This window comes from Jatropha curcas, chromosome 2, assembly GCF_041381405.1.
Source record: "Jatropha curcas cultivar XTBG-Jc1 chromosome 2, XTBG_Jcur_1.0, whole genome shotgun sequence".
Classification (NCBI taxonomy): domain Eukaryota; kingdom Viridiplantae; phylum Streptophyta; class Magnoliopsida; order Malpighiales; family Euphorbiaceae; genus Jatropha; species Jatropha curcas.
In genome coordinates, this window is record NC_143152.1 from 6,366,712 (window position 1) to 6,438,343 (window position 71,632).

General features: G+C 32.9%; 7 protein-coding genes across 10 annotated transcripts; 1 reads left to right on the forward strand and 6 right to left on the reverse strand.

The window, feature by feature from the left end:
- Positions 1–3,437: 3,437 nt before the first annotated feature.
- Positions 3,438–5,656, reverse strand: LOC149498140 (RNA binding (RRM/RBD/RNP motifs) family protein). Its single transcript, XM_089717906.1, has 4 exons — positions 5,309–5,656; positions 4,093–4,161; positions 3,869–3,975; positions 3,438–3,786 (listed from the first exon to the last, which is right to left on the reverse strand). Exons 1-4 carry the CDS (start codon positions 5,421–5,423, stop codon positions 3,685–3,687), a joined length of 393 nt encoding a protein of 130 aa, XP_089574032.1. The 5' UTR covers positions 5,424–5,656; the 3' UTR covers positions 3,438–3,684.
- A 1,142-nt stretch (positions 5,657–6,798) lies between these two features.
- On the reverse strand, positions 6,799–12,922 carry LOC105635881 (mRNA-decapping enzyme-like protein). The gene is made up of 8 exons (XM_012219011.4): positions 12,533–12,922; positions 12,325–12,365; positions 12,135–12,184; positions 11,679–11,823; positions 10,009–10,065; positions 9,311–9,434; positions 7,840–8,307; positions 6,799–7,277 (listed from the first exon to the last, which is right to left on the reverse strand). Exons 1-8 carry the CDS (start codon positions 12,689–12,691, stop codon positions 7,221–7,223), a joined length of 1,101 nt encoding a protein of 366 aa, XP_012074401.1. The 5' UTR covers positions 12,692–12,922; the 3' UTR covers positions 6,799–7,220.
- An 837-nt stretch (positions 12,923–13,759) lies between these two features.
- LOC105635909 (casparian strip membrane protein 1) lies at positions 13,760–14,891 on the reverse strand. The gene is made up of 3 exons (XM_012219043.4): positions 14,573–14,891; positions 14,220–14,343; positions 13,760–14,086 (listed from the first exon to the last, which is right to left on the reverse strand). The coding sequence occupies exons 1-3, from the start codon at positions 14,839–14,841 to the stop codon at positions 13,868–13,870; spliced, it is 612 nt and encodes a 203-aa protein (XP_012074433.1). The 5' UTR covers positions 14,842–14,891; the 3' UTR covers positions 13,760–13,867.
- Positions 14,892–18,621: 3,730 nt separating this feature from the next.
- Positions 18,622–20,746, reverse strand: LOC105635882 (casparian strip membrane protein 2). The gene is made up of 3 exons (XM_012219012.4): positions 19,355–20,746; positions 19,146–19,269; positions 18,622–19,034 (listed from the first exon to the last, which is right to left on the reverse strand). Exons 1-3 carry the CDS (start codon positions 19,600–19,602, stop codon positions 18,816–18,818), a joined length of 591 nt encoding a protein of 196 aa, XP_012074402.1. The 5' UTR covers positions 19,603–20,746; the 3' UTR covers positions 18,622–18,815.
- Positions 20,747–20,958: 212 nt separating this feature from the next.
- LOC105635883 (mitochondrial fission protein ELM1) lies at positions 20,959–25,035 on the reverse strand. 4 transcript variants are annotated; one of them, XR_005179252.2, is made up of 11 exons: positions 24,711–25,035; positions 24,459–24,624; positions 24,306–24,372; positions 24,043–24,139; positions 23,508–23,657; positions 23,259–23,385; positions 22,068–22,180; positions 21,923–21,986; positions 21,748–21,841; positions 21,429–21,651; positions 20,959–21,248 (listed from the first exon to the last, which is right to left on the reverse strand). XR_005179252.2 is itself a non-coding variant. In XM_012219014.4 (11 exons), exons 1-11 carry the CDS (start codon positions 24,894–24,896, stop codon positions 21,147–21,149), a joined length of 1,236 nt encoding a protein of 411 aa, XP_012074404.1. In that variant the 5' UTR covers positions 24,897–25,035; the 3' UTR covers positions 20,959–21,146. The 4 variants fall into 4 exon arrangements, 3 of the variants coding, with proteins under 3 accessions (XP_012074404.1, XP_012074403.1, XP_020535674.1); XM_012219014.4 differs by having other exon boundaries at positions 21,543–21,651; positions 24,750–25,035; XM_012219013.4 differs by having other exon boundaries at positions 21,543–21,651.
- Positions 25,036–25,081: 46 nt separating this feature from the next.
- LOC105635884 (Cyclophilin-like peptidyl-prolyl cis-trans isomerase family protein) lies at positions 25,082–27,439 on the forward strand. Its single transcript, XM_012219015.4, has 6 exons — positions 25,082–25,240; positions 25,399–25,494; positions 25,603–25,664; positions 25,863–25,996; positions 26,619–26,703; positions 27,101–27,439. Exons 1-6 carry the CDS (start codon positions 25,115–25,117, stop codon positions 27,144–27,146), a joined length of 549 nt encoding a protein of 182 aa, XP_012074405.4. The 5' UTR covers positions 25,082–25,114; the 3' UTR covers positions 27,147–27,439.
- Positions 27,440–27,709: 270 nt separating this feature from the next.
- SPY (Tetratricopeptide repeat (TPR)-like superfamily protein) lies at positions 27,710–39,467 on the reverse strand. The gene is made up of 18 exons (XM_012219016.4): positions 39,149–39,467; positions 38,187–38,626; positions 35,492–35,653; positions 35,198–35,373; positions 35,012–35,087; positions 34,607–34,735; positions 34,280–34,399; positions 34,116–34,184; positions 33,952–34,033; positions 33,599–33,693; positions 32,933–32,997; positions 32,145–32,343; positions 31,586–31,780; positions 30,713–30,807; positions 30,491–30,626; positions 30,147–30,364; positions 29,090–29,217; positions 27,710–28,645 (listed from the first exon to the last, which is right to left on the reverse strand). Exons 2-18 carry the CDS (start codon positions 38,595–38,597, stop codon positions 28,203–28,205), a joined length of 2,799 nt encoding a protein of 932 aa, XP_012074406.1. The 5' UTR covers positions 38,598–38,626; positions 39,149–39,467; the 3' UTR covers positions 27,710–28,202.
- Between the last annotated feature and the right edge of the window lie 32,165 nt (positions 39,468–71,632).

Consider the following 71,632-nt stretch of genomic DNA (forward strand, 5'->3'; position numbering starts at 1 on the left):
GAAAAAGCAATGTTATAGGTCATAAATGATCATTACACCCTGTGCCAATGATCCATTCACCTATGTTCTTATCATCAATACATTTAAAAACCTTGTTAGTGCAAAAAAAAAAAAAAAAAAAAAAACAGCTGTTCACATATGCATTTTCATCAGTTACAGTCATCATCTGCTTGCCCTTCATAGCTTTCATGACTTCTTGTTGAATGATCTTAGTAAGATTCTCACTCCAGTCATCTGTAGGTCCCTTTGAGTTTTTATTCTGGACATCAAAAGGAGTTTCTACCCTTCTTCTGTTCCACTCATAGTACCAATCACGATAGCCTATGATCTTGAAACATATCTCCCTTGTATGGCCTTTGGTTCTACAATTGTCACAAAATTGGTTCTCCTTTCCAGTACTCTCTTTTCTCTTATATTTGTTCATGCTATCCTTAAAATTACTTTTCTTGTAACCTGAATTACCCTGGGCAAGCATAATTGTAACAGATTCACTAGATTCAATAGTAAAATGACTCCCTTCTCTTTACTTCTCCACACTCAGGACCATTGAATAAGCCTTGTTAACTGATGGCAAGGGATCCATCAGCAAAATTTGATTCCTCACGTGATCATAACTATCATTTAGGCCCATAAGAAATTGAATAAACCTTGCATCGTTCTCAAAATCCACAAAGAATTTTGCTGCACCGCAACCACAAGCAGGAAACTTCTTTAAACTAGCCAATTCATCCCACTTCTGTTTAAGTTTCATGAAATACACTGCTACTGAGTAATTTCCTTGGCTAAAACTACAAATCACCCTTGTAATCTAGTAGAGAAGAGGTACATTACGATCACCATATCTTTGAAATAACTCATCCCAAAGTTCTTGGCTGAGTTTGAATATAGAAAAGCTTCAACGATATCTTTCGATATCGAGTTCAAAAGCCATGAAACTATCATACTGTCTATTCTCATCCATCTCACATACACAGGAGAATTAGAGTTAGATTTCTCATACCTCCCATTAATGAAATCCAACTTATTCTTCGCTCTGAGAGCTATTGTTATGGATCTGCTCCAAGAGTGATAATTGCTCCATTCAAAGGTACACTAACTAGATGTAGGCCAGGATGATCTGAATTAGTTAAATTTAGATGATCATTAGTCAATTCAGCTTCGGATCTCGCAATTTGAGATCTGTTTGGCTCCAAATCATCATCATTTGTTATTCTTGCTTTGATTTATGCAGAGAAGAACTTAAGATCATACTTCAGTAACCTAATGCTCTGATACCATAATGAGCTAATTCATGGTAATCGCAGTCAAGAGGAAGAAATCAACTAAGGAAAAATCAAATCATTTACTTGAGAGAGAATCGAAAATACAAATACAAAGAGAGTTTTCCTAATTGAAGTCTTTGTTACATTGAAGAAGATACTCAGCTTTTTATATTTATATTAGTCTATCTGATAAGCTAAAACCAAGAGTATTAAAAGTACCCGTCACTGCCAGCTGGCTGAGATAGCCGTAACTTAGTGAAAATAAATTAGAGCCACGAGATCAAAACTGAATTCATATCAATATACTTTCATACAGCTTCCTCCACATAGTCGATGTCAGATGCTGCAGAACATCTCTTCGTAAATACAAGCAACGATACATAGTTGATGATTTTCAATTATTTGATGCAAAATCGGAATATTAGTTGTACAAATTATTGATTTTCAGGCAAATTGTATATCGCTAAATTTAAGAGCGTTTGAGCCTTATTTCTTTTATATTAGGCAGCTCCAGGTATTTAGAATCTTAGACAATGTCCTTTAAATTTTAGGTAAGTAAGGATCAGATTTTCAATTGTGTCCTAGAGTTGGTTTTAACCTGGATATGGCTTGTGTTCTGCCTTATGTATTCAACTGACTAGCCAGCATCCTATATAAGCATTCAAGGAGACAAAAGTCCCAAGCCACTCTTATCATTTTTATCAGCTTTTTTGCCCACAAACCATGAGAGATCTTGTCATATAGAAAGTAAAAGATTAATATGTCTTAAATATGCTACTTCAAGTAAATTAAAACTGGTTTTCAAAATAGATTTGATATGTTCCAAACTACCTTGTTCATGGCATGTCAAAGCAGTTTTAACCTCAATCAGACAATTAGGATGCTGATTTAATTGGAATATCAAAGACTTCAGAATCAATGTTTGAGCAGCCAAAAAATTCTGGGTAGCATTCTTTGCTTATTCTTGACTAGGGGGTGAGCAATTCGCGGATATAACCGAAAATCCAAACCGAACCGAGTAATTTGGTTTGGTTCGGCTTTCAATAAATTAGTTTTAGTTTGGATCGATTAGTTATAAATATTAATTTGATTTTTCAGTTATGATGCGGTTAGTCTGAAACAATCTTCGGTTAATCCAAATTAACTAGATTAGTACTCAAAAAATTTTTTTTTTTTTCTCAGATTTTTTTTTTTTGAAAACGTTGCGTTTTTATCCCATATTAAAATAAAACCAAGAGTGCAAACTATATTCATATAGTTTTTGTGACATGTGACAACAATATAGTATAACTTTTGAGATTATTGACAAAGAACGTCATGCTTGATTGGTTACTAACTGTAATTTTGTAACTGAAAGTTGAACGAATGCTTCTTTTAATGTTAATTATATTAATTGTTATTTGGATAGTTGGTTTTAGATATAACTACGTTCGTAATTTTTGTTTGGACACTTGTGACTTATTGGATTAATTAATTAATTTTATTTTTTTATTCTATACAATTGTCTATAAATTTATAAACATATGTATATAATTGCTTTAAAAGTGCAAACTACAAATCTGGAGACAGGAACACATATATTGAAAAGTTTTAGATTTGGATATTTTCTCGTAATCGGTTTGGATTAACAAATTGAAAATATCAATCCGGTTATTCAAACGGTTGCAATTTTTTAATAATAAAACCGCATATTATTGGTTTCAGTTTTATATTAAATATAATTTGGATTGGATAATAGATTTATGAAGTTCGATCATATTCAAATTGAATTATTCTGTTTGGATTGGTTCGGACTGACTAAATACTCACTCCTATTCTTGACAGCTGACAGAAATTTAGAATAAGCGTTATAGGGTCTATTCTGCAGAATTAGATGTTTTAGTAGATGTTAGCTGTTTTAATAGCATTTAGCTATTTGAATGGCTTTTCATAAAATGTTAAAAGCTAAACGTTATAAGGTTAACTTTTACAAAACGTTACCTTAACCTCTAAAAGCTCTAAAGTTATTTCAAACTTATGCAACCGAATACCGTAAAAAAATAACCATATTATTACACTTCTCAAAATAAGCAATCACACTGGTCAAAATAATCATATGGACGTGACGTGAATTGGATGACTAGGTTCGAAACTGAATATTAAATAAAACAGGAAAAACTTGTATGCAAAATAATACCAGGGTGAACACTATACTTCCTCTAGCAAAAGTCCATATCAGAATATCATTAGAACCGCCATCTTTACTTTAACTAAATCTAACACTGTTTTATCATCAATCTGTGAATCTAAATGTAACATATTCATGATATATAACCATTTTCGTAGCAGTGAAGATAAGAGACCACGTTATAACAGAGTTGGTGTGTTGTGTAAATATATGATTCTTTCTTCAAGTGTCTATGCAATCTTACACTCTCATAATTCAACTCCCAGATGGTTCAGGAGGCCCTCTAGCGATTGGGATTCCGCCACCATAAGTTTTAGGCTTTGCATAATCCACATAGATAACTCTTCCATTCAGTGTCTGCCAGGCACAACTTGTCATTTCCGTATTTTTTAGTTAAGTACAATTAAATCAAAGAAAGAAGAGAGGGATTAGGATTTACCTTTCCATTCATCTCAGTTAGAGCTTTGTCGGCTTCATCTACTGATGCAAAAGTTACAAAACCAAAACCTTTTGATTTGTCAGATACTCTGTCTGTTACAATTTTAGCTGGCAAAAAAAAAAAAAGAAAGGGAAAAGAAAAAGAAATCATGCTTCAGTTGATAAAGTATTGCTAAATTATGTAAGTAGCTCAATGGTATTGCTGTAAAGCAACCCTCCAGGTACCTTCAACAACTTGACCATATTGAGAAAAAGCTTCTGATAATCCATTCTCTGTAGTATAAAATGACAGTCCTGCAACAAATTGAGTTTATGAATAAACCTTCAAGGTGATACTGATATCAATCATCAATGGCCAAAAAGCTTAGCATAGGAATAAAGCACATAATGAGTAATGCATCAAAGTTTTTGATATATCAAACTTCTAAAATAATTGAAAGAACTAACAAAGCAACAGTAATAGTCCATCGTCCATTCAGTGGAAAAGGAAAAAGTCACAAGCTACAAAGCAACCCAACTTCAATTTTAGGCATATGTCCATGTTAAAAACTTCTCTGGCACTACAATACACACCCGACATGCATGTCATGTGCCAAATTTTATAAGAACAGTCATGTTAGCAATGGTCATGTCCTGTGCTTCATAAGTATGAGAAATCATTAGAGAAATAGAAATTATAGGAAGCTCATGAAGACAAAAAACCAAGATTTATCACTTTCCTCAGCAACCACCCACCTTGCCTAAGGCACAAAAATGGTTCCCGTTCCTTAAGAAGCTTATATGAAGCAATGCATCAACTTTTTTTTTTTTCTTATTTTCTAAATGTGAGAGTAAATCAATATACCTGACCCATCGAATACTTCCACCTATAAAATTACACCTATTGAACACTTGTAAAATTATTTTACAAACATTTTAACTTACCAAATTAGATCAATTAAATGGTTGAAAAATATAAAAATTATTGTTTCAAGAAATTGAAAGATTTCGATTGAAATTGTTCCATGCATCAAATCAATGTTTCAATGTATAAAAGCTAAAAAGCCTAAAAACTATTGTTCCTGTGAAAAAATGTGTAATGTTATCAAAATTCATAATTTCAGGGCATCTCTAAAGTAACAAAGTTCAAGAGTGATTTTATGTATTTGCATTTCTTAATAGCTATGTCAACAGGTCGTAAAACATGAATCTGATTAATCTTATTTGCACATGAAATTGTTTTGCGAAACGACATAGAAGAAAACTTTGAAAATTTTGATTGAGAAGTGAATTCTGAAATGAGAAGTAATTAAATCCATCAATGAAAGTAAATTGTAGTGGAAAAGAGACAGAAGGTTTGGATCGGACATTTCAACAAACAGTTTTAATGCGTTGTTGAAATTGACAGAAACTTGACGCTAGCAGAAGTTAGAAGGATGCACGTATATATTATGAATGATACCTCCAACGAAGAGCTTAGTAACTATGCCGCGGCAGCAAATGAAAAGAGGTGGAGGACGAAGAGAAGAGCTTGATATGATTTTGCTTTTGGCCGCGATTCTCCTAAGTGCCGCCATATCACTCCTTGCGCGTGGGAGAGAGAGAGGACCGTATCATTGTATGGTGGTTTTCTGGCTATTATGTTATGGGGTTGGCTCAGCTCTAGCCGGGGGTGTACAACCGGTCTGTTCGGTTTGAACTGAACTGAACCGATAAAATCAAAGACCAAGTCATATCTTTTTTCTACATCGAAAATTTAATTGTTAGAAGCTAAACTGCCAAACATATTCATGATCACTTAGGTAATTTGTTGTGTGGATTCACTGTTGGCATAGGGAAAACTTCCATTTTGAGAGCTAAATTGTGGGCTGGTTTGGAATTAAGCTTGCATATGCTAAAGGTTTTACTGAAGTTTTTATTGAGAGTAATAATCTTTTGATTGTTTCGACTCGTTAAAGGTGAAATTCTAATCCCTGATTCAGTTCGCTCCTTGTTCTTCTGTAGAGATTGATTGCCGCATTAAAAAGTGAATTTATGAAGCGAATTTCTATGCAGATTTAATAATTATGTTATGAGTTTTTTTTTTTTTTTTTTTTTTTTTTCCGCTTCCCTCCCCATCAAAAAATGAGCTTTAAAATTTTATTCAATTGATGGTTAATGTACCATCTAGCAGGCGCCAAATAAATCAAGTAGAATCGCAACAAGGCACCTGAGAAATTAAATCCAACCTTTTCTATTCTGACAACATTTATTCTTGTGATTTTATAAGGAGACAATCCTGAAATGTCAAATTGAATCAGACAAATTGAAAAATACTATATTTGATTGCCTCATTTTCTCAATATCACTTATAAAAAACCACCCGTACTTGAAATACGATAAATATTATATTACAAATTTTACAAATTAAATATTTTCTCTTTTCAAAATATTTATTCCGTTGACTTTTGCATAAAGTTTATGAAACACATTAATTATAGTATCACATCATTCTAAATATCCATGCTTTTCTAAAACTGTCCTTTAAAATTAAAAAAAAAATTATTCCTAAAATTTAAAACCATTTATAATAAGAAGTATAAAGAAAAAATAAATATTTCTTAAGTCAAGCGAACAAATATTTTAAGACATCTAAAAATGAAAACATGGGCAAATATTACGAAACAGACGGAATAATTTTTATTAAGATGTGAAAACCACATATTTGAAATGTGACAAGAATTCCAAACTGAGTATAGAGTATCAAAGTTGATCTCATTGAAATATAATGAAATAGATGCATTTTAAATTTAAATTAATTAAAATACTTAACAAAATGCTTTTGAGTTCGTTTCATTCAATTCCATGCCATTAGTTATTTCTGCTTATCAAATGTAGCATGACATACATTCAAAGATAACATCTGCTTCTATCATATTCGTCCAATGCACCTTATATTCTAAAAATTCAAAATAAAATAAAAAATAATAATGAACTAACAACAATAAAAAATTACAAAAAGTCAAAAAAAGAAAATGATAATAATAATAAGAGTACAGGCAAATTCAGTTCTTACACATCGTCCTCGATCCCTTTGCAGATTTGGTAACTAGTACACTCACTCCTAAGGAACCTGAAAAATTAGATCTCTGACACTGGAAAATTCTATTCCTTTCTATTACAACGTTCCAATTCCATTTGAATGGAGACACCACAATATTGAACCAATCCAGACAGTAAATCCCTTTCAACCTAGTAACTTCTGCATGATGGATATTAACAAGCTCACTATAGGGAGTTATGCCAACATTATTTCTATGGAACTAGAGCTGTACATCGAACTCATGTTACAAGCATTTTGTACTTGGGTCAGGCTGCTATGTATCTCCAGCACCTCAAGAATGATGCACCTTCAGCAGCGCTTGATAAAACATGTCGATGAATTGATCATCCTAAAAAAGAAAGCAAGTCGATTGATAAATGGATTATCGATATTCTCCTACTATTTGAAAAAAATAAAAAATAAAAAAACAAACAAAAACAACATCAACACCAAAGAGATCAGGACATTATAGACTGAGCAACCAATCAAAAAGTTAGGACTAGAAATGAATGACAAATTTTATCTGCATAAGCATCAAATTCTGAAATAAGTGCACAGAAAATATTTTCACAAATTGATCAGCTGTAAAGCATGAAGCTAATAGAACTCTAATTCTACCACCACCCACCAACTCATTCTTGACAGCATATCTACAAAAACATCTAAGATCCTTACCTGCATCTCTAATTAAAAACATTTTCTGTCGCAAGCATCAATAAGCTTGGTTTGAGCAAGAAAGCATAACAAAAACCCCACATGCACTGAAATTTTAAGTTTTAATCACTTCAAGAAAGGATAAATGGAAAGAACACAGTGACTATTATAGGTGTAAAATAAATACAAGAACAATAAACAGGAGAAGAAGTCACAAAATTTGGAAATGCAAAGAAAGATGTGAAAAGATAAAATACCTGAACAAGTGTTAAAAGAGCATCACGGACTTTGTCTCTATTAATAACAGGTGCAGTAGTAGGAGAACTAGGAGTCAGAGATGGTGGTGGAGTGGGAGGTGGAAAGGGCTGAAGCAATGGGGTGCCATAGGGGCGTTGCAGATTTAAGGGAGGATGAAGAGCAGGAGCAGTAGGCAGAGGTGAAGAGATAGGTGGAGCCATCAAAGCAGATGAAGAAGAAGGTGGGGTAAAAAAAGAGGGCTTCACAAGATTAGTAACTCGATTGCTACTGCTGATTGGATCAGGAGCATCATGGATGGCTACTGAAGGAGGTAAAGATGAAAGAGGAAGGGATGGTATTTGTGGATTGTGTGAAGGAGGGGAAACAACATTAGGTGTATGTGTGGATAATGGGATGGTGGCTGTAGAATGATAGGGTTGTCTTGAATTTGCTAAATTAGCAGCACTGCTTCCAATAACCATAGTCGCCTGCAACATTAATGTCAACTGTTAAGAAACTTCTCAGGGCAGGGACATAATGGACATAATATGATAACACAAACGCAGAATCATAAGCATGCATGCAACTATAAAAAGCTTGCATGAGTTACTTTTCAGAACAGGATGTGAAGCATCAAGCTTTATCACATTACTGTCCACCGTGTCAAATCTCTTGCAGTCAATATTTCCTAGATATTGAAGATAGTACTAATGCAATCTCAAACACAAAGAATATATGGGAGCTTCTTCGTCTTCTTCCTTTTCTTCTCTGGAAACTGTTACAGAGTTCTGTTCCATCCCAAATGTGTAAATATCCTAAACAACCTAAAGCAATCCCCCATACTGCAAAGCATAAACTAGTTTTCTGCAACTTAGCTATTTCAGTTTTGAATTGTTAATGACATTTATTGAAATTTCATGCTGCCAGTTTTTTTACTATCTTACTGACTAGATAAAGGAAGCTGTGCAGCAAAAGATTCACATTTACTTCCAACAATTATACACTTCTACAAGAGGTCACCCGAAATCACACAAACCAATAGGGAACTCTCATAATGGATAAAAGGATCATACATGTCTCCAATATAATGCATGGAAGAACTTCCCAATTCAGTAAAAGTCCCCAGAACCACCATAACTGCTTCATATAACTTCGACAAGTATATGGTACAAGGTAAGAACATGATCCTTGGCTCAAAATGATAATCTAAATTGCTAACACAATGACAGTAACATTAATGAATAAAAACAAGAACAACATACTTAGGCATTCAAGATCTTCCAACAGGATAGTGATCAGCTTCAATTATAAAACATACAATTCTTGCAACGAGTTTATACCACCAAAAATATTGAACTGAACATTCCAGAACGATAGAGCAAGCAGCATTTTGCATATATGTTCACCAGGATAATAACTCGAATCTTTTAGCGAAAAAAAAGGTTGTTAAATCAAGAATCTTCAAAAACATGGTGGGCTAGAGGCACATACATTAAAGAAACTCTCAAATGAAGACTCTTCAGGACTATCAGTGGTAGCGGAGGCAGTTGACGAGGGCTCCAAGGGGCCTTCAATCACTGACATGCTTGGAACTGCTTCAAGCTCCTCAAATTCACTATAACAAAATACGGTTTTCAGTTATAAATAACAATTAAATTGTTCGATCGCGAAAATTGAAGACCATAAGACAAATTTTCAGTAATCATAATCATTCCATGTTAAGCTCCGAAGACAAGTGAACTCCAGAGGAATAATGTGAATCCATAATCATCTGAAAAACCCAAATGATTCTTGAGAGGGAAAAGAAAAGAAAAGCACATCAGAGAAACAGTCTTAAAGATACATCACTACTTGCTTTTTAAAGAAAAATAAACCAGAATAGTATTATTTATATTTTAGAATCTTCTCAATAATGCTTAACATAAGGAAACGGGCCAAAGATCAAAATTCTATAATGCTTCTCAACTAATTTTAAGAGTTATTTTCACATTCCACATAAATTATCCTTGGACTCATATGATAATGTGTAATAAAGGTGGCAAAATCCATGTCTGTGAGAGCAAATGGGTGTATGTACCTGCATCTATGGTTCAAATATCATGAGACTAAGCCTTCGAGAGGTATCTAATTTTCTTTTCTCTTCCTTTTTCTTTTTAATTTTCAATATATTCTAGAGAAGAAAATGTTACCTTTTGCTTGAAGGTACTTTTGGCTTTGGGGGCACCTTTGAGTATGCATTAAGTATCCTGTAGCAAAAGAAGTGTTAAATTGTATCTATTAAATTCAACCACCTAATATTAATGCAATAATTGATGGTTTCAAGACAAGTAGACAACTCTCTAAAGCTTCCACTCCAAAAATAAAAAAATAAAAAATAAAAACCTCTCTGAGCTTAGAGTGATTAGAAGCCCCAAATATACTCCATTCAAGATTGTTAAAATCGCTTTTTAAGGTAGATTCGTGGGCAGTCCACAAAATTGAAACGCAAAATTGAATTGTAAAAGCTTACAATTTTACAAACCACCTAAAATAAAATGATACATGTCATTACTTAAAAGTATACAAGCCACCTAAATCTTCCAATTTACTTAAATATCTATTCAATTACTCAATACCTATCCATATCTTTTGTTTTACTCTAAAATGATAATTTTATAATTAAATAAATAATTTTATTAAATTTAAGAGTAAGTTTTAATTAAAAGAAAGGATACAAAATAAAGAATATTAGCAGAATAAAAAAAATATGGAAAACCTATAATATTTAAAAATATTTTGACTAAAATTAAACAAAAAAAGAAAAAGGAATGTGATATTAACACATGGATGATGAATTAGAAACTTATACATTTTGATGCTTAACAGTTTGCAACATTATCTTATTGTTATTAATTAATATGAATTAGAAACTCAGTTACTCAAATCCCTCAAAACATGTGATTCAAAACTCCAAAAAAGAACCAAATAAAGATTCAAGAAACAGCACTCAACTTTAGATCAAAATCAAACTATAAAAGATAGTGTTAAGTTCTCAATACTCAAAAGGCATGGAATTGTAGAAATGAAAGAGATCAAATATATAATAGAAAAAACCTTAATCAATTTGCATTGCTTTTCACTTCTTGCAAGAAGTTTTAGATTGTTTTTTGCATGCAAGCATTAAAGTATGAGAGAGAACTGTTGCAGTAGGCTGCTTTGGAGTGGGAGTATAGCGATGCAGTCACAGAGAAACGATAGAGAGAAGAGGAGATTTGAAGATTGAACTGAATCCCTAATTTTTTATTCCTCAAAACTCTCGTTTTACACTTTTCTTCTGGGCCTGATCAAAATCAACCCTAAATGCCCATTATTTGCCAAATAGATTAGCCTAATCGCGCAATTTCACAGAAACTATGATATCATTCCGATTCTACCCATTCCACCAATTTCACCAATTTTACTGATTTTAACACGATTTTAGAATGATTTCATCTGATTCTGATTCTGTAACAAGATAGCAAGTTTTTTGAAGTTAGGATTGTAAACTTCCAACTCGCGATTTTGATAAAACTGACTCCATTGCCTTAACAACACTTACATGCAATTATATGAATTGCATCCAATTTGTTTCATGATTTTGATAACTATGACTCCATTGCCTTAATAACACTTACATGCAATTAATATGAATTGCATCCAATACGTTTAAACATACTTCTATCTTCCCCGAAAAATTCTCTTAGCTTCTAACCAGGCCAATCTATAACCGTAGTCAGTAAAGTCTCTCCCATTATCCACAAGAACATTTGGCATTTAGTATATAAATACTAAGTTAACATCTAAAATCAATTTAAATCAGTTAAATATAAAAGAGTTATACCTACTAAATAGGTTGGCAACTTCCTCACATTCACGTGAATTGTAAAACCAAATACCATTAACTTCTTGGGCTGCATTTCTATACAACAAATAAGGCACTTGGACTTCATACTCGAAATCTCCCAATAGATTCTCCACTAGGTTTTCTGTTTATAAAAAAATATAAATAAAATATTTCAATAACCCGATACCGCAAATAAAAACATATGTAACATCATCTCCATCGATAAACATTTTGGCAATACAAATGATCCAGAGATGATTGCATCCTGTCAATCAAAAAAATTTAATGATGTAAAAAATAGATAGGCATTTATTTCCCACCAAACTATATGCATATATGCCATCAGCTATTTAGAAATATGCTTCACACTTAGAATAATGCATTATGAAAGCACAACCAGGCATCTTTAGAAAATAGTTGTTCTTGAAAATTTTATTTACATATTAGCCAAACCTGTATTTCTTCGATTCATTACGATGAACTGAAATCTGGGCTGGGTATTCCTTCAACAATGAAGTACCAAAATTGGATCAATAGATTAAGCAAAAATAAAAATAAAATCCATCAATAACAAATAACCCTCTGTCACACACACACAGACACAAGCAAAAAAAAAAGTCAGTCAGAATCAAATAGAGAGTACCTCTTCACAACAAACAAAGATCCTTCAACGTCCTTTCGACTCTACAACATAAAAAAGGATTATTAAAAAAAAAAAAAGACAGAAACAAATTAAAAACAAAATATTAAAAACGGAAGCAGAAATCTTAAAAAAACAAGGAGTCTTCCAACTTTCCTACATTTTCTCAACAGCCAAACAGAAAAAGTAGGCAAAGAATAAGCAAACGCACCCACTGATTACTCTCGATGTTGAACTCATAGAAAGTGACATGAGCTGCCGTGATCAGAATCTCTTCGATGAAGGGATCGATTCTCTGGAGAACTGTGAGATTGAGCATCTTAGTGCTCTGCTGATCCAGATTCGGCATCAATTTCCCTGTCTGAGACATTCTCCGATCCGTTATACAAACCCTAAGCCCACTTACCTGAGAATTTTCGCTCTATTTTCCCGGGAAAATCGTTAGAAAGCAATAGCGACCAAGCTAGGGAAATGGTAACGCGTGTAACCGTGAAGAAACATTATTCAGTTAAAAGCCAACGAGGGACTAGCAGTGGAATACACTTCGCTGTCTACTGTTGGAAGGACGAAGATAACCTTGTAGAGCTTTCGTTATTTACTCCTTTGTCATACAATCAAGCAAGAGTATCAAGGAAGCTACTTGCCCTTTTTTGTTTTTGTTTTGTTTGGTGTCAAGCTGCTTCTAAGCTAAGGCTAAAATAGATTTCCTTTCTTTTCTTTATAACAAATGTAAATACTTTTGATGATTATTGATTGGTTTGATTTGTTTTTCAAAAACCAAATAACCAATTTTTTCCAACGGAAAAATGAAAATGAACTGAATTTTATTAAAAATAAAATAAAATTGAACCTCAATTTTATAGATAATCAAGAATAAATCAAAATAATTGAATTATTTGAAATATATATAAATAAAACCGAACCCAAATAATCTAAATTTATCCAACTTCAAATTTAAATTGAATTGAATTATTTAAAATCCAAACAAATTAATGAAATTAATTTATTTTAATCCAGTTTTTGGTTAAACCAACTATTTGCTCTTTTCATGTCAAAAAAAAAAAAAAAACTATTTGCTCTTCCAAAATGAGCTAGCAAGACCCCACATTCTACGCACAAATATATATTTAGAATTTTTTATCTAAGGCTAATATATAAACTTATTTAAATTTTTAATAATAATTAATCCAAATTCGAGCATGTTGAGTATTTATTTCAGCCAAATTCAGGTATGAAATTAGTAAATTTAAATTTATAATAAATAATAAATCCAAATTCAAGCGTGTTGAGTATTTATTTCAGCCAAATTCAAATATGAAATTAGTCAATTCTATATCTCTTGAATTTCTAATTCAACACTATTTTAACTTGACTAGGATGGATGTATACTTAAAAAAATAATAATAATAAACGTATAAATGACAGAAAAGCACAATGATTTTCATTTTTCAATTTCTCCCACTAAAATAAAATTACAAGATCATAATCAAACATCTCAATTGCCACAAATACCAAATAAAGCAAACATAAAGAAACCAAAGCATAATTAATTCTGCCTTCGAAGAGCCACACCAGAAATTATAACCAACACCACCAACACAACAGCTGAAACAAAGGCAGCTATCACAGCCCCACTAATTTGCTGGCAAAAATCACCAAATTGTACGCAGATAGCAAGCCAGTTCGCGTCTTCGTTGCCATTGTGAGCCAAGTAGACTATGGCTGTAGCCGCGGCAGCAGCCGAGGTATTTAGAGTAAGCGCCACCTGAATAATAAACATGATTAATTTTCACTTTTCAATATTAGTCGGGAAACTGGGATTCCGACACTGAATGATTTTAAGGAAAAAATAACAATCGTTGCTAAAATTTAATAGTTTAGAAATTAGAAATTCTTACAGTGTCGAAAATGAGGAGGAGGAGCCTTGGTCCAACTGCGTGTGGGCGGATAATTGTTACAATAGAGAAGGGAAGGGAAAGCACTAAATACCCTCCCACCACTGCCATTGCAACCACGAAAAACCTGCATGTCGTGGACTTTTTAGATTTGTATATATAAAAAAATTAATGGACTTCTCTTATATAAAATTTATTATATATATATATATATATCCTATATTTGAATCCAGGTCCTGTCTGAATTTTGTCTTTTTCCTTGACCATTTGTCCCTTGATATAAATTCCTGGCTTCGTCTCTAAATATATATATTGTTTTTAATACATATAGAGAGTTTAGGTGAAGAGTGACATACTGAAGAGCAGGAAGATCATCATAGCCAGCTTCGAATTGGAAAAACTGAGTGAAGAAAGGAAGAGTTTCACCACTGGCTCCCATGGTGCCTGCTGCAGAAAGAGCAGTAACTATAGCACCTATCCTCAGAAGAAAGTCAAGTATGGCAATGCCCTTCTTGAATCCTCCTTTTTCATTGGTAGAAGAAGAAGAAGAAACCATTCCTATTAGAGGTGCTTTACCCTTAGCAGCAGCACTTGATTCAGCAGGAATATCAATTTTAGTTGACATTTTTAGTAAAGAAAATTAGATGAGCTAGAAATGTTCGAATTGGAGAAAGAAACTCAAATAAAGGTTGTGATGATAAGGGCTTAATGGGTGAGGCTTATATATAAGATGGAGTTGAGGAGTTGGTTGAAGTAGTCTAGTTAGTTTGCATTTAGAATTGTCAGCTATTGAACTATGCTTTTATTTTATCTACTCAATTAAGGAATTTTTGGTGAAGGGAGTTTAAGAGGAGTTGTTGTTAACTCTTCCCATTTTGACAAAAATATATATATTTTTTTAGGAACTTTTTATTATAATAAAGGAAATTAGAAGAAAAGTGTGACATTTTCCATCTTGACCAAAGTAATACCAACTACTCAACTAGTATATTTTTCTGATTCTATGGTCATGGATTGGATGGATGAGAATCTCCAGATTAACATATATACTGTCTACTAGTTTTTCTTAATTTGTTGATTAATAGATAATCAACTGAATTGACTTCATTTTAAAATTTTGTAAGAAAGTTGAAGAATAAAAGAACTCTCTTAACAGTGTTAGTCCAATTGCTAAGCTCCGTTTCTCATAAAGAACTATTACATATGTATAGCTACGGCAGAGTTTAGTTTGGTAAAACCGATAATCATGTCGGTTTGGTTTTAATACATTTGGTTTGGTTTGTTTTATAGAAAAAAATAAAATTTTCTAGTTCGGTTCGGTTTTATAAAAGTCAAAACTCATCCAAAGATAGTTAAGAACTGAACAAAACTTATCCAACTAAATCCGTTTGATTTGACTTATTTTTCTGTATACTATTTAATTTAGTTCGGTTTTCATCTTAAAATTTTACTTTATTCAATTTAAATCGAATTGATGGAATACTCATCCCAAGGGGGAGGAGGGGGCAAAAACTCAGCATGCAAGTTAGGAGGGCAAACGTTGTGAAAGCATGTTAAGATTTGAGCTTAGCCAAAGAAACCTTTTTTTTTTTTTTTTTTTTTTTGAGAGGGGGAAGTGGGGAAGGTAATTTTAAATTTTAATTTTATCAGATTAAAATTTTATCTTGAGATTTTAGATTTTTCTTTAAAAAAATGCTAGTAACAGTCCTCAAGTTTTGTTACATTTTAATTTTAGTCCCTTTGAAATCAACTAGATTGTAGTTTTTCTTCCAACGTCTTGTTGAAGTTTACCCTCCAATTTGAGGAAACTACAGTGGATATGTTGGATTTCGTGTATATCTCTTCCTACATTTTAGGCACCGAATTACACCCATAATTTGTAATTTTTTATACTTATTTATCATATATAATAATAAAATTTTAAAATATGAAATTTTTATAGTTCTAATTATTTTTATAGCTTTATAAATTAAAGTTTTTATGATTCTTAAACTTTCAATTTTATACCATAGGAAATGAGTTCCTTAGAAAATGTTTTTCCTCTAAATTATTTTTAAAGATAAATTATTTCTACAAATAAGAATTCATATTTTAAAGTTTTTTCTAATTAAGTATGAATCCAAATATTAAAAAATGGCTAACTCTATAAATAGGAGTAATTGTAATAGATAATATTTATTCGGCTTTCTCCCATTGTGCATAAGAGCATAAAGCACCAACCATGAGATTGCTCTTGCTCAAGTTTCTGGTGGCATTTGATCAATATTGATGTGATAACTTGGAAATTTCTTACCTACCTTGGGTGCATTAGTGGTTATATATACATTAAATCAATTAAAAAAAATATTTTGTTAAAAAATGTTATTGTTTTGTCTATTTTCTCCAGTGTATGATCAGAAATATTATCATTTAAACTAAAACATCATTTATAATTGATTTGATGTATATATGAACTTATACATTAAGCGTAGGTAAGTTTTTTCTATAATAATTTTACTCATTAGTAGATGGACTTAATAAGAATGAGCTATCGCTCATTGACATAGATTTTACAAAAAATTCATTTTAAAAGTTGACGAAGAGTTCTCTTATGTCTGAGATCATTTTAAAAATTCATTTTAAAAAAATTCATTGATAAGAATGAACTCTAAGGTCTTACCTTATAATTGTAGCTATCTTACGATGCAATTGATATTAAAATATTGGCATGTGGTGTTATAAACACTTTTTCATGTGAGAATGAGTTATTTCACATTATATATAGTTTGAATTAAGATAAGTAATTGAATTAGCTGAATTGAAATAAGTATTTAAAATAAAACAATATTTATATTTAGAACTCAACTATTTATCAGAATTCAAATTCTAATCTAACAGTGAAATAACTAGTTTTCATATGAGAACACGCTCATGACTATACATCCCTAAAATATTAGATATCGGTTAAGAAGAAGAGTATGTAAAAGTAGGGAAATGATAAATTTTCTGATGCATCTTATAATTCATCCATGTACTTTTTAAAATAACTTTGTAGAACTACTAATTTGGTGAGTAACTTGTTATATCTCTAAAGTTATAAATTTTGATAACGTTCCACATTTTTTTAATACTAATAATAATAAATTTTAGATTTTTCATTTTTATATGTAAAATATTAATTTGACTTATACTAGTATAACCTTTTGAACAATAATTTTTATATATTTCAACTATTTAATAATAAGTTTTTAGTTGATCTAATTTTAGAAATTAGAGTCAATAGAATGATTTTGTAAATTAAAGTATTAGAAGATGCATTTTTATAAGTTAAAGTATTGATTAATTAGTCAAAGTAAAGACTGAGAATGCCATAAAATTTTTTTTGAAACTTACGTTGATAAATTTTGGGAAAATAATAAATTATTTCTTTAGTTATAGTCAAATTAGCATATAAAGACTACCTCTATTTTTAAAAACTAACTATAATATCCCTAGATTTTGATTTTATTAACACTTTGGTTATTCCATTCAAAAAAGAGAGACAAAAGTGTTAACAGAAATCATAAGAGAAGAACCAATATATTAACGGAAATCGTAAGCTTTGGATCTTATAGTTAGTTATGATCATAATTTAGGAATCAATTTCTCAGCCAATTGACAGTTAAAATAGGCTATAAAATGGCTAACGTGTTAACAAAATTATAAATTAAATACCTCATAATTAGTTTTTGAAAATAAAGGTCCTCGTATGTTAAATTGAGTATAATTCATGTACCAATTTTTTCCCCTATAAATTTATACATTTAGTTCTTATAGAATTGGTAGATGTCTTGTAACATTCCAACCCTAGCCAGGTATTGCTCATCTGGGCCTAGCCCACACCGATTTATTCTGGTGTCAGAGCCTCACCTCTAAGTCCAAAATGCATTTTACTAGTTTAAGGTTTGTTAATCTTTATGTACATTACTTTCACTTTGTGTCACTCCTACCTTGTACTTATTCGAGCTAGCATTTTATCTAGTGTGGATGTTACACATCGTTTTTTAGTTTCCTCTTTTCGAATTTTTTATTTTATTTTATTGAGATTTTTTATGTCTAGAGCATAAGTTTTTTCGGTACTATAAAAGGTATCTTTTTACTCCGTTTAACAGGTAAACGAGAGACTACTTTATTTTTGGGCAAAAAAATGATTATTTTAAAAGCGTCTCCAAAATAGGAACTCTAGATATGTATCGTGTCATCACTAGAGTGAGTCTAATACCCTTCGACCGTTAGAGCGAGTCTAATACCCTTCGACCGTTAAAACAAAATGTGTAATTGTTCTTTTGTTAGTGAACGATGACATATAAATGGACCTAACTTTTATTTAATTTTTTTATATTTGTTGGATATATCCGCAACTCAAATACAGCCAATTGCCTTTGCATTGAAAAAGAAAAAACAAATAAAACATAAATTAATGCACGTAAATTTACTTAATCATACAGCACTTTGGAGTCTATTTTTCTTCCCATCACACAAAGAAACACTAATAATTAACAACAGAAAGAACCAAGAGGACAAGTGATAATTAACATTTAACCATAATCAAACTTTAATGTTTCATTAATTAGCATACTCTTAGTGCCTTCTCATAAAAACCAGACCAGACATAATCACCAACATCATCAACACCGCAGCTGAAACAAACGACGCCACTACAGCCCCACTCACTTTCGAGCAGAAATCAGTATACTGTAAGCAGATAGCGAACCAGTTTAAGGTTGCATTGCCATTGTGCATCAAGTAAACCGTGTCGGCGGCAGCAGCTGCCACGGCGGCGTTTAGGCCAAGGGACACCTGCAACAGAAATCAACCGTTGACATTGTACAGTCATGTGTGTGTGTGTGTGTATATATATATATATATATATATATACATATAATACAAAGAAGTTGATAGTTTTCTTACGGTGTCTAAAATAAAGAGAAGGATCCTTGGTCCGGCTGCGTGAGGGCGAACAATGCCTACTACAGAAAATGGAAGGGAAAGAGCTAGATATCCAGCAGTCATTGCCATTGCAATGACAAAAAACCTGCATTCATGGATAGTATAGCAATTTCAGATTTTTTTTGCATTTTTGACTTAGAGATTTGAAATAATACTAATAGAAAACATACTGAAAAGTTTGAACAGCGTCATAGCTAGCTTGGAACTGGTTGAACCGAGTGAAGAAAGGGAGATCCTCATCACTAGTAACCATGGTGGCTGCGGCTACTACAGCACATGCTAGAGCACCTAACCTTAAAAAGAAGTCAATTATTGCAATTCCTTTTTTATAGCTTCCCCTTTCATCTCTTATGAAAGAAGCTTTTGCTTTTGGCTCTAAAGCAGGCACATCAATTGCAGTCGACTCGCTCTTCATCATCTTTGTTTGATAAGAATGATTAGGGTATGAGATAGATATTGTATTCAAAGCTTTTGATGATGAAAATGACTCGAAGAATGAACTTTAAATAGAGAAGTAGATAGAAAGAGGAGTTGTTGATAATTAACCATCTCCATTTGGGAGATTATCAAGATTAGTTGGTCCTGCTTCAAACAATCAAGTCAACCCAATAATACTAACAACTAAGTGATACATCTGTAATAATTTATGATTCAACCTCATTCGGCAATGAAAGAAATTTAGTTTAATTTAATACTAATTTGTTATAATTATGTAGGATTACTCTCTAAATTGAGCAACTAAACTACGTAGAAACTTTTTTTTCTGTTGTTTTCAAAATAGCGAATTTTAAAAGTATAGACATCAAATGTAATTAATCTTTTTTTTTAAAAAAAAATTGTTTTTGAGTATTCTTAGCAAGTCATATGAACATAATATATGTTTAATCTACATCATTCATCTATAAAAATTTGCCTAGGACTCGGAATGAATAAGGTAAAAAAGCATCAGCAATACAAAACGACATGGAGCCCAATTTCACAAACGGACTTGTCGTCTGGATGATCGAAGGGATATGAGAAGCGCAGTGGTATTTCCTTTCATCCAACGACAAAATATCAAGTTAACGCATTTACCTAGATCGGGTCCATGGCTCACCTATAAACCAAAGCGATAAAATGGAAGATTCTTATTAAAAGAATGATATTTCTCTAACCATACACTTAAAAAAAAATATATCGAAACATTTTAAAGAATCTTTGATTTTATTAGTTTGGTTCACCTATAAACCAAAGCAATAAAATGAAAGATTCTTATTGAAAGGATGATAGTTCTCTAACCATCAAAAAAAAAAAAGTCGAAACATTTTAAAGAATCTTTGATTTTATTAATTTGATTCATAAGTGAGACCATAAACCCAGTCTAAACAAATTTTTTCCGTTATTTTAACTGGTCAACGTAAATAATCACTTTCAACCGGACGCTGAACGGCAGTTCGCTAGTTGTGAGCACCATATCAGAGATGGACTTTCGTAAAACCGAACCGATTAGTATTCAGAACCGTAGAAGGAAAATGAAAGGAAAAATCTCTAAAATTTTGTCAAAATTTTCAAAAGTTTTCTTTGAAGATATGTGAAGTTTCAGGAATGCATAAAGAATAAAGCTTTAGATACCATTAATTCTAAAACTTCACTGAAAAACAGCAAAGAAAATGGAACAGCAACAAGTTCCATTAATGGAAGAAAAGAGAAATGACATTGATTTTAAAGAATTTGCGTTGCTGCTTCTACTTCATTGTAAAGCTCTGAATTCATTAGATCCTAGTTGACACCAAACTAAAAAACTAGTATGGTAAGATGAATTGAAAAATACTTAACATAGGTGTCAGTTAGACATGTTAGATTAGAAGTTAACTACTTTCAGTAAATATAGAAATACCAGCAAAAAATTGCCTCAGAGAGGAAGCAATTCTATGCTTTGTAATATAAAGATAGCTCATGCCTAATGTTGGCTGAAACAATGCATCATGCTTGTATTGTCCATCCACGCTCAGCAAGCGCATTAATAACCCGACGAGCAGCTTCTGCAGTGTCATTCAAGGGAGGATAACTCCAGGTCTCAGATATCTGTAAAATCAAACTATAAAAAGTTGAAAAGTTGTATGCGATGGTCGATTCGATGATAAGATGGTGTGCAATCATAAGCCAGAAACAGATATTTCTTTTTGCAGTGTGCAGCAGTAATGATCTATCAATAAAAATGATATCACCTTCGGTTCTTGATGCATAATATGCAATTTAGCTTACCTTAGTGCAGACAGCAAATTAAAACTATTCATTGCAGATTTCTATGAATAAATACACTCAGCATCTTCTAATAAAGCAGCAGCAAATCAGAGGGTGAGATAGATGGCAACTCACATCCTCTTTCCCAGTGAATGGTCTAACCACTCCAAGTTCCTGCAATCTCTTTTGGAAGTCAGCAAACTTCCACGTGCACCGTTCAGCTCCTATAACATAGACAGGCTTCCTAGAACCCAGAAACCAAAGTCAGAAGAACACATGAACGTTAATGTACTTTCTATATAGTCAATGGAGTAGCCATCATTTTCTTCCAAAAATATACCCGGTGCTACAAGCCTCACTCAACATGCTTACTGAATCAGCTGTGATAACGAAAGCATCAGCCCAAGCTAGATGCCCCACATGTGGATTTGCACCTAACCGGTAGGCATTAAAATATGTTTATTACTCCATACAGATTACACTAAGAGAATGTGTTCTTGTAGTTTATGGCATACCTTCACCATTCCAAATGTAAACCTTAGGATTATTACCAAATTCTTTCCCTAAAATCTTGGACACCTGCAAACACCAGTGTCACAAATAGCAAGTATACACACATTAAAAGAATCAATAACAGGATCTGTTTTCGAGCAACCCTACCTTCTCAGGGGTTCTTCTAGAAAAAGATATTCTAACACTTCCACAACTCCAAAGCACTTTCTGCAGCATATCTGTTAACTGCTTTGCAAGATCTATACCGTACTCACAGTTGCCTAGTAAGAAAAGAAGCTTTATGAAATAAATTAGTCTTTTACATACAAGGATGAATTTAAGTATCACATGGTGAAAGAAAATGCAGTGCAATTGCAAGTAATAAACCATTTATTTGAAACTCAATATGATCAAAGTTAGTTTGCTATCAAAAAGCTCGTATAAAGTACCACATGATATAACAGTATCATATGATATAACAGTGATCTAGTGTACACAGGACTGCTATTCATAAAAACCTTCAATATTTAACTTACGATATGGAGAGTATAGTTATAAAGAACTTGATAGCACAAGATATTTCTAAAGAGATAGACCTACATTAATGGTATCGAAGATATAGATTCATATAATCAACCCCAATTAGTTTGATGTAAAAGCTTAGTTAATTTATACACGAGAAAATTGATGCAATAATAAACAAATAATATAACCTTAATCAACAAGACGATGCAAACATTTTATCATGTGCTTCTCACTTTCCATATAAGCAAACACTGTTCTTTTGTTTGGGAAACATCAACCACCTATAATACAAACCTATGCAAAAATGCAAGTATCAAATGCATACATCACATGCAGTAAAATGAAATGGATTTTCTCTCCACTTTGCACGCGTGCATAGTGAGCTGGGGAAGTTGTGGTGCTCAATTACTCCAAAGTATTTTGATGTATGTAGTCTCAATTAATAGAATAATCACACAAATCGATCATTTAGCGTTTGTGTATAGTTACAGTTTAAAAAAAAAAAAAACGAGACCTAGAAGGTGGAAAAGTAAATATATGGCAAAATCCCTCTTCCAAATTATATATCAAGATTAAGAATAGTTGGAACTCTCTCTCACCTGCTTATATACGATTCCAGAATATCAACAGGTCATCTAATAAGAGATGGTCCAAGATGCATGATTGAGAATGTTCACGGAATATTACAGCAGCAGCTATTATTAAAAGGTGCAAATATGTGTTTTAGATGTCACAACTAGTCAACTGCCAATACTTTATGCAATGTAAGCAAGAAGCTTGGGAAGAAAAATGAAACAGCAAGGCCATTAAAATATAGGGTTTACAGCATTTTACCAGTAGGCCCTCCAATGTTGACAACAAGCACGGGCTTCAGAAGCCGCGCCAACTCATCATGCCAAAGAGAAGCTGCACTTCTCAGTGCAGGAGAATCAGCCTGATGAAGAGCTCCCACAGTAAGAAACTGAGAATCAAAAAGGCAAAACTATGAGCTTTATAGAAATAGATTAACATGGATATCCAATTTATTCCTGGTTAAGGACTCCCAATCCATTTAAACAAGCATTTAGCAACCAAATTACATACCACATGCCTATCAGGAGGGTGATGTGGAGTTATCCACCTTCTGAGAAACCAGGGGATTTGCTTCTGACCGTCAGGAGTCAAGTGATAATAATCATGGCAAGGAGTTATAACTAAATCAAACATATTCAGGTGTGATCTTGGATGTTGTATCTACAAAGTATTTTCAATAAAAAACAATTTAGGACAGAGAAAAGTTCAGACATTCCAATCAAAACTGTTAATATACAATAACCACGTGGAACAAAAGGTGAATAGACAGAGAAACTTGACAACATATATTATCAGCAGTATCAGATAGAAACATTTGAAAATGACGTCTCCAAAGTCTCTGAGATTGTGAGTTCAAACGCCAACAATCACCAAATTAATTTAAAAAAAAAAAAACATATATGAAAATGAACCTCCTAAAACAAATACTAACTTATTGCATTAATTCTATAAAACAATGCTCATCATTCATCAAATTCCAACCGTATGTATTCTATTAATACTTGCAGAAAATCTGGGAAGAAGAAGAAGAAGAAGAAACTCCAACCTGAACAACAAAAACATTCTTTGGAGCTAATTGCCTTATGGAGCTTGCTACTGAAATGGTATCTCGGCCAGATGCTACTACCAATAGTGGACCATTCCTGAAATAAAAATTACAACAACTCTGATCACATGGTAAGCTTTAACAACTAAATCCAATCGAACCAATATATCTTATGCATTAATAACTAGAAATATTATATTAGCAAACAATCACAAAAAAGAAAAAAAATTAAAATCCTTAAATAAAAGAAAAATAAAATGTACTCATCAAACGTATCACGAGCCATTCTTGCAATCCGCTTGGCATCTGCTTCTAATATATCTAACAATCCTGAAACAACAGGAACAAGCCCAATCCTACCACGTCATATTCCACAAACTTTAAACAAAATAGAAAAATTTACAGAACATAAATACCAGTTCTTTCAGTTGAAGAAGGCACCATTTTTTGGCCATTCGCATTTCCTTCATATTTAAAATTATCTCCATAAATACTCCTTATTAGATAGTCTACACTTTTATGTACAGAAACTGGAAGCCAACGAAGCCACCTGTTAATGCCTCCTCTTGGCCTAATAACTCGCTGTATAAACAAATGCTATCTGAATCACTACCAATGTTAGAAGAGAAAAGATAAAGAAATGAAACTATGAAGAAACTGAACATTACGTATAGCGAATAGCAAGAGGAGAGGCCAAGAGCGCGAACCAAGCCAAGACACTGATTCTCTGCGCCCGCGAATCCATTACCGATTATAACCGCCCGTCTAATCACACCGTGTAATCCACTGTCAAACATCTCAGGCGTGCCCGGAAACCGGCCGCTTGGCGGGCTGGGAAGCCTGATTGGTCTCATCAAACAAAGTATTCCAATGACAATAGTACTTGAGAAAGACCAGAACTTTCTCTTATTTGGAGTTTATCACTGTCCACAGAAGACGGCCATGGAACCTGAGGAAGACGAGAAAAGATGGGCTGGGATTAGTTTGGGCTAACTTGTAAGCCCGAAAGCCCAATTTGAGAAATTCAAACCGACCCGTTTCGCCCCTCCTCCTCCTCCTCCTCCTATTTAAAATGCTGAAATCCGATGGTGAAAGAGACGAACGTCTAGTTAGTGCGTGTTCAAAGATGTGGGCAAGTTCAGAAGGTGGAGCTCCTGAGGTTACTCTAGAAACTTCCATGGGATCTTTCACTGTTGAGGTATTTACCTTTTTCTTTTGTTATCTGTGTTTGTGTGTTTTTTTAGATTTTTTTTTCTTGGTCGAATTAGTTTCTGTTCGGTTTCTAGCAAACGAAGGGAAAGAAAAAAAAAAATAAACCTTGAAAGCTAATTCCTTTCTCTTTGTTTCTTCATGTAGCTGTATTTCAAGCACACACCAAAAACCTGCAGAAACTTCCTTGAACTATCTCGTAGGAACTATTACGATAATGTGAAATTCCACCGAATTATCAAGGTATCATATACTTAACAAACTTATTTCATTGTTGCAGCTAATTTTTTTTTTTTTTTTTCTGTTTATGATGTTTAGTAATAATGAAATTGTGTGTTGATTCTGGTGTAGGATTTTATAGTGCAAGGAGGAGATCCAACAGGAACTGGAAGAGGAGGAGAGTCCATATATGGGTTAGTTTCTGCTTAAATTTGAAAGTTGAATTTTTATAGTTGATTGTAGCCACGAAACTGCTCAGAGAACGGTACCCTTGGTTGTTTTTTAGTTTGTTTGTTGCTTTATTTTGTAGGTCTTTGTTTGCTATTGGAGAAAGCTGTTTTCTGGTTATGAGTTTTTTTTTTCTTTCTTTCTTCTTAATGGATGTGTTTCAGATCAAAGTTTGAGGATGAGATAAGGCCTGAGTTGAAGCATACAGGAGCTGGAATTATATCCATGGCAAATGCTGGTCCGAATACCAATGGAAGCCAATTCTTCATCACTTTGGCCCCAGCTCCTTCTCTAGATGGTAATTGCATTTTTCCTACTTGTATGTCATAATGATAATGGTTGTTTCATCGAGTTCTTTTTGAAACACCATCTTCAGTTGTCAAAAGGAGTTGAAACATGTGCATTGCATTATATTTGGCTGAAATTTTCGTAGCAACTTGATATGTGAATAATTTTGAAATTGTGGAAAAGATTGAATATCATTTACAGATTTAGGTCATTGTGAAAGGTGGAACCATGTTCTCCATATTTGCATGGTCAAACTCTTAGGATATTGGTTGCATATTGCGGGTTGAAGCAAATCCTTTCATCCAATTTGGATCAAATTTTGGTGCTTACTGATTTGAAAGCTTTTCTCGAGTTGAAAACCGGAACTATAAAAACCCATCACAGCAAGCAAGGATCATAGAAATTAAACAATAGTATCTGTAAGGACGTGCAGTTAAGCTCTGATAAATTATGAGGTCAAATAACTTAAAAACTAAAATGCAAAAGGAGGTTCTTCGAGATAGAATTTTGTGATTACAAAGCTTCCTCTTTCTCCTCACCTTGATTGAGTTGCCCGAATTTCTGTTTATTTCTGCATGGATTTGTATATTCCATTATGTTGTTAACACATCTTCTGACCTACCATCTTCCAGGAAAACATACAATTTTCGGTAGAGTATGTAGAGGAATGGAAGTGATCAAAAGGCTTGGTAGCGTCCAAACTGACAACAATGATAGGTAAGCCTTGCTTTTGATAGAAGGCTCTGGTTTAGAGCTAATGGACTTTGTGAAATGCAAAATGCTTTATATCATTATAATAATTGGAACAGAAGTGACAATAGATCATGAGATATTCTTTTAAAGTCTATTCAGATAACTAGTCATTTGAAATATTGAGTACCTGGAATTGACACTATGCTTATTTTTATGATCTTACATTTTTAACTCAAATTTAAATCTGCACAACATTTTAAATATCTATCCAAGTGAACCCTAAAGCCATTCAAATATATTTTTTAACAAGATTTCTTGGTATTGGTATCAAGATGCATTCATAGTCAAAAGATTTGCATTTTACTTTGCTTTATAATTCGATTCAATGTTGAACCAAACCATTTTTATTTTGTTCCTACAGGCCTATTCATGATGTGAAGATATTACGGACATCAGTCAAAGATTAATGTTGGAGGGTTCTCTGAGGGCAGACATTCTATTTCGAACATGTGCAAACCTCTAGCAAAGCTTTCGTTGAGTACACTTGTATTGAGAAACAGGATTGATATATGTAATGGTACTTGTATTGCATTTTTAGGCAGAAGAGGAACAATGGAGGGAATCATCTGGACTTTTCCAGATTGTGTACTTCATATTATTTTCCTCCACAAAATGCTTCCTGCTGATGTTACTGCCAAAAAAGTTGTCCACCGTGCAGTTTTGTGTTTTATTAATTATCGCACTCTTCCAATTTAAGAAATAGGATCCCCAGTCCCAGATTAGATTAAGGAAGATTTTCTTTCCCTTTTCCTATTTTTAGCTCCTCTAAAAACCACTTAATAATAATGAATTTTACAAAAAGTTTATGGAAGTTTTTCTAAATTTATAATTTTCTTCCAGTATACCATAGGCAAGTGCTCGAATCTCAGACAGTTTTAGGCACCACGCTGAGCATAAACGATGACAAATGGAAGAGAGATAAAAAGAAAGGCACCAAATGGCAAAGAGAAGCACCTAAATCGGTAGATCATGCGATAAATATTTTTGCTCCATTTCATCATATTCACTGTTAATGAGAGCAGACTCCAATTCATACGTAAACTAAATCATTTGACACCCTTCTCTGGCTATCCGCCCAAGCCACTTAGAAATCACAAAAGAAAGGAGGAAAACAAAACTACTAAAACTCTCCTTACAATTTACAAGCCACCGCTAACCTCTATGATCCGGGGGGAAAAATTGTGATACAGGTACCTAATTGTAACAGTTCACAAATCTCTTCCCAATTTGCTATGATTCTGGCATGAAAAATTTCCAAATACCAATTACTGCCAGAACTCTTCCAAAAAAAATTGATCCTATAATAGGAAATATTGGGCTGTAACCATGGTAAATAATGGCTTTTAACTCTGCAGGATACAGCCACATATTATACACACAGCAGGTTCTGTCTACCAGGTATGTATACACTGCAAGCAAGTCTCTCCACACGCCTTACATGACTGCCAAGACCTGATTCAATTTCAGCTTACTTTGTTTGAATTTGTAGTATGAGTAGTAGTACTCGACTGACTCTGGCTTCCATTTTCTTCAGAAGAGTGATTCACCATTGATGATGAAACCTCAGTATACCCATTCACCTTGATAGATTCAGGAGAGTCCTCAACTGAGAATGTGATGCTAGTAGGCTCAGAGCTTTTGATTACTCCTGCCTCAGAAACACCTTGCTCTTGCAGCAGTTCTATGCGCTTTAAAGACGGCACATCACCGTTACAGTATCTTTTCCACATGTTCCGATATGCAGACTCCAAACCAAGTGTAAAATTGGGTCCATCAAATACAGGAGACTTCGACATAAGGTCCCTGAGACTCATCCTCAAATTTGATAGAGCTGGTATGTCTGATGCAAGCTGCAATGCCAACTGGACATATTCATCTTCATTTTTGGCAATCAGATGCCCCAGCCCTGCAAAGACAGGCAGACAAGTTCACATTAATTTAAGAGGATAAAATTAAAATACGCCTAAGAATCATAGTGAAAGAAAAGGAAAAACAACAGACAAAACCAATTGGATATCTCATTATGGCACACCACATTATGCTGCTCTGCTCTTTTAATTTTAGTTTATTTTATTCTACAAGTTTATTTATTACAACAGATGGGGGTAGGTGTTAAGAATTATATCTTGAAAACATGCAGTGAATGTCATATACTTCTTTCACCAATGTTTCATACGGCACAAATGCAGCATATAATGGAGCATATACGCAGACATTTTCATATATTTTAGATATGAACAGACACCAAGAGGAAGTGCACAAAATTCAGTTGAAGGCATAAAACCAACAATAACTTTGGTAGACATAAAAATATGAAAAGAAAAAGAAGAAGAAGAAGAAGGCTCCTCACCAACGTTGCTAAGAAGACTCACACCAACGTTGTGAGCATGTACTGCACCAGCCATGGTAACACATGGAACTCCCATGTAAAGAGATTCACATGTTGTCGTTGTTCCAGCATACGGAAAAGTATCCAAGCTACATGAATAATACAAAGTTAGAACGCCTGAAGAAGATTCACATGACACTAAAACAACCATGCAAAACAATATGCTCATCCTAGTAATGTGAATTATTCGCAAAAAATGGGGGTGATACTGATCCATTTCATATATATAAAACCATCGTAGATTCTGAAAATCATTATCTTTATCCAGAATTTCAAGCATAAATTTAGAGCACCTTTTCGACAAGAACGCCAGACGATCTGATATTCAGAGAAAAAAAAAAAAAAAAGGAAGCTAGCAGATTCAAATCCATCACGTGCCTACTCTTCATTCTGACTTAAATACAAGTGGCAGATAAAATATTAAGAAGACTACTTGCTTTATACTTGGTCTACTTAGAAGATCCAGATTGAATTAGAAAACTATCATGTAGACTTAAAAACAAATACCAAAATAGAGCATATTCAGAAATTTGCGCATCAGCCATGAAATGGGGCTTACATTTAAAAATCAGCCTATCCATCCAACCTAACCAACCTTTAAAATACAAGAATATCTTAACATCAGTAATAGTTCTAACCAGTGACTATCTTTGTTATTTTCACCAGCCTAGGTTGGAGAACTTGATCAGGAAAAACAACTAAGAGATACTAAGGTACTTGAAAAAAATTGTATAAAGTAGTTAAGCACTACATAGTTCTCCATCTTAGATTCCTCAAGAGTTGCAGCAATTCAAGTCAAAGAAATTGCAAACAAGCTGCAAACACAGCTCACAAGCACATACGTCAGCTGCATGCCCACTTAGGCCATAATAAAAAGGAGAGAGCCCAACCATAGGTATAAAAACATAGACAGTAAAATGATTACAGAAAACTAATCAACAACACGGGGAGAATATATGGCTTTTCTGAACCTTTATTAGAAAGAAACAAAAGATGGTAGCAGTACTGACTATATTACCTAATATCCATGAGAGAATATGCTTGCATATGATCATGGTTGAGAAGAATTAATGGCAAGAGATCAACACGCAATGATTCTAACCCCAGATCCTCTAACATTTTAAGGAATCTCTGTCTAACACTATCACAACAGAATGGCTTGCACTTTACCACAAGGCGAGAGTTTGGTACAGCACAAAGTATCCTAGCCCAAACTTGCAAAACTGTAGGAGTTATCTGGATAAAAAAGAATAGCAAGAAGGCAAGAAGTAAGATTAGACACATCCTAACAATTTGAACAGATATGGTTTATCATTGTAACAAACAACTTTGTGCTCATTTAATTACAAAACTAATTGATACCTTTGCCAGATTATTAAAGCTACCAAAGGTAACAAAGCCATTAGCAAGTGCAGGAGTAGGAGAAACAGTTCCAGCTTCTGGGGATGGAGTATAACAAAGGAAACATTCCGGTAGTCGAACTAACTCCTCAACATGCCTGCCATTGGAAGTAGAAAACATGAAACTAAAGTATATGGTAGATATCATCCAAAAACGCCAAGCAGGAAAGTTATAGAAGCCTACTTTTGCTTTGTATCTGGAGGGTCAGCCAGTGAATCAGTGATTCTATAATCAATGGTAGGCAAACCAGTTGTATTTGGGTAGCCAATCCAAGTCACCTAAATTAAAAGTAAACCAAAAATATGGTCAGAAATGGACAACCAGTTCTGTTCAAACATACAACATTGCATTAAATAATGCATAAAATAAAATAATTTCCTATAAATAATTTCAATACTGGTAGAAACCGTATGAGACACACAGCGAATAGGATTCTGATGCATTGTTATTAACTACTAAGATTGGCCACTAATCATTTGCTTTTTATATAATTTTGGGCTTATGTTTTCTGGAATACTTTTAGCTCATACATATTCTTAGAAGCTCATGGGATCACTGCTCAAATATTATAACTAACTATTAATGCAAATTATGCTGAAATTACATTTGCATGAAGAGAACATCAATACAGGATGTTCAAGCAAATAGGCAGCATATGTATCTGTACTCGCGACAAAGACAAAACCAGGAGGATTATCTTGCAACAAAGAGGTCTGAAATATATGGATAATTGACCTTTTCAAGCTCCATAAAATTTCAAAACTATGGCTACTCAGAAAAGAAGCCAACTACATTGCAAGGCAGTACTTCATTCTGTGCCAAGTTATGAAAAGCCAGAATGATTGAGATTAAAAGAAATCGATTTCGAAGCACCATAATTGCTTGCATAAATTTGATACTAGGAATAAACAGTTCTGATATTGCATATTAATTTTATCTAAGATAATTTTTACAATGTTCTTTTCCCCCATGATTTATTTTGCACATAACATCGTAAAAGTATCTTACATGAAAAGAAACCAAACTAAAACCCAAAATTAATAACCTAATGAATACCTGAACTGGTGCTGGTCTGCATGCCATCATTCCCAACTTATTGTTAGCTGTATGTCCAGTAAGTTCCACCAAGATATCAACTTTATCTTCTCTAACCATGTTCGCCACATTCTTTTCATCAATCCCATATATATCCCGCCATATGCCACCGTTTTTTAGGACTTTCTCCCTAAACCTATTAGTCTTTGCATCAGCCTGATAAATCATCACAAACGTAAATCCGAAATTCCAAAAACAAAAAAATAATCCTTTCCACAGTCAGGTAAAACAGTTCCATTTAATTCTTATGAGCATCACTATGCCATGATACAAAAAAATGAGTACCGAGGGATAGAGTGCAACATTCTGGCACCATCCCAAATATTAAATAACTAAGAAATCAAGTGTAAGCATCCCAACACCTTACTGAAAATTCATCTTATGGATTAAGACTTTTCTCTAGCCATTTGAACCAGGAACATAGATTATACAATATTTGCACAATGGCATGGATAGGAATACAAATAGGACATGCTTGAATATTCCTTAAACAACACAGGTAGACAATTGTAAATGTTACCTTCACAACTGCTGAATAAACTGCCACCTTGTAATTTGCATAATCATGATATACAAGAGGGGCCTCAATGAAATAAGATACAGAATGGGTAAAATAATCTGGAGATACATATCCTATCACAAGTGGCCTCTCTGGATCGTTTGGATTGTCCCATGAAGTGTACTGAGGATACAACTTCATAAAGCGCCTGCCCCAGTCTCTGCATATAGGAATTTCATATTAGATTATTATCTTCATTTGCACAAAAGCATTAAAGAGCAAAGGAAATCAGAGCATGAAACGAGAAGAAATAAATATATCAAGATCCTTCAGCAGAATTTGGAGAAATGCCCACAAGAAATATGGGTAAAAAAAATTCAAGGAAAAAAATTTTCGACTCCCCACAAGAAGAAAGTTATTCTTGAATTTGAAACCAAAGGCAATAATATGTAATAGTTTAATATAAAATAATTAACGGTAAAAGTTAGACATAACAAAAAATCATCATGTTAAAAGTGAACCTTTTTAATAATTTTCTTCTCCAATATTCCAACTGGTTATCCTACATCAATTCTTGTCAACTTAAACGGTATTTGCTCATAGCCACACAACATTGAAACAGTGTAAAATGTTTAAGCTTCGGAACCTTAATAAATTGTCTTATTGCAAAATCCAATAGAATTGCAACTAAAATACTAATAGCTGTATAAGAAGGATGAACTCATTAAAATTTTCATTTTACGTCAAAAAAAAAAAGAAAAAAGAAAGAGAGATAAAGGCACGCCAATCTCCTTAAAGTTAAATGAAACCTGTGAGCGTCAAAAAGCTTATCATCATGCCCCTCATTTATGTAGTTCATAGCAAGCAGCCGATTCTGCAAAAGCAAGTTCATAAATATACATAAGAGGCAGCATTGATACCAAAGAGAGGATCCGACAACCATACAACAGAAACATTAACAGCAGAGAAAGCAAATATACAGTGTTTGTATAAATTGTGCCAACCCCTAAGATGTATCTAGATATTAAAAATTTTCAAAGGCAATGAACATGTGGAAGAGACAAGTTAATTAAGCCAATTGATCATTTATTTACCGAAAGAAAACCATTTGGCATATCTTTTACTGTTAAGCCTTTCAACAAATGTTGAGCACATATATGTTACAAATCTAGTCAACTGAATACTAAAAGCTCCATTGCTTTTTCCTCAGTTATTTCTGAAAATAGATAAGATTCTTGCTCAAACCAAAGGGGAAAAAAAATTCGCCTCTTAACTTCCACTCAATATTTATCATTATAGCATTGTCATAAGTCAAATCCAAAGTTCTTTATGTAACTGTCTGGCCAACATCTGGAAAATAATATTGTTAAATAAAGCTAGCTCAGCAATGAACTAAAAGTCAATCGCGAAACTGGACTCCGCACAGAACAGAAGAAACACTTGACCAGAAAAATTTATAAGAAGAATTAAAGTACCTGGCCTGCATTGCGAGAATCGGGATCTATCTTAAGGCATTGCTCATAAGCATTAATAGACATTGCTATATTGCCAGCATCTCTGTAGAGGACCCCTACAAACAGAAGATATGCAGAAATACATTTAAGGAAAAAGTAAGAAAAATGGGGCAAGGAACAGAATTATTCAAGTTGATTTAAACTCAGATGAATTGAAGGACAACAAAAACAACCAAAAGCAACTTTGGACCACAAGATGACACATTAAACACCAAAACACAAAAAAGAATCAACTAAATATGCCGAATATGGAGTGTGTAACTGTTGTATGTGTGTGTGGCTGGTGGATGGGCATGTTGAAGAGAGAGAGACACCTAGATTATTATATGCTTCAGCATATGTGGCATTTGCCATTATAGCTTTTTCAATCATACTTGCTGCAGCATCCATTTTACCCTGCCAAAAGAAAAAATGTTCTCAGCAGCTGTATCAGATATATAGTCATTTTAAAAAACTTAGCTAGGACTTCATGTTGAACCTGAACAGTGTAGACGACACCAAGGTTGTTCAAAGACTGAGAGAAGTTTGGTTTGATTGATAAAGCCATCTGCAAAATGATGATAATATCGATCGTAAATATGATAGCTATGGCAGAAAATCAGAAATGAGAACTTAAAATCCTGCACAAATATCATGAATTACTTGATAACACTCCACAGCTTTATCAAGGTTGTCTCGGTCTTTATATATTACTCCCAAATTATTGCATGCCTCTGCACATTGAGGATTGAAGTGGAAAGCAAGTTCATAAAACACAATTGCCTGCAAATAGAAATTAATTAGCTAAGAAGTGATGAATGGACCCTCAAAAAATATGGAAATAAAATTGGCTAAAACTTGCAATTTGGATTTTTGTCTAGTAAAAAAAGTTACAAGTTCAATTTCATTTGCAGGCTGCTAGAAAATAACATCATGCTTTGCAAGAAAATATAAACATACAGATTGCCAAACTCTTAAAGGGTTACTTACCATGTCAGACTTCAGCATTTCACCATAAGCAACTCCAAGATTATACATGGCATCAGCATAGTGCCAATTGTAATACAAAGCCTTCTTGTAAAATGCAACGCCTTGATTGATGTCTCCCTCCAATTTAACCTAAATTTACACGTCACTGAATCCAAAATCAGGTAAAGGAGAGCAGCAAGAAGCTCAAAATGTTAAAATCCAAATACAGAGATTTCTACCAACAAGTATTAGAAAAATAAGTATTTGGAGAAAAGACCACAAGCTCAAGTATCTCATTAATAAAACCAACAGCAAGTGTAAGAAAATTTTCTAAATGAAGATTCTGAAAACTGCAAATGACTAAAATTAAGATAAAATAGAACTTTGCAAAAGCTAAAATAATAAGCAATAGGATGGAAAAGCTACCTTTGTTCCTAAATCAGTCAAAGCAATTGCCATATTATTCTTTGCAATCTCAAAGTTAGGTGACACAGTTAGACACCTGAAACAGTATAAATGTTGAAAAATGAGGGGATCAGCAGATGTAAAGAACTATAAAGATACACCTTGCAAGGATCAGTATAAATTTAGAATATTAAACTGGGAGATCACCTTTCGTAACATGCAATGGCTGCCTCCAAATCGCCTCGGTTTTTATAGATGACACCCATGTTACAATAAGCTTCAGCATACATGGGCCTCTCCAATGCAGCCTTCTCATAGCAACCTAGGGCAGTGTCATATTGCATCATTTCAGAATACACAACACCAAGGTTATAATATGCAGGCTGCATGTAAGAAGTGGAAATGTGAGAATATAAATCCATAGAATGCAAGAAAAATAAACATACATAAACAGAAAGCTTAGGGGCTGGATTAACCGAATAAGAAAAGACATGACTTTACCGCATAATGGGGATCAATCTTAAGAGCCTCATAATACTTCTGAATGCCCTCCTGTGTATTGCCAGCAAGTTTTAAGCTTGTACCAATATCCGTTAAGACAATTGCTAGGCATTCCGCAGCTGGTTTATAGGAAGAGTCTGCTCTCAGAGCCTTCTGATACGACTGCACAAAGTATTGTTGACCGAGTCTTAACATCAACTTCAGCCATATGCCCTTATTATATTTAAAAGTCCCCAAGCTAATTTTGGATATACCAAAATTGAATAGCTAATTCTATCACCATCAAATAAACTTGACGAAGAGCCAAGGCTTACTATCATGCAATTTTCTAATAATAATGAAAATACAAAACTAGCTACTTTTGCTATTTAGCATCAGTGCACATATGGACACACTTGACAGAAGTGGAACATGACAGTGATTGAGAAAGGCATCAAATTACAAGAGATATCATTCTAAATGCATATAAATACATAAACAGTTGGGCATTTCAGCCATTACAATAAGTATATGGTTAACCAGAATACTGCAATTGCATGAAAAGTTGGGCACTCTTTCAAACTTCAATTATTTTCAATAGAAAAAAAATACTTAAATGTAAACAAGAGATTATGCAGTAAGAAGGAAGGAAGATCCTTGAATGGAAATGAGGAAATAACATAGTAATTAAAGGCGCAAGGTGCACTAAGGTGCAAAGGGTTGCTAGAGCCTAGGCGATAGCCTCCAGGCGAAGGCGCGAGCCTGAGTGAAATGAGGCGCATAAATAAATAAATAAATAATTTAAACACATACATCTGAAAATTACGTTTTAAGTTATAAAAAAATGAAAAAAAAATTAGAAAAACATGGAAAGGAACACACATAAATCAGGGGAAAAAAAAAAAGCAACATGACAATCTATATTTTAAGATATTAGAATTAAGATAGAAAACGGTAGAATTGAGAAAATAGGGAAAAATAAAATAAAAAGCAAGTGTAGGAAGAGAAAGGCATATCTGTCTGAATGGCTATTGGCTAAAAACTAGATTGCAAGAGGTGAGTGCTAGACGAAGGATTGGAGGCTAGATCACAAAGCACATAATTGGTTTTTCTCTTGCATTTTATTTCTTTTGTTCATTTATTTACTTATTTTGCCTAAGCAGATTTGCCTAGAAAGCTTTATATTGAAAGAAAACCCTAGGTGACTTCTTCAAAAAAGCAAAAAAAAAAAAAGAAAGGAGCGCCTTTTTTGCGCCTAGCCTTTCTTGAGCCTAGGCGCAAAAAGGCACACGCCTCTGCCCGGAGGCGATAGCCTGAGTGAAGTTGCCCGCCTGAGAACTATTGAGGCGCAAGCCCTTGAGCCTTAAGTAAGGCATTCCTCATAACTATGGGAAATAATACTAAAAGTTAGAAAAAATAAGTGGATAAAGAACAGAAGGCAAGCACAAAGTAAATTATAGAGACGAGACCCATAAATGAAATTATCGTACTGTAGAGGCACCCAATATATAACCTTGTTTGAGCCCAAATTTTGCAAGAATCTAACTCAACTCAATTATATTTTGCCAATTCTCATGTTTATAGAGTATCTAAATGATAGAATCAATTTTTAATCTAAGGAAGAAATGATTTGAAGCAAACAGAAAAAAAAAAAACCATTTTAGATTTTATTGAAGGAATTCAATTTAATTAGACTCAACAAACACTCCCACAGTCAAAAATACAAACAACATTGTAATTTATAACCTAGTCTCTTGTTGCGTGTGTGTGCATACATATATATATATATAATTTACGCTTTGTCTGGAACAATTTTTATATGTGAATGCAATTCAATTTCTAAAAACTGTTTTGACATCAAGATGACAGAGATCCCTTACATCATTCCCTACCTTCACCTTCAACATCTAAGTTCCGCATGCATCATATATACATTTGGAACAATTTTTAATGAGAATTCAATTCAATTTCTAAACCTGTTTTCACATCAAGATGACAAAGATCCCTGCCTTCACCTTCAACATCTAATTTCCACATGCATCAGATGGAACTACTAAGGAAACCTAGAAACTAACTACAGAGTAGATGAAAGACAGGAAAATGAAGGAAGCCAAAATGAGACATATGATAATGGAGGCAAATAAAAGTTTTTCATATTATTGAAAAAATAACAAATCATATGTTTTAGAAGGTATGTGAACATTCAACATTCTACTATATCAAGCAAGGAAGCACCCATGGCAAGTTAGCATTCCTAATCACAGTGCAAATAAGAAATCTAAACCACTATTCAACATCATATCATTAAGGCAGTGAGAAAGTCTAACTATTAGGCTAGACAAGTATAGGAACTCCATTTTGTAAAAGAACCTCACCATTATTGCAAAAGAACTGCACAACTAAAAAGCCTATATTCAGAAGAGAACTGGGTAAATGTAGTAAAAGATAGAGAATAAAATGAAAGGAATCCTTATGTAGCACCAGACACGAGCAATAATTTTATTGTCACTCAAAACAATGCAACTTGTATATAGAACCAATATGCAGACATTGACATTAAGATAGAGCGGAGAAAGGTGCAATACATTGTAAACAAAACTTATACAATACAATTATAAGCTTTCTATTTAATCTAACTTTTAATCATACTAAGCAACATCACGTTAGTTGCCTATATTTTGCCATAATGAACATGGATTAATTGTCACAAGCATACCTCAGCAGCCTCTACCAGTCGACCCTCATCTTTGTACAATATACCACAATGAGTGAGGGCACAAGCATTCTGTGGATCTAGCCGGATGGCTTCAGAAAAACTATCAAAAGCAAGCCTTCCCATGTTCTGCATCTGCAGGCATATGCCTTTTCCAATGTGAGCTTCAACATTTACATTATCTTTCTCCAAGACACTCTCATAAATAGCAAGAGCATCAACAAATTTGTTCCTTGAACGAAGAATGTTGGCATAAGAGAGAGCATCCTTCCCTTGAAACCCCTTCAGTGCTGCAGCTATACCAACAGGAGAGCTGCTTGCATTTGGAGAAGGCTGTGAACCTTTCAACAAACCATTATCACCTATTGGTTCCCGCTCTTTCCCATTTCCATTATCTTTGTCTGTCCATGCCATCTTGATATCTCTATAATCTCACTTTCCTACTACGATAAAAGAGAAAATAAATTCATCTGTTCAGGTTCATTCCACAATGTGATGGGTATAAAAAGGTTTTAACTTCATGAAAAACAAGACTGAACCAAAAAATGATACTCTCAATCGAACAAAATATATTACAATAGGATAAATTTCAAAATTTGAGAGTACTAGCCTAAACCTCAACAAAGAATCGACAATTACAAAGCCTAATAGAAAGCCCAAAATACGACAACAAAACAATTGAAGCAACTATCCCACCAAGACCAAGTAAAGCTACGTTCTTAAACCCCAAAATGATCGGTTTCCATATAGCAAACCCTAATAAAGAAAAAGCAAAATCATTCAACAAACAAGCTCCAAAACACAGTAAAACCCACCTTGGGTAGAAGAGAAAATATAGAAACTTACACACAAATGGATCCCAGTTCACAAAATCAGACACACATAGAAGAACGAATAAGAAATGAAGAGACAAGAGAAAGTTGAAAAGCAAGAAAGAAAGAAATGAATTGGGGTTTAGTACTCACATTAAAGCTGAAAAGCCAGAGAAAGATTAAGAAAACTGGGGAAAAAAAATTGCTTGGTGTCGTATTAACTCTGTACAAAGCAGCGCATGATAAGCAGAAAGCGGGTGTAGGTTAAGGCGAGTCCAAGTAAACAGAAACAGAGTCCTAAGCTTTAGAGAGAGAGAGAGAGAGAGAGAGTCCAATGGAGTAACAACCAGAGACACAGCTCTCTCTCGTCTCCGACACAGGAAGTGTGTTGGATGTGTCCCAAACCAGAACCCACGAAAGAGAAAGAGAGAGCACCGCCACCTGATGTTCGCTCGTTAATTACTACACTGTGCAATAATAGGGACGACGATTGTTATTTTACCCTCTATCTCTTCAATTATTTACCTTTATACCACTGTCGCAAGTTGCTCCATGGCATAATATTGGCACCCATTTTTTGTGGGACGCTTGTCGGCGACCTACTTTGCCTTTTTGGGCATTTGCCAAATGGCGGGTATTCGATCCGACCCGATTTGACGAACATGCGAGGCGGATAACGGACTAAATTAATTTTAATTGGCTGGTCGGATATGGGTATTAAAAAACCCGATCCAAGCTCACTCCATAATCAGGTCTAGTTCGCCGACTTATACTTTGTGCTTCTGTCCAAAAAGAGTTGGGCTTGGGCTCGGTCTGAGTCCATCATAAGAGTTGTCCGTGGGCTCTTTCCTTAAAAAGCCTTGTAGTTGATATTTAGTTTTTTTTTTTTTTAGCTAGTAATTAGGTTTTTTTTTTTCAAAGAAGAAGGGGGCAATTTAACAAATGTTAGGTTTCAATTTTTAACAAAATGTTAAAAAAAGAATACAAATTAAGATAATAATAATTTTGGTCAAAAAAATTTAAACAATACCAAAAGCAATCTTACAAGAGAGACGCTAAAAAAGAAACACCGAAAAAAAGAAAACACAAATAAAGGATTTACGAAAAAAGGAAACACTGAAAGAAAAATTAAAAAAATGAAACACACTAAAAAAAAGAAAACACGTTGAAAAAAAGAAAACACCGAAATATTTTGTTTTGTAACGCCCTAACAAAAAATAAAAGGGCACAAGAGAGAAATGGCAACAACGACCAGTAACAGCAACGATAAATATGATATATACATATATGGTATATACAGGGTATTTACAGCATACAATATATATATATATATATATATATATATATATATATATATATACCAATTAACATATTGGATCAAACCAAGTAAATAAGGTATATATGTATTTAAATTGTTTCAGTATCAATCTAAACAAACTCGAGAGTCCTACCTTGTCTCTTCAAAGTACAATATCCATACTTGTGATAATTTTTCAGTGACCATTAAGCCACTAATACGCTTATACAAAAATGATATCGCATAAGAGAAACAACAGAATAAAAAATGAAAATAATTATTTATAACAAGAAATGACAGCTGCAAAACATAATCAAAAAAAGGAAATCAACAAACCTTGTGAATAGAAAAACGCAACCGTGGACGAGCAGAAAGAATAAAAAAATATAATGGTGGTTGAATAAGTTTCAAAGACTGAAAAAGATCATTTTATTAACGGTAGCGCAAAAAAAAAAAAAAAAAAAAAAAAAAAAAAAAAAAAAAAAAAGAGGAAACGAAAGAAGGAAACACTGGAAAAAAAAAAAAGAAACGTGAAAAAAAAATAAAACATTGAAATATTTTGTTTTATAGCGCCCTAACAAATAAAAAGGACATAATAGTAAATATATACCGTAAATAACAATAATTAAAATCTCAAAGTTAAGCTGACATTTTTTAAAAAATATGTTTCAAAAACTGACATTTAGTACACCAACACAATTTCAGCTAAAATAAAAGGCTAAATAGAAGGAGGCACCTTCGCTATCCAAACCATGGTTCTAAAAACTTGACCGACCGGTTCGACCGATTTAATCAAAAATCGAATAGTGATTTGATCCGATTTAGATAGTCAAACTCCCATATTGAAAAACCGTGATAATCAGTACAAATCGAATGAAAACCAACGAACCAGTTTGAGTAATTGCTACAGTTCAACTCAAATCAGAAGAAATAAAAAAAAAAAAGAAACAAAATCGGAGGAGAGAGAAAGATGGAGCGTGCAGATTCATCTGTCATCAGAGGTCGCCGTACCACCCTCACCTGAAGCGGTTCACCGAGACACCTCACCCGGTGCCGCGGTGACACTCACATCCCAGTGATCGGACTCCAATCGATGATCAAAGTTCTGACTTACTTTTAAAATTCGATCTTTCTCTCTCCTGGGCTTTCCTCTTTATTCAATTTTGATGAATTTGCATTAATGGAGATGAGTTATTATTGGCTTATTCCTTTCCTTGTTATTTAAGTATTATTCTTTTCCTTAATTAAGTGGTTTCCTTACTAAATAAATATACACACTATTCTTTTAAGGTAAAAAAAATATATGCATATTTTATTTCTTTATTCATCCCATTATAACTATCTGAATTTTATTATAGTACCAGTGTTAGCACCCGTGCGATAGCGGAGCAACATTAAAAGATGAAATAATCATTTATATACATCATTTAAAAATAAAAAATGATCACAAAATGCATTACAAATATCCAAACCTGTTTAAATACCCGATTAGAAATTAGGTACCCGAACCTGTTTAGAAATTCACCTTCAATAACTGAACTCATCCCAAACTTGATTATAGTCACCTGTTTAAATACCCGTTTACATTAAAAATATTTTTTTATTTTTAAAAAATAAAAATAAGTAAAAATTATAAAACTATTATTTTGATTTAATAAAAAAAATATAATATAAATATTAGATATAATTATAGCATTAATTATAATTAAAAAAGTATATATATATATAATTTGCTTTAGAAAAATAATTATTTTAAATATTTTTGAAATATTAATTAAATGGGTAATGGGTACCAGGTATCCGAGTCCTTAAACTCGATACTTGTAGTAAAAATACTACCTAAACGCCTCCCAAACCCGTTTATCACTACCCAAATCTGCCAAAATCAGATTGGATTTGATCGGGTACCAGCTGGGTCGGATAAAATTGTCATCCCTAATTAAGATATGTTTTCTTAAGTATCATGTAAAACCTTTCACTAATAATAGAAAAAGTCATGTAAGGTATAATCTATATCAAAAAATTCACACACACTATTAATGTATATTTCAATAGTGATAATAATTTTTAAAATTTAACAAATTATATTCAAATAATAAATTAAGTATTTTTTTTATTTTTATATTTATGATTTATTATAAATGTGTGTTTTTTTTTTGAAATATTAATATATTACTTATTTAGTGTAGTGTGTCCTAAGCATGCGGATGTTTTACTTATTTAAAAATTATTGTATCATGTGTATTCTTATATTTCGCGTCCCGTGTCCATGCAACCTAGCTCCTGGTATATAAGATTACTCCATACACCAAGCTAATCAACTAAAGTTTTCTTTTAATTACCAATAAAAAATGAAATTTTTTTTTAAATTTGTTTTTATATCATTGAAATAAGAAATTAATTTTTCTATTTTATGTTTATAATTTATTACAAATGATTGTTTATTTATTTGAAATATTAATATATTACTTATTTAGTGTAGTGTATTCTAAGCGTGTGAATATCTTATTTTTAAAAAATTATCGTATCCATACGTTCCAATTTATATTTTTAATGATTTAATATTATTTATTTAATAATAATATATTATTTATTCACACTTTTAAGCGTGTAGATTACTTGTTAATTGTTTTGTAATAAAAGTAAATTTATATTAATATATTAATGCTAAAGATAATCTTTTTTATAGATATTATTCTAATAAACACCTTATTTAAAAACATAAAACAAGTTATCTTCTCATTACACGTAGCAATTTCGAATACTTACACTAGGCTATCATCTAATGTAGATTTTCCTATTTTTATATATTATATAGATTATTGTTTTATTTTACTTATTATTTTTTAATTAGCAACAATAATAATAATAATAGGCTTTACTACTGTGCATATAGTAATTATTCTATATTGATACAGAATCCTCAGTAATTGACACATGTATAAAAAAACCTACTGTAATGGGTTACTCAACTTGTTGCTCCATTCTTTATCTATATATTTCATAACTTTATCTTTTCTTTATCCATATCTATTTTCTATCCCATAACGTATTATATAAAATATTATCTAACGCTAAATATAAAATTATTTAGGAAAAAATTAGAATTCAAATTCATATACATAAAATTTTTCTTCTAGTGCTATTAATATTTTTAAAAATAAAATTACTGCTTATCATTTGAATCGTGTACATAAAATATCATATAAAAGCAATTTTACAAGTATAAAGAATCGGTAAATTATTATAGGCATAAATTTCTTTTAATTAAAAAACTTGTAAAATATATTAATTACAAATTCTATATTTCAATTTACAGATTGAAGGTTATAAATTCATGATACGTGGGCTTTACATTATATAAATTCTACACTAAATAAATTTTATTCAAAAGCTAGATGAGTGCATAAAAGTTTATTTTTAAAAATTTTAAAACATAATTTACGATGAAAATAAAACTGATCAAGTTGAAACTTAATGATTAATAAATTTTAAAATAATTATTTTATATATATAGACGTGTAATTTGATGTTTTTAAAAATTCACTAAATATATAATATGGATTATTTTTAAAAAATGTAAATGAATTTAAGATAATAATTTATTAGTTAAACTACAAAGTATAAGTAATAAGGTACAATGTATATAGTTTAATTTGTACAATTTGATATTATATAAGGGTAGAGATTTATAAGTTATTGGAGTTGTATAATTTAATTTTTTAATTAAAAAATATTATATCAAAAAATAATGAGATGTCATGTATATATGATATAATTTAAATTACATGATACATGATAAACATTTTAACAATAAGAAAATAAAATATTTATTAAAACTTTAAATAATTTATTTTGAGTAAATGAATTTAAAGTATTGGACAATTATTTATCTTTGAATTTTTTTTGTCTTATAGAATTATAGCTGTGTTGAAAATTAGTAACTTTTTTTTGAACTTACACAATTAAATAATTTTTATATTTTAATAATAAAAAACTAAATGTTCTATTTTTGATAATCCATTTTATAGGTAATAAGTCATTTCATAAATTTCAAATCTAATGGTCTATATTTAACTAGTTAAAATCTAACTGTGAAAAAAGATTATGTATAACTCATTTTCCTATAATTCCTTGTTTGAATTCCATTGACGCCGCATATTGAACCTGCATATAGCATTTGTTTTTAATTTGTACTGTTATTTTATTTTCTTATTATATTTTCTAAAGTACATTTAATTTTTATTTTATTTATTATTATAATTAGTTAAACTTTTTTATTAAATTGGACTTATATTTATATATGTTGAGCTAATATAAGTTAAAAGGATATATATATATATATATATATATATATATATTATCTTTTTATAAAAATTATTCAGTATTTGAAAATTATATATTTTAATCATATAAAATATATATTTAAAAATATTATATATAAAAATCCGGTTGAATAGTATTGAACCTGGTTGAACCCTTCGGTTCAATGAACCCCCTGCCTTCACCGGTTCAATGACCGGTCAAATGTTCAAAATATTCATCTAGACAATTTCACTAGCATGAATAGAAAAAAAAAAATATATATATATATATATATATTGGATCAAAAGGGAAGCATAAAGCTAAAAACAAAAGACTACACAGAATCCTTAATAAAGCTGTGCCATGCAAATCATTTTACAGCCACTCATGCATCCCTGCAGGAGGAGAGTCCAGCACGTCTCGGCCCAAACTAAAACAGGTAGCCATCTTTGATAAGAAGTCAGCACATTAGTTAGCCTCACGGTAAATATGACAAACCGACACCAATAGTATCCTCGCTAACCAATGACGAATCTCTGCCACCAATTGCCAAGAATCACAAGATGGAGTAGACCGGTCATTCACCCACTTAACAATGAAAGAATTGTCCACCTCCACATGCACATGTTGAAACCGCAAGTTAACAGCCATCAACACTCCATGTAGCAAAGCCCACAACTTTACATTATGCACTGAGCAACTGCCTAAATTAGCCACAAACCCCTTGATCCAAGCCCTCCCTACCATCTCTAAACACCCCTTCTCCACCAGCAGCATCTCCCTTCACAGACCCATCGCTATTTAGCTTAATAGCAGTCCTGTCCAGCGAACACCATGAAATCCACTTCTCCATCTGAATTGGTGCTGACACCCTCACAACATCCATGCTCACCTCAGCTGACATCATTGAATGAGCCAACTGAATAACCTGATACCATAAGTCCTCTTGAGAAATGCTATCTTTCAAAAACAAATAAACATTCCGACGAGACCACAACCGCCAACAAAATTAACCAAATAATAAGGACTACTGAAAACCAATCTCATACTTCTACTGAAAATTCAAATTGTCAAATAACTAAATGGAACAAGCTTTATTTTGATCAAAAAAAGCTATCCCAATATGGAGGGATTAATGCATGTCAGGTACTTCTTGCAAAACAACAATAACATAGCACATGCAAAAGAGATTCAGACGTCCCACACACATCTTACAGTTTGAACAGCTTGCCAAATGCCTAGTTACCCGAACCTCATTCGTCAGTAACTTATTCTAAAACGCAAGTCATAGGAAAAACCGCACTCTTTGAGGGCCAAGCCAGCACCACACCACCTTCCATATGACATTCTCATCTGTCCCCCTCCTATTCTCAAGATAGTAATAAGCCGTCTTAACTGAAAAATTTCCAATCGACGTAAATCACCATATCCGCTGATCAGCACCTCTTCGCACCATAGGCGGTAGAATCAAAGAGATCTTCCGAATCCAAACTTCCGGTAAAAACTATCCAAACTTATCCTAATCCCATCGACCCCTACCATCGACATAAAAACACACTCTATCCTTCAGCCAAGAGGCAAGCGCTGGAGTTGTTACAACATCCACCAACATAGTATCCTTATCAATCCACTGATCCAACCAAAATCATGCCAACGTTCCATTGCCAACACTAAACATCAAACCCCTCTTGAAGGCTCGATCAAACTTTCCCTATGCCCCGCCATGTCGATGCATTCCGCTTTACCTCCATCGTCCCCAATGAATCTGGAGTAAAACACACTTTATATTTAGCACATAAAATCTTGACCTAAAGAGAGTCATTATTCATCAAAATGCCCCAACAACGCTTAAGCAGAAAAGTATTATTCAAACAAGACAGATCTATAAATCCTTAACCTCCTGTACTCATATGACGAGCCACATCCTTCTAAGCCACCAAGCTAATTCTTTGCTTATTAGAGGTTGAACCCCAAAGAAATCTACTACACAGTTTCATCATATCATTACAAACACCTCTAGGAACCTTAATTTAAGAAATAAAGTTTTTCATCGGAATATGAACTGAGGGATCCCTTAACTATTAGACTATTAGAATTAATAATTAATAAACCGAATCACACTTTTACCACTAAACTATATCCACTACGATGTGATTATTGTATATAAATGAATCTTTTGTCGAGTTAGACAATTAAGCATTACTGCATTGAAGAGCAAGGGATAGACGCTATGACCGACTGCACGAGCATTATCCTGCAACCTGAGAAAAATGCAACACCGACCAGCTAGTCATCCGACTCTTAGCCCGCTCCAAAATATACGAATATGTGCTCTTCAAAATGCATCAATGCAGCAGCGGCACCCTTAGATATCTGCCCAAATTCAGCGCCATTTTAAAACCAAAAGAGTCATAAACTCGTTGCTTTAACCGAGTAGCGATATTGGAAGAAAAACACACTCCAGTTTTACCAACATTCACCTTTTGACCTGATGCCAAACAAAAATCCTCCAAAATTCTTTGAATCATACTCACCTGTTCCAAGTCTACCTCCGCCACCAACAAGAGACCATCGGCAAAGAAAAGATGTGAGACAAAAGCACCATCCTTGGCAAAATAAAGCAAATGCCACTCCTTAACGGCTACTGTTAGTATAATACATCTTGTACATAATTAGTTTCCTTGTATGATGCCCTAGCTAGCCTTGTATATATATAGCAACTCTTTGTACTGTATCACTCACGGAATACAATTACATGGTATCAGAGCACCATCATAAAACTTAACCTTATTTCTCTCGTTTCTTCTCTTCGGCTATCTCTTCTATTCACCAATGGCTGAGAAAATTCATCCTGCAGCCACCATTACCAACATCAAAACTCATATCCCAATCATTCTTGATTATGATTCGGCTCAATATAATAATTGGGCTACCCTCTTTATTTTCACACCAAAGCAACCTTAACCTATGATCATATTTCTCCCAAATCAGATTCAGAAACACCCAAAACCCCTGCCGATCAAGCTCAATGGGATCAAATTGATAATATTGTCCGTCAATGGATTTATGGAACCATCTTTTTTTATCTTTTGAACACGATAATTAATCCCGCAGACATGGCATTAGATGCTTGGACTCAATTGGAAGAATTATTTCAAGATAATAAAACATCACGAGCTCTCCACCTTGAAACGGAATTCACGAACACTAATTTACGTGATTTTCCCGATGCGAAGGCTTATACCAGACGCCTCAAAGTCCTAGCAAACCAGCTGGCCAACGTTGGTTCCAAAGTCTCAGATCAATGAATGGTTTTACGTCTTCTCAATGGTCTCACAGATGCTTATGATGGATTCGTTACAGTGATTCAAAACAAGGCGTCGTTACCTTCCTTTGCCCAGGTACGATCCATGTTGCTCCTTGAAGAAACAACAAAAGCAGAACGTGCAAAGCTTGATTCTGTGAATGCTTCTGCTATGATTGCTAAAACCGCCACTGATTCGGTTATTCTCTCTAATACCGACGCTGCTCATTCTCTTCCTCCTTCTACTGGTGGCCGGCGATAGAATCAACAGGGACGTGGTGGTCAGAATGTTAATGGCGGACGTGGTCGATCTGGTGCAGGGGGTAGTCGTGGTTCTTCTGGTAATTCCTATGGCAATTCTTCTGGACATTCTGGTTGTGGTTTTAATCAACAGTCTTGGCGTTACACGCCTGTGTTTCCTCCATGGGGTACCTGGTATCCTTACTATTCTCAGCAACAGGAATGGAGTCCTCCTCCATGTCCGTATCCTAACTGGGTTCCTCGATCATCCACCTCCACTCCAAGACAGCCGGGTATTTTGGGTGCACATCCAGCTCAATCTTTTCATACTACAGTGTCTTCTTCGAATGCCTACACTCAAACTGACATTGATCAAGCGATGCATACTCTATCCTTATAGCAGCCACCAGAACATTGGTATATGGACAGTGCTGCCACTTCTCACATGACAGCAAACTCAGGTACTCTCACTTCTTATTCTCAATTAAGCCGAAGTAATGGTATACTTGTTGGTAATGGTAGCAAAATTCCAATTTAGGGTTATGGTCATGCTGTTTTACCCCATACCAACCCACCTTTGCATCTTAATCATGTTCTACATGCTCCTAAATTAATTAAAAATCTTGTTTCCGTTAGGAAATTTACTGTTGATAACATGACCTCTGTTGAATTTGATCCTTTTGGGTTTGCTGTGAAGGACTATCCGACGGGGACCAGTCTTCTGAGATGTGATAACACAGGGGATCTCTATCCAATCACAAATTTTGCCTGTCTTGTCTGCCATTTCTTTGGATCGGTGGCATAATCGTTTGGGTCATCCGGGGATAGATGTCATCAAGTCGCTTAGGGACAATAATTTTATATCTTGCAATAAAGACATCATTTTTTTTTTTTTTTTTTGTAATTCTTGTCAACTTGGCAAATCTGTTAAACTTCCATTTTATGAGTCTCATACTGTTACTCGTATGCCATTTGATTTAATTCACAGTGATGTTTGGACATCTCCTGTTTTGAGTTCTTCAGGCCATCGTTATTATGTGTTATTTCTTGATAATTTTACAAATTTCTTGTGGACATTCCCACTTTCTCATAAATCTCAGGTTCTTACAGTCTTTCAGCTTTTTTGCAATTTTGTTAAGACTCAATTTAACACACACGTTAAAACTCTTTAATGTGACAATGGTAGGGAATATAATAATCAGTCGTTTCATGATTTTTGCCAAACAAATGGTATTATTTTTCGCTTTTCCTACCCATATACCTTGTCCCAAAATGGCAAAGCAGAGAGGAAAATAAAAAAAATAAACAATATGGTTCGTACCCTCTTGTTGCACTCTTCTGTTCCATCTAGTTTTTGGCATCATGCATTAGCTGTCTACTTACCACCTAAATATTCTTCCCACTAAACTCTTAAGCTATGCATCTCCCACTCACATTCTTTACAAAATCACTCCACAATATAGTCATCTCTGTGTTTTCAGTTGCTTATGCTTTCCTCTTATTCTGTCTAATAAGATTCATAAACTTGAATCAAGATCAACCCCATGTGTGTTTCTAGGGTATCCTTCTAATCATAGAACAAGTGCTATGAATTGTCCACCAAGAAAGTTATAATTTGTCTACATGTAAGGTTTGATGAAAGTATATTTCCTTTCTCCAATGTTTCTTCGCAACCGCCCACTGCCTATGATTTCTTGGACGATTCAGGGTCACCTTTAACCTTGTATCTTCTCCATTCTACTCCCTTATCTCCTGCCGAGGTCTTACCGTCTCCTGAACTAGCCTCACCAAATTCACCACACCAGCCAAACTCGTCTGCCCATGCTCCAAATATTTCCCAACCAGCCGCTCCATCGCGCATGACCACCAGAAGTCAATCTGGAATTTTTAAACCAAATCCAAAATACAATCAGTCCTTTCTTGTCACTACACCACACGTTTCCCCATTACCCACAAGTCCTCTATCCGCATTAAAAGACCCGAATTGGAAAAATGCTATGCTTGATGAATATGAGGCTTTAATTAAGAATAAGACGTGGGATTTAGTACCTCGTCCTGCTAATGTGAATGTCATTCGATCTATGTGGATTTTTAAACATAAAAGGCATTCTGATGGTTCTTTTGAGAGGCATAAAGCCCGTCTTATAGGTGATGGCATGTCATAGCGGGCGGGCATTGACTGTGACGAGACATTCAGTCCAGTTGTTAAACCAGCAACAATCCGAACAGTTCTCAGTCTTGTCGTTTCCAAATCTTGGTCCATTCATCAGTTGGACGTTAAAAATGCTTTCTTGCATGGTAATCTTACTGAAACAGTCTATATGCATCAACCTTGGGATTCAAAGACCCCTCTCGGCCTACTCATGTTAGCTTACTGCGAAAATCCCTGTATGGTTTAAAACAGGCGCTGCGAGCATGGTATCAGCGTTTCACAGATTATGTTGCCTCCATCGGTTTTATTCATAGCCAAATGGATCATTCTCTATTTATATACAGTTCTAGTTCTGATACTGCTTATCTTTTGCTATATGTTGATGACATCATTTTGACAACTTCATCTGATGATCTCCGCAAAAATATCATTGCTCATTTGAGTATGGAGTTTGCCATGAAAGACCTGGGTCCTTTGAATTATTTTCTTAGTATTGCTGTTCGCAGGACTCCATTTGGATTATTTTTGACGCAACACAAGTATGCTTCGGAAATTTTAGAGCATGCAGGAATGACAAACTGTAAACCAAGTCTTACACCTGTTAATACTGCGGGCAAGATGAGTTCTCAACCAGGCCCACTATGTTCAGATCCTCAAAAGTACAGGCAATTAGCTGGTGCTCTTCAGTATCTCACCTTTACCAGGCCTGATATCTGTTATGCTGTCCAGCAGGTATGTCTTTTTATGCATTCACCAACTGAACAACACATGAATGCCTTGAAAAGAATCTTGCGTTACATTAAAGGGACAATACATTATGGTGTATCTTTGTCCAAATCCCCTGAACATACTCTTGTCTCTTATACGGATGCGGACTGGGGAGGCTATCCTGATACTCGTCGTTCAACGTCGAGTTACTCTGTCTTTTTGGGTTCTAATATAATTTCAAGGAGTTCCAAACGGCAACCCACAATTTCCAAGTCTAGTGCTGAAGCTGAATATCGGGGAGTTGCCAATGTAGTGTCTAAATCTTGTTGGCTTCGGAATCTTCTTCTGGAATTGCATTGTCCAATACAAACAACAACCTTAGTTTATTGTGATAATGTCAGTGTTGTATATCTCTCAGGGATCCCAGTTCAACACCAACGGGCAAAACATATTGAAATGGACATTCATTTTGTGAAGGAAAAAGTTCAAAAGGGAGAGGTCCGTGTTCATCATGTTTCTTCACCAAGGGGCTGCCTCGCATTCTGTTTGATGATTTCAGAGACAGTCTTAGAGTTTGTTCCACTCCCGCTAAGACTGAGGGGGGTGTGTTAGTGTAATACATCTTATACATAACTAGTTTCCTTGTATAATGCCCTAGCTAGCCTTGTATATATATAGCAACTCTTTGTACTGTATCACTCACGGAATACAATTACAGCTACTGATTTAGAAATCGCTTGCAACAATCGATCCATGCAAAGGATGAAAAGATATGGACTCAAGGGATCTCCCTGTCGCACCCCACGCGATGGCTGAAATCCATCTGAGATGTTTCCATTCCAAAGGATCCACATATCACTAGAAGTAATGTAAGCCTTTGTAGTCCAGACAATCCACTCGGGGAAGTCTGCATCCACCAAACAATCTCTCAAAAAATCCCAACATATTCTATCGTACGCCTTTTCTAAGTCCAGTTTAGTAACCATAAAACCACGACGCCCTTTCTTAACACTTAACGAATGAAAAACCTCCTGAGCTATCACAATATTATCCGTGATATGTCTCCCCGGAACAAAACTCGTCTGGATAGAGCTATCATATAAGGTAAAAACCCTTAATTCTATTCGCCAGGGTCTTCGTAATTACCTTGTATAAAACAGTACACAAGCTAATCGACCAAAATTGCAATATCAAAACCGCATTGTCCACTTTCGATAACAACACCAATAAAATAGAATTTAAACCAACCGGCAGACAACCACCTCTAAAAAAATGCATAATTTCAGTACATATCGAAGGACCCACCATTGCCCACTGATGTTTATAAAAGCTGGCATGAAACCAACCCATCAATTCCCGACACCTTCCATGGTCACATCTCAAAAAGAGCTTGGTGAATATCCTCAGCGGAAGGCAATTTTAATAAAAATCATTCAAATGCCTACGGAACTCAGGAAAAAAACTGGGTCGAAATGGCTCCCTCTCCCCATTATCCTCTACCGAAAATAATTACCAAAATAATGTTGGCTCAAGGGTCAATTTCTAATCTCGGATTTTGATGATTAATACAAAACAAATAAATTTAAAATTATATTATTTGTGCTAATATTTTTTATGCAGAATGTGTATGGAAAGAAATCGTACAAGGCAAGTCCTACATTGAGTGTGAAGATATTCGAAGATCCTAGTAGCTAAGTATTTAGGATACTTTGTAGGATAGAAAGAAAATCCATATATGAGCATATAAATTAATTTTTTCTCTCAAAAATACTTTTCGGAAAATTAGATTTTTTCAAAATAATTTCTTTCGTAAAAATATTTTATTTTCGAAAATATTCTTTAAATCGAAATGATTTAATTTCCTAAAATTAAAGAGATTTCTTCTCTAAAGTTTTTGGTAATAAAATCATACACTTTCGGAAATATATTTTGAAAGATCTAAAGTACTTAAATCTATTTTCTTACCTTAAAAACGAAGGAGAATCTTTTTCGTTTTTAGTAAGAGCATCCTTCCGTAAAAATATTTTCCAAATAATGCTGCCGAAAATCTTTTGTTTAAAGGAAAGCAAAATCGTGTTTTATTCCCTTACCAAAAAGGATAAAATAAATTTTTGGTAACAAAGATTTTCATATCTTCTAAATAAGGAAAGAAGATATTCTGATTTCAAATGAAATATCCACTTTCCAAGAGCAAGGGACACGATGCTCTCTATAAATAGGAGCTTTCACGTCTTAAGCTATGGTGAAGTAAAAGTTTTTGTTTTAAGAGCTTTTGTTTTAAGAGCATTCTCTCATTGATCAAATCTTTATCTCTCAAAACTTACTCTCTACCCCCATTTTTTTTTATCTCTACACTTAACGTTTTCAATATTTAAAGTGAAAAGAATTTTTACAATTACTTTTGAAAAACGGTTCTGTGTTCTAATCGATCTTCTAATCTGATAAACTGTTTTTCCTGTGCTTATATGTGCGTTTCTTTCTGTCTATTTAGATTATGTAATCTGTAGTAGACAGGCTCTTTATTTGTTAAACTTTTGTGTGTAATAGCTTAGGTTAGAAGCTATTGAGATAGAGGTTATCAAGCAACCTTCTCCATGTGTGGGATGTTAATGTCTTGAATTGAGTTTCTGTACTCTACCAAAAACAGGAAGGGTTGAGGTTAACTAGAACCTTTGGAAAATCTAGTGGGACAAAAGGGTAGATCTAGGTGTTGATCTATTGCCTTGTACTGTTGGTTTGTCTCTTACCCTTTAAACGAGATAACATAGTTGAGGATCTCAAGATGCGTCTTGGGGAGTGGATGTAGGCGAGTTAGTGCCGAACCACTATAAATCTCTGTGTTAATCTTTTTATTTCTGAAGTTTGCTTGATACTATCTTTATAACACCTTTGTTTAATTTTTAGAAACGCTAAAATTGTTAATGATTCAGATGTTCTAAAATGGTAATAAGTCTTATCTTTTCTGAACATTAGAACTCTGGAACTCAAATAAGTGAATATACCATGTTCTAACTGTTGTTCTATTCACAGTATATTTCACTGATTGAGTTTCTAATTAATTTTCTAAACTTTATGAGGAAGTTCTAATCTTGATAGCTTTCCATCATAAAGTCGTTCTGATATTTGATTAAGGCTATGTGAAGAAGTTCTGAATTTAATAACTGTCTTTCACATAGCTTTATATGGTTTTTCATACTTTATGAGGAAGTTCTAATTTCAATAACTTTCCTTCATAAAGAAGCTCTGATATTGAATAAGTCAGTGTGAAGCTGTTCTAATCAATAGCTGCACTTTGTACAGACTTTCTATCTTTTATAATTAGAACATTGTGAGGTGATTCTAATCCATATTCTATTCTCACAAAGTTCTGTGTGTTTTCCGCTGCACTTAGAATTCTATATTTTGTTTAGAATTTCTAAAATTTATTTCAGTTTTTAGAAAATCCAATTCACCCCCCCTCTTGGGTTGTTCCATACATATACGGGACCCACAAATAAGACACTACCATTTGTTGGAGTAGAATAGGATTGTCAATCAAAATCCCATTCTCAGCCCGTAAAGCAGACACAGTAACCCTCCATTTCTTCTGAATTGCCTTAACATGAAAAAAAGTATTTCTATCACCGCGACGCACCCAATCCACCCTGGATTTCTGGACCCAAATAAGTCCCTCACGTTGAAGCACTATATCCAACTCCCTTCTCAAATCTGCCTCCAAACGGACCAAATACGGAACATGGGACATCTCTAAAACACGTTGTATACCTGCAATTCATGCCAAAAGTCTCCGTTTCTACTAAAAAATATTACCAAATACCCCTTTATTCCAGTACCTAATTTCTGCAGTTAGCCGACATAGAGCATCAACCATAGGGACATCTGAATCCCACATTGATGCCACAACATTAGAAAAATCCTCATGGGTTAACCAGGCCGCAAGAAAATGAAAATGAGAATCAGGAAATCTTTGTCTCGTAAGGGCTTTAAAACAGATAAGCAGTGGCCTATGATTCGAGCCAACCTGCTCTAACGGAAAAACAAAAGCATTCAGAAAAGAAACCTGCCAAGATGACGAACAGAGAGCTTGATCCAACCTTTCCAGTAATGACCTCTCTTCCTTGTCAACTTTGACCCCCCAAAAACCAAGATCAAGTAATGTAGACCTATGAAACCAACTCGAAAAATACTTTTCAATACTAGACCGTGAGCTCACCCCACCAAAACGTTCAGCAGATGACAAAATTGCATTCAAATCCCCAATCAATAACTAGAATTCTTGACACAACTTTGAAGCCACTCTAACTCAGCCCACAACCGACACCGAGTCATTACATGAGGACTTGCAAAATACCAAAGGTGTACCCATTGCACATTATAATAAAAAAATTTTAACTTCTATATCAGAACGCCAGTAGGTCCAAATCCCATTCGTAAAACCTTAAGCTTCAACCCTGTAACATCCCTTCCCGGTCCACCCGTTAACCCGAATGAACCGAGCCGAGACGCTACAATCTGGTTGAACTTATATCCTGTCATGCTGATATCATCCTGTATGCGAAATATGAATATAAAACACTCCCAATTAAAATTTCAGACTTCCAATATCTCCAACTAATCATCATAACACAACAACACTTTATATAGATAGTCATAACTGTATAAATCCTCAATAGCATTTAATATCCAGCAAAATATTTGCATTCATGATCTCTATCAAGTCTTCATGACCTAATCATACCAACTATAGTAAAATATTTCATATTCAATCATTTCCTCCAAATACTTACACCATAATAATTACATGCTTCAATTATATTTCCAATCACATAAGCTCTAACAAATGTAATAATCATACATGCCATAAATCTTAATACATGCCATAATTCTTAATTATACAACTCTCAATCTACTATGACTAAAATAGTCACTTCTGTTTTGATGGTACTCTTTTAGTCTTCAAGTAGCAACCACGATCTTCAACCTGCGCGTGATAAAAATCGACGCGCTGAGTATAAAACTCAGTGGTGCTCATAATTCACATACTTAACAAAGTGTGGTGGCAACTAACTTAAAATACAAATTTCATAAAGCATTGATCATCATAGGATCAGTAAATTTCAACATAAATGTCTCTTTATAGCAACGAATAAACTTCTAATTCATAAACATCAATAATTTAGTTCTAATTATCTCATAACTCCTTTACATGAACCTGTAATCACACATTATGATACTAGCATGATCTTACCTGCTGTTCATTGTGTTGTATGGATGAGATCAATAAACATGTAAGAATACATAACAGTATATGTTCATTGTCTTACTTGCTATTCATTATGTTGTATGACTTATGCACTTTTAGTCACATCATATAAGTTATGATTAATAACATCTCATGACTGTATGGCTCCTTAAAGATTCAATAACTAAACTTGTAAGCATATATAGCATTATACTTTCATGATCTTACCTGATGTTCTTTATGATGTATGAATTCTGCAACTTTGATTAAACTCAGTGAATATCACAATGAATAAAGAAACATATAAGCACATACATATGTAGAAATAAACATGTACTCACATATGGAATGTAAGCACACATATCATGATACTTTCATTTTACCTTGATGATCTTTCTTGCTGTTTAGTATACTGTATGATTCATGCAATGTTATGTCAAGATATCTGTATGGCTCCATAAGGTTATAGTGAAACCGAAGTGATAAGAAAAACTGTATGAAACTGGATGAAACTGTATGCTTGGCTGCTATGGCCTATATAATCATATCCACTCAACGGCCTGTAGCCGGAGTACCAAACTGTATGGGGCGCAGATCTGCTATTCTATGTCGCGACATAGCCTTATCTACGTGGTTTCTACCTAACCTCAATGGAGCATATTAATGGAATGACAATAGATAAAACAAAAGCATAGTAACTGTGTCATAATTTGCATGCTTGTGTCATGTTAGTTTTCACATGCTTGTGTCATAAAAATTAACTGCTTCATCATTTCATAAAATTTAGTGCTTACTTGTATGCTGATAGCCTCGCCAAGCTGGCAACTTGTGTCATGTTAGTTTCACACCATTTGCATGCTTGCATTTTGTGTTTATACATGTGTTCATGTTGTCTTTTTGCTTTAAAATGGTTGAAGACATACAAGTTGAGAAAAGGAATACAAGTGCATAGAATTCATACCTTCATACACCATTTCACATCATTTCACAATTGCATAGAATACAATTACAAGTTGTGTTTACCTCATTTCACATCATTTGCATGCTTGCATGTTGTTTTGATGCATGTTCTAATGTTGTCTTTTTGTTTTAAAATGATTGGAGGCATATAAGTTGAGCAAAGGAATACAATTGCATTGAAAATGAAGTCAAAAGAGCATAAAAACATAAGTCGCAAGCGCGCAAATGAAATTCGCGAGCGCGCAAAGCACCAAAAGAGAGTCAGTGAGTTTACAGGCCAAGTTGCGAGCGCGCAAATGAAATTCGCGAGCGCGCGACGTGTTTTCCAGCCTGCGCAGTCTGTACTCTTTTGGCCATATCTCTCAATATATAACTCCGATTTGGGTGATTCAAAAACCCATGTAAAGCTAACACATATAGGAACAAATAACTCTTCTATGACACTTCCTAATTCCATCATTAAATGGGGTAAAAATCAAGGTGAAGTTACTGGTAACGTTTCCAGCAAAACTTGTTTCAGCATGAACTCAATATCTACTTCATTTATTCATTTCATCTCATGCTTTTTCACCATTTTCAGTCATCTTACTCAACATGAAACAACATATTTTCTCATTATCAACACACCACACAAATTCTCATGCAAGGAAATTAATTAAACGAAAAGAGATAGCACACCTTCACTTAACAAGCTTGGAATCTTTTTCTTAGCTTCCTTTTTCTTCTACCTTGAGCTCACCTCTCCTATACATAAGAATTCTTATGAATACTCTAACAATATCACCAAATGATTCAATTATGAAATTCAAGAAGGTTTACTTACTTGGATAGAATAGAAGTTGAATTAATGCTTGAATCCCATTAAAATCTTCACTACCATTAAAAGTGATGGAGAAAGGAAAGTGGAAGAGGAAAGTAGAGGAAGAAGATGAAGATAAGGATGAAGAAATGACAAGGAATGGAACTCACGGGTACATCTCCAAAATATCATGGATTTTTATGTGAAAATTACCAAATGGTACCTCAAGTGTCAAAATGGTACAACTTAATACCTCAACTTTATATTTTAGTGCAAGCAAGTCCTAATCCTTATACTTTGATCTTTTTGTTTCCTTCAAGTAAGTCCACTTCTTCTCCTTATTTCATTCTAGCCTACTCTAGACTCTAATGGCTCGAACCGGGTTTTGGAGCAGCCCGACTCGACTCTAAGCAACGACTCGATTCAATAGAAAAATGGGACGTTACAAACCCAAAATGAATGCTCAAAATTGAGTTTACCCGGAACCTTATCTGCCTTCTTACTGCTAATGCGAGGCTCTAACAAAACAAGGATATTAGGTCAACGAACTTGCAAGAACAACTTCAAAGTGCGAAGACCGGCCCTTGAACCTCCGGTTCCGGTCCGGTTCCGGTTCCGCCACGGTTCAACGCGGTTCCGGCGAACCGACGGTTCAAATTACGGTTCCGATTCGGTTCCGGCATTACGCAAATTTTTAAAAAAATAATAAAATTTTGATTTCGAATTCATGAATAAATAATAATTTTAAAATGTTTAAATTTTATTAACTAAATAAATTATTATAAAATTTTAAAACAAAAACTTCTATTAATTTAGAACTATTATTACATTAAATTTACAAATTTTGCTAACTCACTAATATAGAAAATTATAATTTTTTTATTTTGGGCTTGAATTAAATTAAAATTGAAAAATTTTAATTTAATTGCCTACGTATCCTCTTGAAAATTAGAGAAAATCAAAGCCCACGTAGTTCTTTTTTTTTTTATTACATTGGAAAATAACCTCCCAACTATTACAATTAATTTTAGTCATCGGTGCCACTAGTCTCCGTTAATGAGTCGGAATCATCATCGTCGCTTGAATTTTGCTGATCTTGAGTTCTCAACGCCGCTCTAGTCCAATCGTCAACACACTCTTGCATTTCCACATTATTTGGCGATAATCTTGACCGTGTTGGATCTAAAATTTGTCCACCCACACTAAAAGCTTGTTCCACTGCAACAGTAGAAATTGGACAAGCAAGAATATCTTTTGCAATTGAAGCTAAGACTGGAAAGCGATTTGAATGCTTTTTCCACCAACCCAAAATATCAAATTTTGTTGGGTCTTCATTCGCATCATCACCTAAAAACTCAAAATCTGTGCTAATATATGTCTCAATTTCTGTGTATGAATGTGGACTCTCCCTTGATTTTTTTGAAACATTTTGCATGAAGGTAAATTGTGTAGAATGAAATTTAGTAGATTGTGTAGTTTGTGGATATGATACTTGAGGAAGGGGAGATACTAATTTAGAATACTCATCATACAATTGACGGACATACTTTAAAACATTATTAGTAAGAGAAAAATAATCTGCCTCAATATTAAAAGATCCATAATAAAGACGAAAAAATTCTTGTAATGCAACTAATTTAAATCTAGGACAAAGAAAAAATGCAACTAAATTTAAATCCGGAATTTCAGTATAATATTTTAACCATTTAGTTTTCATCATGAATATACATTTTTGTAAATCATCATCATTTTCATTTTCAATTATGGCACTACTTATGGCCAAACAATGAAATGGAAATAAATGGGAGGTAGGATAATAAACACCACTAAAAATTCTCGTACAATTTTCAAAAACTTGCAAAATATCTAATATTTTTTTACAAATAGTCCAATTAGTTGGATAAAGTTGAAAATGTGATGTATGCAATTGCATAAATGAAGAAAGAATATCTTTATATTCATAAGACTCATTTAACATTTTATAAGTTGAATTCCACCTTGTAGGAATATCTCTTGAAAATTTTCTATATTTTTTTCCCATAGAGTGACAAAAATTTTTAAATTCTTTTCTAACATATCCATGTGTCCATAAATGATTTAAAGCATTTTTTATTGGACGTAAAAATACATTTAATGTTGTTAATGCATCTTGAACACATAAATTTAAAATATGACATGCACATCTAGTATGAAAAAACTGTCCACCAAATTTAGGTTGACAAATAGTTTTTAATTCATTTATTGATGCGGTATTTGCACTGGCATTATCAAAACCAATTGTAAAAATTTTTTTAGTCAAACCATATTCTTCTAAAATAATATTTAACATGGTAAAAATATTATGTGCGGTGTGAGAGTCATCAAAAACTCTAAGTGCAATAATTCTTTTTTCAAGTTTCCATTCATTATCAATCCAATGGGATGTAACACCCATATAAGAATGAGTTTGCCAAGTATCACACCAAATATCACAACAAATGGCAATTTTACCATTAAAATTTGCAAATAAATTTTTTAAAATTTCTTTTTCTTTTAAATAAATAGATAAAATAGTCCTTTTAAGTGTATTCCTAGGTATCTTTTTTGCTAAAGGATTTAATGCTTTTTTACAATAATTATTAAATCCAATTTTTTCACCAAATGAAAAAGATAATCGTTCCATACAAACCATTTTAGCCATTTCAATTTTATTAGTTTCATCACTATATTTAAATAGAGGAGTGTTAGGATCACCATACCTTGATGACGATAATTGAGTTTGAGTTACATCAATTCCTACCTCACTTGGATGATATGATTTTAAATGCCTATTGAGAGTGCCATATCCTCCTCCAAGCTTGAATGCATATTCTTTTTTGCAATAATTACATCGAACCGCATTGATTTCTCCATTATCTTGAACAATTTTTGCAAAGTGCTTCTTGAAAATATCTGATTTTGGTGGTTTACCTATTGAAATATTAGGAGATATTGCTTCTTGTGGTGAAAAATCAATCAATGGATCATTTGAATCAATTTCTTCAACGCTTTGAGCAACTCGCTTTCCCTTGGAACTTTGTGAATTGTGTGCCATAATTTTAAATGGAATTATGGAAAAAAATGAATAAATAGAATATGAAATTAATGGAATTTAGAATTGGATGTATGAAAATAAAGCAATATTAAGAGGAGAAGAGAGAGAATATAATTGATTGTGAAAAAAAAATAATCAACTCATCATATTTATACATATTTTTCATTTATGTAGTTTCCCAAATTGTCCCTTATAACAGAAAAAAAACAATTATATTTTTGGATAATTTAGTAAATTAAAATAAATAAATAAATAAATTATAATAAAACAATTATATCCGTTGAACTGTTGAAGTTTGAACGTTGAAGCTTGTGATCGTTAATTGTATAGTTAATTTGTATAGTTAATTTAGGTGAAATGATGAGCTTTCAAAAGAAAAAGAAGTGAAATGATGATGTTTCTTTCTTTTTAAATCAAAATGATTATGTTTTTTTTCATTATTTTTTATAAATTAAGTATTATTGTAATAAATAATTTTGTTTGTAAATCCGGTTCGAACCGGACCGAAACCGTCGGTTAACCGCAGGTTCCAGGCCGGTTCAGGTTCATTTTTTAACATTCACATGAACCTTAACCGGCCCTTGAACCGTCGGTTCCGGTTCATAATTTTGAACCGCCGGTTTCGGTTCGGTTTCGGTTCGTCTACAGTACGGTTCGGTTTCGGTTCGGTTCCGGTTAGAACCGAACCGGTGGCCATGTCTAAGAGAGACTACCAGCCATTTATCGATTCCAATATAAAATCGACATAAGCAAAATGCAAAGAATGATGTACCCCACCTAGCAACAACCCCTAGTCCTGCAAACTCGAGCCTGCAACATCCTCCCCCTTAGCATTGAGTCCTCATCGATATCCTCACACTCATCCGACTCACTACCATCAACCAACTCCTTACTTGGACAATACCTTACCACCTCAAAATTAGGAGGTTCTAGCTGAGAGAACAACTTTGGTGGCCAACCTGAATAATCCATTCCTACCTCCCCAACTGGTGCCCTTGTTGGGACTATTCTCGCCACTGGACTTGCAATGGTGTGAGAAACCAAACCAAAAGAGATGCAAATAGCACAATGCGACTATCGGTCCAAACTAGTAACTGAAACAATTATAACCTCCCTTTGTTGCCTATTTGTAAAGTTGAAAAAGTCCCTTAGAGTTGCCTTCTTTAGAATTTCAGCCCATGGACCTCTTTTATGAGCATTAATTTTCGAACCAGGCTTAAACGAAATCCTTGCCTTTATCGAGCCCAAGTGAACTGCATGAACCTTACCCTTCCTTTTATTGGTACGTGCATGGGAAGTTACAGTCTCCTATCTAAATCCACCAATTTGCACTCTAGCTCCAACAACCACCTCATCCTCCTTATCCAAATCTTGAGAAGAATCCTTCTCGTGTAGGGCTGTAAACTATGAACCTGCTTTAATTAAATGTGGCAGCCGTCGGGACTGGCGTTGCACTACTGTCCACGGTCCATACGCTGGCATTGTAGCATGGATCTCCCAAACCCTCTCCTCTATAGCTACCTCTCCAGAAACAACATTTCCTGACACGTTTACAAGGCATGAGACATCCCTATATCCAACTTTCCCACAATGAAAACACATCTCTGGGAATACTTTCATACTCAATTCGTTGAAGAATACCATTAATACGAATTCTTGAAACCAAGGCATTCCTTAAGTTCACCATTATAGTTAACTTGTCAAACTTGCCCCGAAAAGCATCTCCTGTATTATAATCAATCTTCACTACGCGACCAATCACATCACCAATGACTTGTAGTACTTTTTGTGATAATAATGCATTGGAAGCCCTGACATACGAATCCAAACCACCCCTAACTCCAGTTTGAACTCATTGACATTAAAACTAAGGCCCCAATGCTACACAAGCAAGTAGCTTCCTTGAATCATTCAAGGACCCTTCAAAACCACCTTCTGAAAGCCTGACTCACGTTCAAACTTGATTAGGAAATAGTCATTCCCTAAATCCAACACCTTATAACCTAAAGGTTTCTAGAGTAATTCCACCCTGGAGCACAATGCTTTATAACCAATTCGTCTGCCCCACGAATGCACCACCACAGCTCGTGCCCATTGCAGGGCCAATGAAGATTGCAATCCTTCTGAAAAAAGGACTTTAGGGATGTCCCCTGACCTGTCAATACGAACATCCGATTGAGAAAACTCCCAATCCTGTGCCATACCCGGCAAATCCTCCTCCTCCTCCTCTAGCTCCATACCTTGAACAACCTTATCGTGAAAGGAGACCCCCCTCCTACATTCTCCACGGCCTCTCCTCCATATTCATCCCGATTTTTAACCTTCTTAGTCATGCGGTCGATTGCACTCTGGACTGCAAGAGCAGTCGTCAACGGGGAGTCCATAAAAAAAATTCTCTAAAGGAATATTTTTTTGATATATACATAGGAAACTCAACAGACTAGAAGAATATATGGGATACATAGCAAAAATAGAAAGAGCTAGTTTAACTAATTAGTATTTAAGTTTTTTAATTTTTTAAGAAAGTAATATTTAGTTATGTTACAGCGAAGTGTACAATTAAATATTGATTCATTTCCAAATGCTTGAAATTTCGACTTTTGAACGCAATTCTAATTCTTTTGTTGTTTTTAAAATACAATTCTAATTCTTATAATATAAAAAATATTTTAAATCTAGTTAATTACAGAAAAACATAACTGAAATTATATAATTATAAGGATAAAATATATACGAATTGCTAAAATATGTTCCAACTAACTTTTAGATCTCTCTATATTTGAAAAATAGCTATGACGTCCATATGTTTTCGTCTCACTATTAGATCTTTCCATCTAAAAAGTGAACTCTTTATTGCTAATTAGAAACACTTTTTAAACAAAATATGCTCATTTTTTATGAAAAAAAACTCACTTTTTAGACGGAATGCCCGATAATAAGATAAAAATTAAATTACGAATGTCATAGTTGTTTCTCAAATATAAATGTCTTAAGTGTTAATTTGAACATAATTTAGTGACCCAGTTATATTTTATCCTAATTTTAATTATAAAAATAAAATTGTAGAAAATATTTATCTCAATTGCCACAGTTCAACACTATCAAAGTCCACTTTGGAAAGCTAAAAATAATATTGTTCTTAATTTAAGTGGGTATATTAATTCATTATTTATGCATTAATATAAGTATCCAAATCTTTATATTATTATTATATATGAATTCGAATAATTTTTTAGGTATATAATTGTATCTACGCAACTCATATGGCAAGTTCATTTTGGCTTTCTCTGGATATTTTCATTGCCGCTATGCAGCTCTGCCGAAGCCATGGGGCTTGAAGTCTTATAATGGCTGAAGGTCCGGGGTTTTCTGATGTGCTTGTGGAGATTGATGCGCAACAGGTTTGGAAGGAAAGTGTTCACCCATCTACTATTGTTTCTAAATGGCATCTTAGTTGAGGATCGTAGGCACCTTATTGATTCCAGCAATAATGTGAATATTTGCTTGGTAGGGAGACAAACTAATAAACTCGCTCATGCTTTAATACGGATGTCATATTCTTATGCTAGCTCCCAAGTTTGGTAAGCTTCCTTTTAACATTGAGACTATTTTCGTATTTGAATTAAGTTCTAATTAATGAAAGTTCTTGCATTTCTTCAGAAAAGAAAAAAAAAAAATTACAAGCAATAATCATCAACTAATAACTATTGTTCACAAACCAATCAGTTATTATAAACAGTCAGATCAAACAAGTTGTAAATCGTTTTTAAAATAAGGGAAAATTATTATTTCATCCCTGAGGTTTTACATAATTATTTAAGTAGTCCTCGACATTTATACATATATTTATAACATCCCTGAGGTTTGCCACCATCATATTAATTGGTCCTTCTGTAAAAAAAAATACATTTTTTCAGTTAATTTTGAGAAGAAAAGACGAAATTATCCTTTGGAAAAATAATTATTTCATCCCTGAGGTTTACCATAATTATTAAGTAGTCCCCTATATTTATACAAATATTTTTAACATCCCTGAGGTTTACTTTCGTCATATTAATTAGTCATTCCATAAAAAAAATACACTTTTTCTGTTAATTTTGAGTGGAAAAGACGAAATTATCCTTTATAAGTTTTCATTGACATTATTTTTAATCCATTTTCTCTAAAATACCTAAAACTCACATTTTCACCATCTTTCTCAACCCAACGCGGTCTTCATTGCCACCACCGTGTCAATGAAAACTATCATCTCCATAACCAGATCACCACCAAAACTAAAACCCAACATTCAAACTCAATCAAGTCATCATCACCCTTCATCCATTTATCTCTCTCTCCTTGATAGAGGATTTAGGTTACTTTGGTCATTCTATTAAAAATTAACAGCAAAAAGTGTGTTCTTTGGACGGAAGGACCAAGTAATATGACGGAAGTAACCTCAGAGACGTTATAAATATTTTCCCTTTTAGTTTTGTTGGTGAGCTGGTTATGGAGATGATACTTGACAGAGACATGGTAGTGGCAATGAAGACCGCGTTGGGTTGAGAAAGATGGTAAAAATTTGAGTTTCAGGTATTTTAGAAGAAAGAGATTGACAATAATGTCAATGAAAACTTATAAATGATAATTTCATCTTTTCCACTCAAAATTAACAAAAAAAATATATTTTTTTTATGGAAAGACCAGTTAATATGACGGAAGTAAATCTCAAGGACGTTATAAATATTTGTATAAATGTCGGAGACTACTTAATAATTATGGCAAACCTTAGGGACGAAATAATTATTTTTTCAAAGGATAATTTCGTCTTTTTCTCTCAAAATTAAAGGAAAAAATGTATTTTTTTGAGGAAAGTACCAATTAATATGACGGTGGCAAATCTAAAAGACGTTATAAATATATGTATAAATATCGAGGACTACTTAAATAGTTATGTAAAACCTCGGACGAAATAATAATTTTCCCTTAAAATAACTATCTTTCTTGAAAAGACAAATTTATGTTTTCAGTTTTAAAAATTCAATAAACGAAAGCAAAACATAAACCCTCGTTAATAATCCATCAATTATTAAAGAGTCGAGCAAACTAATCAAACTAAAACAAAAAAGATCAAATTGATTGGAGCAGTCCAATTTTGGTTTGAATAGAAAAAAGAAATTGAAAAAAAAAAAAAGTTTTGGTCCAATTTTAATTATGTCAAACCCAAAAACATAAAAATTGAAATCCGGAAGAAAATTAAGCCGAAAAAATAAGTTAAACTCAAAAATTAATTCGAATTTGTAATTTGATTCGATTATAAATTAATCAATTCATTTGGTTTACATTTGAAAAAATCAAAAATTTTTTAGGTTCAATCAGTTGGATTCGATTATGACTGAATCAACTATTGCACCCTTGCCCAACAAGCGTCGTTCTAATCATTGTCAGTCTTTGACAACCATTTCGTGACCATCATGAATAACTTTTTTTTTTTTTTTTTTTTCCGTACTTTCCTCATATCTAACAATAAACTACATAAAAATATTAAGTACTATCAAAAATAAAAAATAAAAATATTAAGTTTTATTTTTTGCATCTAAATATTCTTAAAGTTTATAAATGAAAAATGCTTATATTTTATTAAAGTTTTTTTTATAAAATATTATTCCCCTCTGTTTCACTTTAATAACGATATTTGTTCTTTTCACAATGATTAAGAATATAATTAAAATTCATTGATATTTTAAAAATATATGGTGAAATGTATAAATTACCATTCTTAAATGTAAATATAAAAATAAATTAGACTTAATAAATATTGATAAAATTATTAAAAAAATAATAAATATAATCTCAAAATCCTAAATGAGCATTTAAGGTAGAACAAAATAAAATATTTATTTATTGCTATTAGAGTAGAATAGAGGAAATAGTATTTTATTAGAATTAGAAATAGCCAATGCATAAATTCATTCCAGTACTATACATAAAAATCATTGTGACACCTTCAATTTTTACTTCAACTTATTGAATACTTCAATAATTTACAAAATTCTATAAAAAATATTTTAATTTATAAAAATTATTCTATTGAATACTCAAACTTTTAAAATTATATTAATTAAACACTTATTAAATAGTTGAAAATATGAAAATTGTTGTTCCTAAGATTATACTAACTACATGTTAAGTTCATAAATTGTACATAAATGCCAAAAACACAATAAAAATATTATTACTAATATAAAGAGAAATATAATATTAATAAAATTGGTAATTAAAAAATAAAATAAATTATTTGCAAAATTTAAAGTGCAGTAAAATTTTTGCTTAAAATATAGGACATATTTACGCATTTCGCGGCTAGAAATATGTAATGGAACTTTCCACATTCATGCATCTAATCCCAAGTGGGTAGGAGAGAGACTATATTATTTTGCCTAACTTTTTACTTTTTAGAATATGGTTTTGCTAAAAGAAATCCAATAATGAATTCGAGGGAAAGAAAAATGCAAATTCCAACTGTCACTCTTTAATTTGACGAAGTATTCAGCAGCCTCTCGTCCTATGAATTATTAATAGTTAGGTGAAATATTTTGATAGCGACCTTATTTTATTTATTGTGAGATACTAATAAATTAATAATAGTTCAGTACTCCACATATAATGGCAAAACTGGAAATATTATGAAGTGAAATTTTATGTTTTTTCTCCTAAATATTTCAAAAATACAATAACATACCCTAAGAAAAAAAAAAAAAGGTAACATAAGTGAAGTGCTTTTTATTTCTTTTTAAAAGTATCAAGTGTTATGTTTGGGCTAAAAAATAATTCAAGTGTAAAGTTCTTTTCAATATTTTAAATTTTAAAAACCAGGTCACTTATCCAATTAGTATTATAACTAAATTGTAGTTGAATCGGGTAAATTCGATTTAACTGGATTTGTGACTTTTGAATAAGGTTTTTGACTTTAGATTTGTAATTATCTATCAAATAAACAAAATTTATCATATATCAAAATAATATGCTGACTCAATTTGTTTTATACATTGGAGCAGAATAATATTGTGGCTATACAGAGAGATAGTCCTCCGCTTTGAATAACACTTATCAAAACGTAGGAGGTCTCGAGTCCCTACATCTTTTACAAGATGTAGAAAAATCAACCAAACCACGTCTAATTGGCTATTCACTCAAATTTTGATATTACAATTCATACCATGTATTTTAGAACAATAAATTGTTACATTTTTCAACTATTTATAAATATTTAATTGATCTACTTTTGCAAGTTGAAGTGTATAATATGTGTAATTATATAATTTTCTTCTTAAAAAATGGGTGTATTTGTGTAAGTTGAAGTATTTGATAGATTAAAGTAAAAAATGAAGATGCTATAAGGTTAAAGTAACAAGATTCATTGGCAAATTATATATTTAGTTTTTGGCAGAATACATAAATTTACTCCTAAACATTATAACTTTCATCTTGTAGTACCCTCATCTTTTATTTTGACCCATCAACCACTTTAACTTATACAATTACATCTATTAAACACTTCAATTTTCAAAGTTATGCTATTGAACACTTCAACTTGCAAAATTTAAATCAATTAAACACATTAAAATGTTAAAATTTATGAAATTATTATTGTAAATGTTATGCTAATTACATATTAAGTCGATATTTTATATATATAACCAAAAACCCTAAAACTTATTGATATTTTAGTATCAAAAAGGGTATGATATTATCAAAATTTATAAGTTCAAGTACATGATAGGTCATTCACGAAATTGAGGGTGCTACCAGATTAAAGTTGTAAAGTTCATGGGTAAATTTATATATTCAACCGTTTAGTTTTACGTAAATCTATAATATATATGGATGTAAATGTAATGATAAAGGATAGGAACACCTTGGGTAAAGATAAAAAAATAATAATAATTATACATATCAAAATAGATCATGATACGAGAATGTGATTCGCTTAATACTAACATTAAGAGAAGAGTTAAATCTAAATGGATATGTATAGTAAAAGAACAGTTCATATATGACACGAGTTTAGACCAGCTGTGACATGAGTGGACTCATCTAACATGTTTATTTAAGGGTTGACAAAGTAATTTTATATATAATATATATACCAAACGAGTTATATGTGTTATGCGTGTTAGATTTTTTTGATTCGTATACAAACCATTTAATTAAATTGGTTAGAGTTTTTTACTTGCATATGACCTATTTAATTAAATTAAATGAGTTATTGTAACGTGGTAGCACTTATTTCATTTTCAAATAGTGTTTATATTTAAATATTCAATATGATTATTAAATGGTTATTGACTCTAACCATGCTACGTATTAAATGGATTTATATCAATTCGGCCCAACAATTCGTTTTGACACCCCTAATCATAGGCGGTGAAGTATAGAGGCTGATAGTGTGTAGGATAAAAGTTAAAAATCTGAGTATACTGAGTTTATCCAATTTTTTAATTTTTTGGTAATCTTTTTTTTTTTTATTTTAAAGTTTTTGACTTAAAGTGTCAAATCAAATTAGATTAATTATTGATTCACAGTTGAACTGGTCCGACCGACTGTTCCGACCCATTAGTCTAGTTCAATTTTAAAAACAGGTAACTTGAAACAGTAAAATGCATATTGAAAAGATGTAATTAGAGATTGATTTAGTCCCTAATACCAAATTATTTCTTATGATTTGTTTTTTAACTTAATGCTCTATTTATTTCAGGAAAATAACTTATTTTAGGAAAGTATTTTCTAAAAAAATGTTTTTCTTGACAAATGTTTTTCAAATAATTTATTTTCCGTTGTTTTGGTTGCAATATTGAAAATTAATTTAAAAATATTAAAATATTTAACTCATAAGACCATAAAAATATTAATAATAATATAAATTTCATATTTTAAAAATTTTATTGTTAAATATAAAAAAAATAAAAAATGATAAATTATGAAAATCGCCAGTGACCGGTACTGGTAGCCGATAGTGGCCCATGATGGTGGTGGTGGTGGTGAACAGTAACAAGGAATAATGGTTGTTAATGATTAATAAATTAAAAAATATGTATTTATAAAATTATAATAAGTTTATTAATATCCGTAAAATGTTTTCCTTTCTTAAAAAATTTTCCATTGACAAAAACAATATTTTCCGTTAATTTATTTTTTCAATAATAAAAAATTATAAAAAATATTTCCGTCAAATGGAAACTAATTATTACCCTTATTTTGTGGTTGAAAATTATTGCATCACCCCAATAGATATTAGTTGTTCGGTACTATTCATATGACTCATGTCCTTTATGGGCATGCACTTACTGTATCAAAAATGCTTTATGAAAATTACAAATGCACAAAAAGGTATTATAATTTTTTTTTAAGGGAAAAAAATCGTGTTATAACTCTAAGAATGAAACAAAGGGTAATTTTAGTATATGTCATATTTTTTTAAATTATGTTTAGTGATCGTCAGTTTGACTTTTCAATTTAAATTATTGTCAGTTTGGATTTATTTTTACTTTTATGTTCTTTTTATTTTGTTAAGCGTTAATGTTTTAATTGCCTAGTGTTTCTTTTTTATTAATTTTCTATTTTAATTATCATTGTTTTAATTGCTTAGTGTTTCATTTTTTATTAATTTCCTTTTTTCTTTTTCTGCTGCCGTCTTTTTGCAGCCTCCATTATTTTCGGTGTTGTTCTTTGTCATTTTATTGCCGTCTATCATTTTTTTTATCGTTATTTTTCCTTTTGCTCTCGTTATTTTCAGTTGTTAGTTGTTTTTCTCATTATTGGCATTGTTCCACGATTTTTTTTTGTTCTATTTCTCTTCTGTGATTTCATTTTTGTATAAGCGTATCAGCGACTTAATTTTTGCTAAAAAACTGTCATCGCCATTTATGTTATTTATGCTCTGTAGAGACAAGGTAGAACTCTTGATTCTGTTTGGATTGATACTGATATAATATATGTATTTTCTATATTTAATTGATTTTACTGTAATATATATATATATATATATATATATATATATATATATATATATATATATATATATATATATATATATATATATATCTCGTATTTATTGTTTACAGTATATATATATACACCGTATTTACTAATATAGTATATATATACACACTGTTTTTACTTGATTTGATCTAATGTGTTAATTGGTGTGTGTATATATATATATATATATATATATATATATATATATATATATATATATATATATATATATAGCGTATTTACCGTCGTTGTGGTAGTCGTCATCCTCATTATTGAATCAGATAAATTATATGGGGTTTTACTATTACAGATTTCATGTTTCTTTGTGTTCCTTTTTTTTAAGGTTTTCTTTTTTTTCAGCGTTTCCTTTTTTACCAAATCTATTAGTTTCATGTTGTTTGAGGTTACTTTGGGTATTTTCGTTTTATTTTTGACCAAATGTGTTAGCTTCTTAATATTTAATATTTTATGACATTTACTAAAAACTGAAACATTAAATATGACATTTCGCCTCACTTCCCCTTAAAAAAAATTGTA

Bases quoted from the DNA above. Each gene is read 5' to 3' on its own strand.
- LOC105635881 (XM_012219011.4), bottom strand. From the start codon at position 12,691: ATGTCTCAGACAGGGAAATTGATGCCGAATCTGGATCAGCAGAGCACT. The intron at 12,366-12,532 runs GTGCGTTTGCTT...TTTATGTTGTAG, and splicing joins ACATCGAGAGTAATCAGTGG to AGTCGAAAGGACGTTGAAGG. The intron at 12,185-12,324 runs GTACTCTCTATT...TCATTGTTGAAG, and splicing joins TCTTTGTTTGTTGTGAAGAG to GAATACCCAGCCCAGATTTC.
- LOC105635884 (XM_012219015.4), top strand. From the start codon at position 25,115: ATGCTGAAATCCGATGGTGAAAGAGACGAACGTCTAGTTAGTGCGTGT. The intron at 25,241-25,398 runs GTATTTACCTTT...TTCTTCATGTAG, and splicing joins TGGGATCTTTCACTGTTGAG to CTGTATTTCAAGCACACACC. The intron at 25,665-25,862 runs GTTAGTTTCTGC...GATGTGTTTCAG, and splicing joins GGAGGAGAGTCCATATATGG to ATCAAAGTTTGAGGATGAGA.
- LOC105635909 (XM_012219043.4), bottom strand. From the start codon at position 14,841: ATGTCAACTAAAATTGATATTCCTGCTGAATCAAGTGCTGCTGCTAAG. The intron at 14,344-14,572 runs GTATGTCACTCT...CACGACATGCAG, and splicing joins GATGATCTTCCTGCTCTTCA to GTTTTTCGTGGTTGCAATGG. The intron at 14,087-14,219 runs GTAAGAATTTCT...TTTATTATTCAG, and splicing joins TCCTCCTCATTTTCGACACT to GTGGCGCTTACTCTAAATAC.
- LOC105635883 (XM_012219013.4), bottom strand. From the start codon at position 24,896: ATGAGACCAATCAGGCTTCCCAGCCCGCCAAGCGGCCGGTTTCCGGGC. The intron at 24,373-24,458 runs GTATTTATGTTC...CTGTTGTTTCAG, and splicing joins TTCTTCAACTGAAAGAACTG to GATTGTTAGATATATTAGAA. The intron at 21,249-21,542 runs GTGAGTTGCCAT...TTGATTTTACAG, and splicing joins CATTCACTGGGAAAGAGGAT to ATATCTGAGACCTGGAGTTA.
- LOC105635882 (XM_012219012.4), bottom strand. From the start codon at position 19,602: ATGATGAAGAGCGAGTCGACTGCAATTGATGTGCCTGCTTTAGAGCCA. The intron at 19,270-19,354 runs GTATGTTTTCTA...CCATGAATGCAG, and splicing joins GACGCTGTTCAAACTTTTCA to GTTTTTTGTCATTGCAATGG. The intron at 19,035-19,145 runs GTAAGAAAACTA...TTTCTGTTGCAG, and splicing joins TTCTCTTTATTTTAGACACC to GTGTCCCTTGGCCTAAACGC.
- LOC149498140 (XM_089717906.1), bottom strand. From the start codon at position 5,423: ATGGCGGCACTTAGGAGAATCGCGGCCAAAAGCAAAATCATATCAAGC. The intron at 4,162-5,308 runs GTATCATTCATA...AATTTGTTGCAG, and splicing joins TACTAAGCTCTTCGTTGGAG to GACTGTCATTTTATACTACA. The intron at 3,976-4,092 runs GTACCTGGAGGG...TTTTTTTGCCAG, and splicing joins ATATGGTCAAGTTGTTGAAG to CTAAAATTGTAACAGACAGA.
- SPY (XM_012219016.4), bottom strand. From the start codon at position 38,597: ATGGCATGGACAGACAAAGATAATGGAAATGGGAAAGAGCGGGAACCA. The intron at 35,374-35,491 runs GTAAAGTCATGT...TCTTACATGCAG, and splicing joins AGATTGATCCCCATTATGCG to CCTGCATATTATAACCTTGG. The intron at 30,627-30,712 runs GTAGGCTTCTAT...TTCCAATGGCAG, and splicing joins CCTCCAGATACAAAGCAAAA to GCATGTTGAGGAGTTAGTTC.